At 46.3% G+C, this 60,948-nt stretch overlaps 2 protein-coding genes across 8 annotated transcripts; one reads left to right on the forward strand and one right to left on the reverse strand.

Moving 5' to 3' along the window:
- Window positions 1-35,313: 35,313 nt before the first annotated feature.
- Ly6cl1 (Ly6-C antigen like 1) lies at window positions 35,314-51,629 on the reverse strand. 2 transcript variants are annotated; one of them, XM_087558779.1, is made up of 5 exons: window positions 51,328-51,629; window positions 41,035-41,138; window positions 38,739-38,836; window positions 37,664-37,780; window positions 35,314-35,921 (listed from the first exon to the last, which is right to left on the reverse strand). In XM_087558779.1, the coding sequence occupies exons 2-5, from the start codon at window positions 41,091-41,093 to the stop codon at window positions 35,704-35,706; spliced, it is 492 nt and encodes a 163-aa protein (XP_087414905.1). In that variant the 5' UTR covers window positions 41,094-41,138; window positions 51,328-51,629; the 3' UTR covers window positions 35,314-35,703.
- Window positions 37,869-60,536, forward strand: LOC148004851 (lymphocyte antigen 6L-like). 6 transcript variants are annotated; one of them, XM_087559539.1, is made up of 5 exons: window positions 37,869-38,016; window positions 54,241-54,327; window positions 54,619-55,060; window positions 55,155-55,271; window positions 56,627-60,536. In XM_087559539.1, exons 3-5 carry the CDS (start codon window positions 54,829-54,831, stop codon window positions 56,848-56,850), a joined length of 573 nt encoding a protein of 190 aa, XP_087415665.1. In that variant the 5' UTR covers window positions 37,869-38,016; window positions 54,241-54,327; window positions 54,619-54,828; the 3' UTR covers window positions 56,851-60,536. The 6 variants fall into 6 exon arrangements, with proteins under 6 accessions (XP_087415665.1, XP_087415670.1, XP_087415669.1 ...); XM_087559544.1 differs by having other exon boundaries at window positions 37,972-38,091; XM_087559543.1 differs by lacking the exon at window positions 37,869-38,016 and adding an exon at window positions 41,736-41,849.
- The last annotated feature ends 412 nt before the right edge of the window (window positions 60,537-60,948 follow it).

The following is a 60,948-nucleotide window of genomic DNA, read 5'->3' on the forward strand; positions in this document are numbered from 1 at the left end:
ATGGGAAGCCCAGCCTCTGGGCTGGAAAATTCAGGGCAGAAAGTGGGGTATGCCAGCCACACCTTGCAGCAGGTAGGGACTGAGAGATGCTGGAAAAAGAGGGAGGCCAGGTCTGCTTTGATACGTTAAATAGGAACCTTAGCGGCTTGTCCTGGGTCTGAAACCCGATAGTGGACAGTGACCTTCATCGCACCTGTTGAGAATGCGTCAAGCAAGGCTCAAAGTGGAAACATTGAGATTAAAAAGCACTGAGGTCTAGGAGGAAAGGTCGTATTAGGTTTACGCTTCCACAGTGCTGTCGGTCACGAAAAGGAAGTCAGGACAGGAAGCCAAACAGGGCAGGAATCTGGAGGCAGGAGCTGATGCAGATGACATGGAGGAGTGCTGCTTACTGGCTTGCTCACCTCCCACCGCAAGGGCTTGTTCAGCCTGTTTTCTTATACAGCCCAGGGCCATCAACGCAGGGATGGCCCCACCCACAAATGGCTGAGCTCTCCCCCATCGATCACGAACTAAGAAAATGCCTTAGAGTTGGAGTGTATGGGGGCATTTTTCTCAATTGGCCCTCTAATATTATTTGTACCAGTTATCATAACTGGGCCCTGCATCCTCCAAACGTTCCCAAATGCTAGAATCGCTCGTCTCAGTTCCAAAATGGCCGCCCCGAGACCACCATTCACATATACAACAGGCAAGAGTGTTTTTAATTTCAAGAAAGCCAGAAGTCTGTGTGCAGGCTGTTGGCCACTTATTAAAATGGCAAGTCCAGACAGAGGGCACAAGTCTTGTATGGAAAACTAGAGAAATTTTAGCGAGGGCTGGGTAAGCTAAAACTCCATTAGCGGGCGCCAGGGAAGTTGCATGGGTCGGTTTCTAATCGGCTGCTATATTAGTTTTTCTCTATTTGGTGAGGCCTTCAAAAATTCCAGGACCCAACTCAGCCAGAAAATGCTCACAGAGGCAAGAATGGTTTACAGCCCATTTTTGCTGATTTCCCTGGGAAACCGAACCTTTTTTTCCAAGGGAACTTTATTTTTTCAGGGAACCTCTCAACCCACACTCAACAACATTATTAGAGACAGTCAAGGATTTGACAGGGATGAATATGTCCAGGAGGAAATGAGGGGCCCTCCTGATGAAATTTTGCAGGCAGGAGAACTTTATGCTGCATTGTTGAAAAGAAGTCTGGCTCTGTTTCCCAGAGCCTGATCTGCCCCATCCCATGGCCCTGACCTGCTTTGATCATCTTTCCTAACCTCCATGAATCACATGAAGACCTCACTGTTTTCTTGTTTGTTTATTTTGTTTTTTGTTTTTCTATTGCAGATTTGTCCTTACTGCTACACTGTCTCCTGTAAACTTACTTTGCCAAGACTCTGGAGTTTACTCCTAAAGATCCCAGCACACAGGAGGCACAGAAAGGCAGATGTCTTTCAGTTCAAGGACAACCTGGTCTATAGAGTGACTTCCAGAACAGTCAGAGCTACACAAAGAAGCCAGGTCTCAGAAAAAAAGGTGGATGTGGGTGGGAAGAAGACTAAGAAACATTAATCACATTTTAGAGGCAGTCACTACGGAGCTCTCATATGTACCCAATAAAAAGCAAGCTTGTTTCTAATTTGGCTCCAAATTGCCATAGTGGTCTTCTCACCACATTACCTAACAGTGTAGCCAGTCTGAGGTTCAGCAGTCAATGGGGAAGCATCTTTGCCGGTGCCTTTTATATGAATAATGGGTTGGTGCTTCATGCTGGTTTGTGTCCAAACATAAGCACTGGATTCTTCCCTTCACAGCCTCCTGGCCATTTTCTTTTTTCTTTTTTTTTTTTTCAGAGCTGGGGACTGTACCCAGGGCCTTGAGCTTGCTAGGCAAGCGCTCTATCACTGAGCTAAGTCCCCAACCCCTCCTGGCCATTTTCATAAACGTTTCTTTCTTGTTATTTATGTGAGTTAGAGCTTGACAAAAGTCAGTCCATTTTGATTCTGAAAACAGTTGCTCTGTATCCCTATCCATCAGTGTGATGGGGCAAGACAGTGCTGAGGGCCCTCCATCTTGGACTCTTGCTAAGGACATTCCCAGCTTTGACTAGAATATGATCTCTGTGAGGGAGAATCCATTGAAAACCATCCCTCTCTATTCTAGGATGTCCTAGCTAACTTAGCTTTCATTAAAACTGCCTGTATGTGTGAAACAAGCCCCCCACTGCCTACCTCCTGCCCCACGCTGGCTAACCAATCATCTTAGCTTCTGTTAAAATGGCCTGCTTTAAACTGCCGACTTCCTCAGAGCTTCTTGTGCCCAAGATGACAGGATGTGGTTTCAGCCTTTACACTCTCTATTCTAGACACTGGGGGCCACAACTAGGTAACCACCACTTCGATGTAGTCCCAGATGTCTGGAATAAAGACTTGCAATTGGCTTTTCACTCGGTGTGATTGTGTGAGTGGCCATCTCTGGCGATCTCCCAGTAATATCTGTTACAGTGGCCTCGAAGATTATGGAAGCTTTGGACCTGCTGACATAAAAATTTAGGTCTCACCTCAAAGCGGATCGAAAGTAGTTCATTCTGAAGCCAAATATGAATGAGGGTGGTCTGGGGGAAAGCCTGAGTTTAAATTTGCTAAGTTATTTCTCTGTCAGTAAAATGAGCAATTTAAGCCAGATTTTAATATATATATATATATACTTTATGCATACAAAAATATATATTTTATATTTAAATATACATAAATATATTTATGTTATAAATATATTATATATTGACCACAAGGACCAAGGCCAGAGAAGCCACTGTGGAGAGAGAGAGAGAGAGAGAGAGAGAGAGAGAGAGAGAGAGAGAGAGAGAGGAGAGAAGGAGGGGGAGGAGAGACCAAAATGTCTGGATTCTATAGGGAACAGCCTTTGGGAAATTGCATCCAGCCTCTGGGCTGGAAAGTTCAGGGTTGAGGGCAAGGTAGGCCAGGTAAGGACTGAGGGATGCTGGGAGAACTTAGAGGCCAAGTCTGCTTTGGTATGTAAAAATACGCACCTCAGTTCCTTTTACCCTGGGTCTGAAAACAAACAACCCCAAGTTCCATGGATCAATACGATGAAATTTTTATATTAAGGACAAAAGAAAAGCCCTAAATCGAGGTACTTCTCAACACAAGTTAAAACATCAGGTCAAGAGGTTACAGTGAATTCAGGACACCTCTGCTATAGAGTCTGGGTGGTGTCTGATGACTCTTGGTTGGATGAAGCTGGGGTTTTTATTAATGCATTCTGACTTCCACACACGCACCTGTCACACACACGAGTGCACATAAACATACAATTAATAAATAATATATTATCAATTAATTAATAAACTAAATGAAAAAAACCCTCCTATTTTTAAGCCTAGAGTACCCTTCCATTTATTCAGGCCCACTTCATTTTTTTTTCACGGCTTTTAATGTCCCTCTTGTGCCACTTTGTTTAAACTTATTCTGAGGTGTCCACTTCTTCTTTAGGTTACTTGTAAAAAGAAGTGTTCCCTTCACTTGGTCTTGCTTTTCATCGGTAATCTATAAAACATCACACTGGCTTTGTGTGTTGACCTCATGTCCAGACTTTTGGCTGATTTTCCCCCCTTAGCTCTTCCTACTTTTTCCAGAACCTTACTGATGGTTCTGCTTTTTCCAGGTAAACCCTTTAATAGAGGCTGTGGAGAGCAGGGCATGGAGAACACACACATGATCCCAGCATGGAAGGATCTCAAGTTCAAGGCCAGACTGGGTACAAGAGGCTTGCTGGCAAGAGCCTGGGAGCCTTGGGGGCAGAGCTAGTTCCTCTCCTTGACCAGCAGGTGGCGTTTCTCCCCATGCCTTCAGTTGGTTGTCTCTGTACACCTCCATGGCCTGATCTCTTCTAACAGGACATCATTCCAGTTGGGTAAGATCTGCTCTAATGGGTCCACTTTGTCTTAGGTGAGCTTCATTAATAGCCCTGTGGCAATGCAGCCGAGACACTAAGGATTCTAGGGACTCAGGGCTTCAGCACATGAGGCTGCAAAATTTGAAGATTGAAGAGCTGCTTTGAATTTTCTTCCATTGCTTGTTCTTGTTTGTGATGGTTTGTATGTGCTTGGCCCAGGGAGTGGCACTATTAGGAGTTTTGTCCTTGACTGAGGAGGTGTGTCACTGTGGGTGTGGGCTTTAAGACCCTCATCCTAGCTGCCTGGAAGTCAGTCTTCTCCTGTCTGCCTTTGGAATAACAGGTGGAACTTTAAGCTCCTTGAGCCCCACGTCTGCCTGAATGCTACAACCCTCCTGCCTTGATGATAATGGACTGAACCTCTGAACCTGTAAGCCAGCCCAAATAAATCTTGTCCTTCTCAGACTTGCCTTGGTCATGGTGTCTGTTCACAGCAGTAAAACCCTAAGACATTGTTTCTGCTGTGTGGCCCAGAATGACCTTAAACTTATGTTTAGCTGTCTCAGCCTCCCGAGTGCTGGAATCACAGGCATACCCCACCTGGTTCAGCTATGTCATTTGAAGTAAGGCTTCACGTTGGATAATATAACATATTGGTTTTTACTTTACAATGTAAGTAAACAGGGCTGGCTGGATTCTGACAGTGTTTCCTTTCCAGAGATGGAGCCTTTATTGATCCACTTTGGTGGGGAAAGGAAAGACGCTTGTTTTCTTTGTGAATAAAGAATTGGAGAGTGAAGGGAAGGCAGTGTGGATGTTGGAAGTTGGGACAGATGGGTACCTGGCAGACTAAGTAAGAAGACTCAGCTGAACACTGCAGCCTGGACCACCAGGGGGAGCCACGGTCATGTGTCATCCTGAATGAGTTACGGGGCTGGAAAGGATGGAAGTATAGGAGAATAAGTGGCTATGAAAGGATTCTGTACACTGTCACATTGAGTCCCTGATTCTGCGTTTGTCAAAACCACAGCTCGCTTGCACAGCACAGAGAGCTGAGCCATTTCTCCAGCCTGCCTCTCTCTCTCTCTCTCTCTCTCTCTCTCTCTCTCTCTCTCTCTCTCTCTCTCTCTCTCTCTCTCTTTTTCTGGTATTTTAAGACAGTCTCACTACGTTAAGACTAGCTCCCCCCAGGTTCACAGTAACCCTGCCTCAGCCTCTTGACTGCTGGTATTAAAGACATGTGCCACCACACCTGACCCTAAGACCTTTTTGTTTGTTTGTTTCTGAGGTGGGATATCACTTGAGTTTCAGGTACTAGAGTTACAGGCAGATGCTATTGCACTGGGTGTAATGGGGTTCAATGCTGGGAGTGTTGAGGACACGGACTAATGAAGAAGATCTTGAAGCCACTCTCGAGTCTGGGTGCCTGAGGAGGCTGTTTCTCAGATTTTCCCGTCTCTCTGGGCTATCGGGTGCTACTGTAATGGGATAAGATCCACACAGTTGCTGGCTATGATGATATCAATGTCTGAGGAGTACTGCCCAGTGGGGGTCAGTCACTCAGGGACTTGGGGTGGACTGAAATCTATGAAGGTAGTGGCTTTGTGCCATGATTCCCAAGACCAGGGCTCCCATGACCTATACCCTGAAGGAACTAGCCTCATACCAGATATCTCTGTCCAGGCTCATACTGAAAAGAACAAGCTCTGGGGAAATCTCCTCAGAAGAGCAACTATGGTGGCTCTGAGATTCAGGACAGAAGGATGCTTTGTTACTGGACTATTGAAAGGCAATAGAGAAAGGAGGGAGTCAAGTCTTCTGCAAAAAGCTTGGACTGCCTCAGTGTAGACAATATCCACTGTGGTGTTCATGACGGATCTAGGTAACGTTCCTAGAGACTGGCTTGTGGTCCTAGCAGGTCTAACTACCAAAAATAGTGTGAAGACCCTGGGTTAGACTCCTGGGACGTGGGAACCAGAAGGGCACCAGGAAGTAACAGGGACACCTAACAAGCTCTGGTTTTCTCCCTACCTTGATTTAGCTCCCTCTCTGTGATAGGATAGGGTGATAGGGCTGGTGTCACAAGGCTCAAGAGTTGAAGCCTACTCATGGACTGGGAACCTTGGCTATCATTTGCTCTAGTCTGGAGGACATGATCTTTTCAAGGCTAAATACTGGAACATCGAGTGATCTGCTCAGACTCTTCCCAGGAGAAAGATGGGCAGAAGGAGTTAACGTTCCAGGGATGACTTGAAAAATGAGGGCAAGGACCAGAAAGAGGAGGGAGAATAGGAAGGGAGGGGCCAGGCGCCAAGTTTCACCTCCTGAAAGAAGAATCAAAAGTATCCCAGAGTTTAGTTTCGATTTCCTGGAGCTTGGAGGCAGAAGCATGTGAGTGTTTGTTTGTGTGTGTGTGTGTGTGTATGTGTGTGTGTGTGTCTGTGTGTCTGTGTGTGTGTGTGTGTCTGTGTGTCTGTGTGTGTGTGTGTGTCTGTGTGTGTGTGTGTGTCTGTGTGTGAGTGTCAGTGTCCGTGTATTTGTGTGTGTGTGTGTCTGTATGTGTGTGTGAGTGTCCGTGTATTTGTGTGTGTGTGTGTGTGAGTGTCCATGTATTTGTGTGCGTATGTGCGTATGTGTGTGTAGGTGGGGGGAGGGTAAATGGGGGACAGGGTGGAGAGAAGGAAAGGTGCATACTGCACCTCTCAGAAAGCTGTCCAGTCTTTCAAGTGAGGTGCAAGGGTGGAGCCATGAGCCTCACCCATGATAGATCCGATTAGACATAATCCAACTTATCTCTCTGATTTATTCTGGACCCATTCTGCCTCCAGACCCAGAGCAGCTCTCCTGTCACTGCTGCTAGTTAGTGATCAGTGACCAGGGCTTCCCCAGTCTGATCCTCCTAGCCCTGCTCCAACCAGCACGTGCTTAGCTACCTCCCTCTGTCCCAAGGACTCCAGTGACAGACTAGAGATTGAGGACTGCAACCTCAGGTGGACCCCTCTCCACCTGAGTGTCCTCCAACAAACTGAGCGAGATCAAAGCAGAATACTAGAAAAACTTCCCTAATGGATGTCCTCTAATAAACAGAGCATGTGCAGGAAGAGCCCACATGTACCCGAGTACAAAGGGTAGGGGCAATGTAAAAGTCTTGTAAAGGCATCTATACTTCATGGTGGATGCTTTGGGGTTTTTTTCTTCAGCTCAGTAGCCCACTCTTACTCCTGGGAGTCTGTTCCTCCTCTAAACTCTATCTTGAATTCTAACCCTGTGTCCCTGGTTGCAGTCCTTTGTTCTGAGACACAAGAGCCTAGAGTCCACTAATGCAAGAGTCCGTTTTCTGTTGTTGTTTTTCCCTTTTCTTTACCACTTTTTTTTAAATAATATTTATTTATTATATATAAGTACACTGTCGCTGTCTTCAGACACACCAGAAGAGGGCATCAGATCTCATTACAGATGGTTGTGAGCCACCATGTGGTTGCTGAGATTTGAACTCAGGACCTCTGGAAGAGCAGTCAGTGCTCTTAACCACTGAGCCATCTCTCCAGCCCACCACTTTTTTTTTTAAATTAAAACTTATTTTTTATTTTTACTGAACTGTATTATTTAATGAAGCTTGCAAATCAGGAGCTGGTAAGATGGCTCAGCAGTTGAGAGCACTAACTGCTTGCCCAGAGGACCCAGGTTCCATGTCCAGCACCCACACGGTGGCTTATAACTGTGTAACTCCAGTTAGTAGGGATTGCCCCCCTCTCGTGACAGTCCAGCCAAGTGTTCCCTGCACCCACCACGGTCTCAGTTCTCAAGTCTACAATCTCTCACAAGTTATAAGTCTTTCTCCAGGGGACAACTTCTTCCTCCTGTTCCCCGCAGCCTTTGGTCCTTCCAACAGGAAATATCAGAGGAAATTCCAATTTCATGAAATCTACTATCCCAAGAGAGGAGTATAATTAATAATTTCTCCCAGGTAGGCAGGACTGATTTGCAAGTCCAGTCCAGTCTTCCTCTCAGACCTTAACTAAGTTAAACTATCCTTGAGATCTTGTCTTCCTTCTCAGTCTGGGTCACCATGCACAGCTGCCCCAACAATGAACTCTAAGGCACCTTGGCCTGCTTCATCAGGCCTCATGGTCACAGCACCTCAGCTTCCAGAGGGCCTGGGACCCTCTCCCTCGCCTCCCATTCTGACAGCCCTTTGCTGCAGGGGTTTTCGTGTCAACTGGAAACCCCTCCAACCCAGAGCAGCCCAGGCAGCTGTCAGGTCTCAGGTGGGGCTGACTGGCACACGGTCTCATTAGGAAGGGTTGCCTGATTGCAGGTGGGCCTCTCTGCACACTTAGAACTCTGAGGGACCATGACTATAGCTCAGAGACCACTGGAGAAATTTGGAAGATGGAATGCTGGTTTGTGTACGGAGCACAGCTGGTGGGGAACCTTAGTCCAGCTGTCGGGAGTGAATGGTCTCAAGCACGACCAGAATACCCAAAGTGTTACTGCTCTCCAAGGGGAAGCCAGAGTAAGGCAGACTACCCTAGAGTTGGTTAGAGATGGCCAGAAGCCAAGGACAGCTAGACATGAAGTCAGAGCCACTGACCAGGAAGTGTCTGTGGTCAAGCACAAGCACCTTACATGTTGGGGATCTGCGGATCCAGATCCAGTGGTGAAAGCTTCAGGAAACTCTTCCATGGAGTGTTACAGCTCAATGCCACAGGTTCCTTCAGACACTCTTTGGTGAAATAACTTGTGCACCTATTCCTTGTGGACTGGAACTTTATAAACATTTGGGGATGAGGTGGGAAGGTGCTTCCTATTGGTTCAGTGAAGCACCCACCTCGACCAGCAAGGAAGACGCCACACCGTTGGATCCTTCTTTAACAGCCTTTATTGCAGGAACACCTCATTGTTGATTCCGGGGACCCTGGAGAACAAAGGCACTCGCCTTAAGTACAAAACAGACAGTGGCTGTAAACTTATCCTCTGGGGATTGGTGGAGTGAAGATATCTTATTAACATGCTTATCAACTGTGGCCTAGTAAAATGCCAGAAGAAAGCTAAAGATACGGCTTAAATGGTTGCATACCACAAACAACCAATAGATGTCAGTGTCATCTATAGTTGCTCCCAACATCTCCCTCTTTTTTGTTTTATTTAAAAATGAATCCATTAGGTGGAGTTAGTGGTCTGAGAGAGATCAGACATGCCTCACAGAGTGCCCAGCTCGGCCATGGCGAACCACTCTTGCACTTAGGACTGCACCCCAATGGCTAGAGATGACTTATGTACAACACGCCGTCCTGGGCTATACGTGTGTGTTTAATATTAGGGGAGAAACTGGCCAGAGGGGCATTAGACCAGCCTGAATGTTCAAACGGCATAGCCACCTCTGTCTATGACTGGTCTAGATCTGGGTGTCACATCAATACATGTCATTGTTCCTGTCTTAGGTCGTTCCTCTCCAAAGCTCAGCCTTACCCGTCGTTGGAAAAACCCTATTGCCACCGGGCTCCTGCCTTAGGTTGGTCCAAGCCTGAGGAAAGTTGCCCGTCTCTGGATACAATGACTTCACATGACAGTGACAAAATACCATCTAGGGTGAACTCTTAATATTTCAAAGAGGCCAGCCATACACTGGGAGAAGCACCGCTTTCAATGGCCTCCATAGCCTGGTAAACAATCGCTTTGTGGTGAAATCTCCAAACGTGATGGGTTCCACTCTAGTGTTGTTAAGGACAGCAATCTGCATCAGCAATTGTCTCGATAATTGTTCCGCTTTCATGGACCAGTTTCCTTTCAGATAATTTGGGATTTCTTTGCTCTGTTGAGAATACTGAGAAAGGTTAGCTTGCAATGGAGTAACACATAAGCCTCTAAGTGAGGAAACAAGGGACAGCTGTGTCATATGATATAATGCCTCAATTTGTTCCTGAAGCAAATCCATTCATTGGTTAGCTAATAGAAAGCCAGATGCCAAGTGGGCATTAAATTCTTCTTGTATCTCTAATGCCACTGCGGTTCTTTCCACAATCTGATTGATAGTCTCAGCCATCTGTACCTGATTAGTCATAGCAATCTCGGCTGTTGTTGCTGCAGCGGCTGATAGTACAATGGCTGAAATTATAGCTGCCGTAATACCAAAATCCCTTTTGGTTCTTAGTAAATGAAGTATGGGAAAATTATCTGGATTTGCTACTACAGGGATAGGCACAAAAGAAGGAATCTTGACCATCACTGCGGTATCATTGGTGCCATCCCAGCATTCAGCTAAATAACAAACTACATCAGAGTTATTGCAATTTAAAGCATTATCACTTGCATTAGTGCTTATCAGAAAGAAGAAAGGTGGTCTAACACATACTGAAGCGCCAACGGCAGTGTCCTTTGCTAATAGGCTATTAATCTTTACATCTACTAAACTTGTTTTGTTATTGGTTCTAGTGGCTGAAATATTATACAATGCAAAATATTCACCTAATAATCGAGCAAAAGGAGTTAGAGATGTGTATGCTCCCTGCTCATTTGATAATACCCATTGATACCAGGGCCAAAAATTACATTTGCCAGTCTTATTTTTCTCCCCATCATATTGGACATTGCCAAGAGGAGGGGAAAATTCAGATCCTGGTAGGAATTTTTTGATCTATGGAATGGGCTTTGACAAGGAGTAAATTTAGGTGGAAAGGCTTGATATGGGGGGCAAGTAGGTAGGACTCTACAACAAGTAGAGTCATCCAGTGTGTGAATACCTTGCCCCGGGGGTGATGGAAAACTACAATTATGCATCATAATCAAGGTTGTAATGTTTAACCTAGCAGACTTCTTGATTGACGTGTCTCCACTGCCTGAAGAGGCTCCTTGGGTAATTTGACTCAAAGCAGCCAGGATGGTTCCAGTGGCCATAGCACTATTGCTCACAGGATCTAACCAATTAGCCAATGTTGTCCTTCGCAGCCATATACAAGGCTGGGAGGAATTTTTTAGAGTGAAACATAATGTATGTAATAAAGAAAGATTAGTGGCAGTATATTGTTGGGGCAATTCTCCATTAGGCACTATACAAGGAACATCACGCAAACAGAATGTGGAGAAAAAGGTTGGCAAGACAGTAGAATTGCTATGAACCAGCATAAGTACTGGCCAGGATCTGGCAATAGCCCACAGCGTGAGTGAATCAACCTGGATTACCATTCCCAGTAGTAATAGTATGGTTCGTAGTCTCATCTTCATGAATAGCAGGAGGCAGTTTTTGAGTCAAACGTTCAGGCACCCAGATTGGATTGTCTTGATTCTGTGAAAAAACACAAATAGCTCCCCTAGATCTCGAAATTACGGGATCTGGGCCACACCATTCACCAGTTAAGACATCCTTCCACTTTACCTCTGCATAAGTCATAGGTTTAGTAGCAGCATGGCGATCTGCAGCAGAGCGGCCATGCGCATCCAAAATTAAAAAATTTAGAGTGAAAAGAGCTAAAGACAACTGTTCTCTTGGTGTTCTGCCATAGGCAATTTCCCCTTTTTGTTTTTGTAAGAGCTCTTTTAAAGTACGATGTGCTCTTTCCACAATTCCTTGACCTTGGGGGTTGTATGGCAATCCTGTAGTATGTTTGACCTGCATTGTTTGGCAAAATGCCTGAAAGGACTTTGCAGTGTAGGCAGGCCCATTGTCTGTCTTGAGACTATCAGGTTTTCCCCAGGCTGCCCATGCCTCTAAGCAATGACTAATGGCATTACGAGCCTTTTCACCAGTCATCAGAGTGGCATGTATAATACCAGAACAGGTGTCAACAGAAACATGCTCATATTTTAAATTTCCAAATTGAGATATGTGCGTGACATCCATCTGCCAAAGTTTTAGTGGAATCAGACCACGAGGGTTAATTCCCACCTGAAGAGGGTGGTGAAACTGAACACAGTTCTGGCAACTTAATACCACATCACGAGCTGCAGCTCTAGAGATTTTAAATTTTTGTTTAAGAGTGAAAGCAGGAACATGAAACTTTTGATGAAATTCTCTAGCGAGATCAACTGGAGCTGCATGAACAATAAATTCTCTACGAGTACTAGCATCCACCAGAGCGTTATTACTGGCCATGGGACCAGGCAAATTAGTATGAGCTTGAATATGTTCTATGAAGAATTTATTTTTTCTGGCCCAAATCAATTTTTGTAATTCTAAAAGAATTTGACATACAGTACTAGTCGACCTAATTGGCCCTGTAATTTCAAGTGAGCGCACAGTGTTAACTACATAAGCAGAATCAGAAATCAAATTAAAAGAATCATGAAATCTTTTAAAAACTTCCAATACAATTTTACATTCTGTGATTTGGGGGGTGCCTGGCTTCTAGGATAAGAGTTCTATAAAAATATTATCTCAATTTAGACCTGTTTTTCTAGGTTGGCTCATGTCATATATTGTCTAGAATGACTCTATCCAAATTACCAGTTTATGCCAACCTTTTGTTATAGATGTTATAATTTTTTAACCATATCCAATAACTTAAAGGCCAATAATCTATGACCAAAGCATGTAGAGCATATTTATACATTTAAAACCAGTCAGAAACAAAATTGAAGTGGTTACACATGTCTTTAATATTTAGACCAAGCACCATTTTTGCTTTTCTAGCTGTGATTTTAAAAGAAGCACCTTGTCACCTGCTAAATCTAATAACAACAGGGATTTTTCTAAGAGAAACAGCCATCAGCTCCCGTACCAAAAGCTGAGGAGCTAGCTGTTGGCGCCTTTAAGATCAGCTCCTGCAGATGCTCCGCCCCCGGGCAGCTTCTCCAGCTGACCTAGGCTCCTTGCTGCAGGTACAGGGCTCCAAAGGCCGATTGAAACTGCTTTTTATTCATTTGTTCCCTTTATAGAAATGAGTTAAGACCAAATCAAGGTGTGAATGACCGGCAGATAAAGTTTTTACCATTTTTTCTTTTGAACATGAAACATAAAACATTTAAACAACGAGAAACAAAAACCAGAGACATAAACTGACAGACATGGACTGCTTGGTGCACCAAGGACAGACAATAGACATAGAGGGGAAAAACTAGATGGTGTCCCACTGAAGGGACCCAGATATCTTATCTATTGAATTCAGAACCAGAAATAAGCATTTTCTCCAATAGGAGCCAGCAGAGAGGCAGGACGTCTCCTGCCTTTCTTCTGTTCCCAGGAGAGCTCTGAAAGTTTTTCTCTTTCTCCAAAGCATCTGTGGAGAGTCCAGAAGGACTGTTTTTCCCAAACCCATTCTCTCTCATGTCTAAGGTGTAAACTATCTCTAATCAGGGTCCAAAGACTAAAACATAACTCTAAAAGAATGCATACACAAAAACACTTTACCATTACTTTGTCTCTTTTTTATTATAAGTTTTACTCACACTAGCCCAAATCATCGAGGCCTTTTCTAGCCCATCTTACCCAATACGTCCCTGTTTTATGGCTCCAGGAGATAAGGGGACGCCAAAAGGTTTTATGGCCCCTGGTTCTTGGAACAGAGCTACTAAATCAGGAGAAGGGTCGGATCTTCAGGTCCTCATTATTTTTATCTCGTCCTGTCCGAGTAAAAGTTGGTCAGAGTTGATGAAGCATCTACATTTGAAAAACATCTGGTTAGGCTTGGGCCTGGAATGCCCTCTGTTTTAACTTTCACCTTTGGCTGTTGGCAGTTTTGCAGTCCGCAGGGCTTCTCTGTCCCCCAATCTGGGGCATTTTGACCATAGGGGCAGGAACTGGCTGCTGTGGGGATAGGATCAAAGGCACTCTCCATGTTAATGATGACTAACGAGAAAAGACTGACTCCTCTCTTGGAATAAGGCCAGCAGATAAGGTAGGTTCCCTTAAAGAGCTTCTCTTAATGAGCACTCTCTTTCTGTGAGCAAAAGTTGAAGGTCAGGCCTTCAACTGGCAGAAATTCCTTTCTTGTTCTTGTTTTCCTTAGAGTCCTCCCCCACCTCACTCTCAGCCTTTTCAGATCATTCCTCCTGTAGCATTTCTAACGCAGCCTGTCCCTTTAAGGTTCCTTGTTCCCAAGCAAAATGTAAATCTCTCCCAGCTTATCTCAGCTGTCTACCTGAGATTCCCAGAGACTGCTAACCAAGGTGCAATAGCATCGCATTCACTAAGAAATCTCTCTATAGTGCTTCTTTTTATCCTAAGCCTTTTTCTTTCAAACAGCTCCTGAAGAGCCAGAAAAATTGGGTGAGACTGAGCAGTCTCCATGTTCGCTGCAGCAGCTCCGCAGCTAGTTTCGCTCCCCCCTACTGAGCACAAGCACAGATAAAACACTATGCTTCAAAAATTAACGTTGGCTATCAACCAACACACCGCCACTTTCAAGGTAAAAGGAGAAGGGTAATATTCAAAGGTTCTATTAGGAGAAATATGGGGATATACCCAAAGAAGTGGACCTTGTTGCCATAATACTCCTGTAGGCTGACCAAAAGTTCTCAGTATACAGATCTTACTCTTCCTTGTACCTTTTTAGTATTGCCTTTTCTAGTCTTTCTTCTACTTTCCACAAAGATAATCGTGCTTCCTTGGTTAAAACACGGGGTGAAGTAAGCTGAGAATCCCCTTTCAGGATCTCATAAAGTGGTTGTAAATCTACATTGGGCATTTTAATATAGGGTCGAATCCAATTTATGCTTCCTAGTAATTTTTGAAAGTCATTTAATGTTTTTAAATGGTCTTTTCGTAATTCAATTTTTTGAGGAGAAATATTATGAGGAGTGATTTTTGTTCCTAAATATTCTCCCATTTGGCCCATTTGAACCTTTTCAGGTGCTATGAACAATTGATTGTTTTTAAGCACCTTAACCACTTTTGTATAGGCCACTTCTAGGGTGGCTAGTATAAACATTTAGCCAGCCCCCTGGGGAGCTTGTCCAGCCGACTTAGGCTTCTAGCTACAGATGCAGGCTCCAAAAGCCAATTGAAACTTTTTATTTATTTGTTCCTTTCTTGAAAGGAGTTAAAGCTACATCAATGGGTGAATCAACCAGCATTTAAAGTTTTAACCATTTTTTTTAAACATGAAACACAAAACATTCAAGCAACGAGAAGCAAAACCCAGACATAAATTGACATACATCCACAGCTTGGTGCACCAAGGACAAACAATAGACACAGAGGAAAAGAACTAGATGGTGTTCCACCAAAGGGACCCAGACATCCTATCTAAAGAACCCAGAACCAGAAATAAGCACTTCTCCAATAGGAGCCAGCAAGGAGGCAAGACGTCTCCCACCTCCTTCTGTTCCCAGGAGAGCTCCAAAAAATTTAAGCTCATTTCCTTCTTCTGCCAAAGCATCTGTGGAGAGTTTGGGAGGACTGTTTTTCTCAACCCCATTCTCTCTCTTGTCCAGGGTGTAAACTGTCTCTAGTCAGGGTCCAAAGACTAAAAGTATCTATGAGAATCGACTTTGCTTCTCTAGATTTTAACTTAACTCTAAAAGAACACATACACAAAAACATTTTACCATTATTACCTTGTCCCCTTTTGACCACTACCACTACCCCAAATCTTTATCTTTGCACATGCTTTCAATTTCTGTGATCCTTCTGAATTCTGCTTACTGGGGCCTTTAAAATCTGTATCCACCACCTGAGTTCCCATTCGAGGGGTCAATAAGAGTCTGGTGGTGGAACTGAGGTCGAGTCCTGCGCTTCCCTTTGTTGCTCTGCGGGAGGCCCGGGACCCGATGGTTCTACCTTTACTTTCACTTTCTCTAAGCTGTCAGTGATGCTTTCTAGATTGTCTGACATTTCTAAGGTCAAGGCTTTTAAAGAAGAATATATCTTATTTGTTTCCTGGTCCTGATTATCCTCTTTTTTTTTTATCTCTGTCTTTTCTCTGTTCTTTTTATCTCCTTTTCTTTTCTTTTTTTCTTTCAAGACCTTTTCTCCCTCTGACATACTTTCTTGTTGCTCTGGAAGGACCCTCTGACCTGTCCAAACAGCTTCCTCACATCGTTTATCCTCTAAGCAGGCAGGGACCATCCGCCAGAGAGGTTTTGGTCTGGGCTTAAGCTTGCTGTCTGTGGCTTCTCTATCCCACACAAAGAAAAAAAGAAACAAAATTATAAATCCTGCCCACAAAGGATCAACTCGAAACAACATTGCTGCAGACTGCAGACCTTTTAGCCTCTAACCCAAGGCTCCCATGTCTCTGCTCACCTCCAGAGAACTTTATCGTCCCTTACCGGAAACTTTTCCGACATCGCTCATCCTGAAGCTGAAGAGTTCTGAGATCCACGAGGATGTCCTCATCCCCGTACGGGCCACCACTTTGTCGCGCCCACCTCGTCCAGCAAGGAAGACGCAACACGGTTGGATTCTTCCCAACAGCCTTTACTGCAGGACACCTTCTTTGTTGATACAGGGAGGCGGCGGTAGCCAGCCCTAATTGTTACAGCTTCAAGTGTTACAGCTCCAAGTGTTACAGCTTTAAGTGTTACCACGCCGAGCAGGCAAAGCCGCTCGGCTTATATACACAACAGTATGCTAATCTTCTTTCAGGGATTGGTGGGGCACGAGTCTCCCCACTGCCATCCCAGCTACTTGTCCTCCAGAGATTGGCGCGGCATGAACTTCCATTTAGCATAGTACCGCCCCAGCCAGACTGACGCCAGGTGCAAAACCCCACGCATGCTCAGTACTGTTGTTAGGAGGGCGCCAGATTCACCTCATTATCATACAGCTGCCGCGCCGCTCCCTACACCAGATCTTTTCCTAACTTGTCCCACGCTCTTAAAGTGAGTGACCCCGACACTATAAACCATGGAGCACAACAGTTACATTCATCAAGAAAACTCAACAGGATTTTCTTTTCAATTTTAAGCTTATGCTGACCTAGAAGCTCCTGAAGAGCTGACAGGAGCGGGGTGGAGTGTGAGTTTCCCATGCTTTTACGACCTTATTTACGATCGATTCACGAGCAGGGTGAGCTGGCGACCTGGCGTGTTTATTTACACACGATCTTGTGGCTCATCAGTGGGCTCTTCCCAACAAATGCATTCGTGCCCTGGACGGTGGCAATTCAAACAGTAGCAAAACCACAACACAAAAAGAGTATAAGGCAAAAGTGCTAGTCCAACCCACAAAGGATCAAATGGGAAAGACAACATTGCCGTGCTCCACAAACCCCTTTGCCTCTAAACCAGGGCTATCATCATCTCTGCTTCTTCAGAGAACCTTATTGTCCTACTAGGGAAATTTTATAATCCCTTATCTAGGAGCTTTATTGTCCCAATTTCGGGAGCCTTATGTCCCAACTCCGGCAACTAATTGCCCCTTCTGGGAAACTTACCGACGTCGACCGTCCTGAGGCTGAAAAAGTTCTGAATCCAGACGAGAAAAGATAATTTTCTTGGGTTCCCCGTACGGGCCACCAGTTGAAGCACCCACCTCAACCAGCAAGGAAGACGCGACACTGTTGGATCCTTCTTTACCAGCCTTTATTGCAGGAACACCTCATTGTTGATTCCAGGGACCCTGGAGAACAAAGGCACTCGCCTTAAGTACAAAACAGACAGTGGCTGTAAACTTACCTCTGGGGATTGGTGGAGTGAAGATATCTTATTAACATGCTTATCAACTGTGGCCTAGTAAAATGCCAGAAGAAAGCTAAAGACACGGCTTAAATGGTTGCATACCACAAACAACCAATAGATGTCAGTGCCATCTATAGTTGCTCCCAACAGTTCAGTCAGGGGTGTTTTATTTGCATGGGGAAGGAATTTTCAGGTGTTATCTGTACATAACTGATTGCCCTGGTCCTCCCAGTAGGGTGTCTTGGTCACATACTACGGGACAGTCATCTCCTGCCATTTTCAATTATCTGTTTTATGAAGGTTCTGAACTTTGCTACAACTTTGTCAGTTCTGTCTGGTGGCACAGGACACTGCCCCACAACTCCTCCATTTCCTTTTTTATAAAGCAGAGGTGTCACTGGCATAACTGTCTCCTGGGTTGGGACAGCCTGGTACTGAACCAAAACCTGATTGGTAGTGATCTTTGCAACGATTCTCAGCTGCTGCTTTAGAAACTGGATTAGACAAGGTGCCAAAAAACCAAGGTTCCAATGGCTAGTACGGGGCCAAGGAGGGGAAGAATCCAAGGTGCCAAGGGGTTAGAATACCAAGCGGGGAAGGGGTGTTGGGAGCACCTGAAGATGCCCCAGGAGCTCTTTGGGCATTTGCACATCTTGTTCTACTATCCCAGAATCATTGGCATACAAGCATCATTCCTCCCCCAGCAGAACACAAGTCCCTTCCTGTTCAGCAGGCAATGAGTGCAGGTCCCTCCGGTTTTGGAGAGCAACTCCTGCTAAGGAGGTTACCTGGCACTGAAGGGACTCAAGCTTGTCTGGAATGGAAGTCATTGCTTGGTTGAGCTTGTCCTGGACATCGACGCCCAAATGCTGTTTGGATGAGGGCTGCTTCAGCAGTTCCTGTCCCACCTAGTGAGACATCGAGACCCAGTCCAACAAGCAAAGGAATGAAGATCTCTCTCTCTCTCTCTCTCTCTCTCTCTCTCTCTCTCTCTCTCTCTCTCTCTGTCTCTCTCTTCCTCCATCTGCAAAGCAAGTTCTTCAGGTTCATAGAGACAAACCTGGGAACAATTATTACAGGAGTGCAGAAGCCTGGAGAAGGGGGTTTAATTCGGAAACCTGTAGGGCCTTTGCACCAGAGGAGAGCAGGGGTTTAACCCATACTGATTTGGTGATGGGAAGGTATCAGGAGCCTGTAAGATGAGGTTTTGAGGAGGGTTCTACAAGGCAAAGAGGAAGAAATGCCCTCCCCCCTTTAGGTCGAAGAGAGGAATATCCTGTGCTTTTCACACAGGCGAGGGTCCATGGGGTTCATGAATGGAAATGTGGATAGGAATGGCTGCTAATAGCCTCAGGAGAGCGAAGCACAGGCAGAGTGTTGGGAGGAGTTGGGGTGGGTGGTTAAGGGAAGGAGGTCAGCTGCATATTGAATGTACTGTAGCCAGGAAAAGGTAGGCTGTAGTTCCTCCTGAGACAGATTTTCCTGCTGAAGAATATTAGCATGGGCAAAGACTGATTTGGAGGAAGGGAAAAGTTTGTGAGAGACATGGAAGTCAGCTATGGATATTTGGGACAGACATTAGGGTAGAGTGTACCATACTCCTGTTCATCAACATTCATCCCATGGAAAATGAGTAATAATCTTGGTGAGCCTGGTGTCACTGTGGCTGGTGGATTCCATTCTGCAGCTCCAGTATTGCAGCCTCCATCGATGGAGACCTCTCGGAGACATTGGCCTGCATTCCGGTAAGGAAGGCAGAGGAAAGGACTGGGTGGAGTGGAGGTGCAATCTGGGTGTAGATCTCAATTCTGGTCTCACATCCTTCGAGTGAGCAATGCTGGGTTCCTATGCTTTTCTTATGACTCTTGTGTCTGCTCTAGGTCTCTCCAGTAAAGAATCTCCAGTGGTAGGTGTTGAGAAAGCTAGGGAGAGCCTGGGCAGGAGCAGCGTTTGTATGAAGGATGACAAAAACAGTCATAAGAAGAGAGGAGAGGGAGGCTTGTGGAGGGCTTGTGGCCAGGCAGCAGTCACCAAGTCATGAATGTCCTTCCAGGAGATCTTGCTATTCCTTTGGGTGTGGCATTTCCTCTGCTTCCTCCTCCTCTGTCCTTGATCTGCCAGCAAGGGGCAGGCAATCTTCTTGGTTGGTGGGGTGGTGTTGGACATTTCTGACAGGAACCCAGACAGGTTTAGGCTGGTCCTGTGGGAAAGCACAAATGAAACCCCTCCCAGTTGTAAGTAGAGGGACTGGTCTTTCCAAATCCCATCCAAAGGATCTCGCCTTCATACTAGGAGGTGATGTGGTTAATTTTGGTGTGTGTCAATGGAGGGAGATAGGAGAGTGTTTAGAGTTCTTATAGATGTTAACTATGTTGAGTGCAGTCACGGATAGCATTAATTGTACATTAGGGTGGTTCTCTTATGTTTTAAAAGTTGGGCTTTTAGGGTTTGATGTGTTTTTCTATTATTCCTTGGCCTTGAGGTTTGTTGGGTATGGCGGGCAATTTCCCAACATATGCAGAAGGTTTAGAATTGAGAGCTAGGGAAGGCAGGGCCATTTTCAGTTTTTCTCTCTTAAGGAATGCACATGAGGGCAGAGGTGAAGAGCATGACTTTGTTGAGTTTCCACCTTTTGGGCTGTAGCCTATATGAAATGTATGTGCCTATGGTAACAAGAACCTATTCCTGCCTACCAAATTGGTGATATGGGTGACATCGATTTGCCATAAGACATTGAAATTAAGGCCTCAGGGATTGGTACCCACCATTTGTAAAGCTGGGGTGATAGTGAGGCTGCACAAGAGGAGCATGTTTTTATTATCCTCTGGGGTTCTGCAAGGGCGATGTGGGAGAAGTGAGCATGAAGCCCCCTTTTATTTGTGTGTGTGCGTGAATGGAATTGGACTGCCTGCTCAGTGGAGACCATGAATGTCCCTGTTGAGGTGGTTTGGTGAGTGAGGGTATTTCCCTCAGTGGCAGGGGACTGTGAAATCTCACATTGGGGGCAGGGGGCAGTTCTTTCCTGTCGGAGGATGGAAACCTGCATGAGTAGAGGGGAGAGTGGGTTGGTGTCTAGTTTGACAAAGGCTCTTCACAGCCAGGGGAGCAAAATGACAGCAGCATATACACTGTCTGAAAAAAGGTTGAGGGGCTCCTTGATTTCCTTTAGGGCTAGAGAGATATCATATAGCTCCTTATATTGGAGGAGTTGTGGGGCAGCTCTCTGAATCCGAGCATAGGAGGCTCATCCTCAGGGGAGTAGTGTATTACTCATGAAGCTACCCTCTTTCCCCCATCAGTAAATATTGAGGGGGCTTCAACTGTGGGCGTTGGGGGGCAGCCATGGCAACAGAGGGAGGACAGAGACCCATTTTTCATGGGGATAATGGTTATCAATTTGTCCTGAGAATCCTATTAAACTGGTCGCAGGGAAGGAGTGATTTTTGATTAGCCATTGAATTTCGGAGAGGGAAAAGGGGGCAACAAGAATGTCAGGTTCTTTTCCTTAAGTTGTAGGGCTCTGTTCCTATTATTTTAAATCATATTAGAGAGTGCATCCACCTCATGTAGAATTCTGGGCGCACCACCCATGGGTGTGGTGCCATTTCAGTATGCCCTGGGGTTGGTATTGGGCTCCCGGATAGAACTGGTAAGGTAGTCACAAAGTTCAGAACCCCGAGAAAACTCATAATTAAGAGCGGTAGAAGTTCAGTCTAGCTCCCGGCCAGATTCCTGCCCTAGAGGACACCATGACACCCCATTAAGAGGACCATGACAACTGGTCACATAACATGGAGCCTAGAGGTCTCTATGCTAATGAGGTATCTAGGCTCTCCAAGTGGTTTAGCCAATAAGCAATACAAAAGGTATTTAGTCTCTGGTTCACCCTGAGTAAATTATATGCAGCTCTGTGTGCCATGAATAAAGCAGTTTAGACAAGCAATGACTGTCTCCTTCATCAAGAACTACCATGAGGGGGCGCCTTTGTCATAGAAAACTGCATCTAAATCTCTAGCAGAAGGGCCTTCCACACTCTTGGCACTCACCCTGAGCTAAGTCGGATCCCCCAGCACACCCACACACACCCTCAGGCCCTCGGCCCTTGTTCCCGATTCCTTACAGTCCTCAATGGCCTCTGGGTACACAGGAGGATATGAACCCCATGCTCAACTCTGAGGTTCTCTGTGGCGTCTGGGTATCCAGGAGTTTGAGGAGCACAGCCTCTGTCCCAGCCCCTGCCATTGCTCACCTGGAGAAACATGGGGTGGGACCCGTATCTTAGACTGTCTTTCACCGCCCCTGAGTAACCTGTTGGTGACCAGTCAGTCCCATGAGCCAGGCACCCCAGCAAGCAGCTGTAAGTAATGCCTGGCGCCCCTGCATTTTCCCTCCACGAGCAGTGTTCCAACACCCCAGCGGGAAGGTGGAAACGCAGACTCACAATGGAAGATGGAATTATTAGACCAAGAGCCTCAGTCATCTGTCCAGCAGGTGGAAAGGCTCTATGGTGGAAAGGTGGAGTCTGTTCTAGTCAAGGGGCTGGGACACTCAGTTGTGGCTGTGCATCGAATGACTTTAGGCTGATGGTTACTACGGGAGGTAGACATGCCACCCGTACTCTCTTCTTTTAACAGTTGAGGCCACCCTTGTCCCTTTAATTTATTGACAGGCACAGCTTTGGTCAGAAAGCAAACCAATCCTTTCCCAGGAAGGTGGCTCTGGTAGAGTGCTTTAAACCAGGGCTCCGTGCTGCGCCACACGCTCCCCTAGTGGCAGAAGCTATCATAGCAGTCAGAGCACATTTCAGCTTTCAAGTCAATGGAACCCCCTGGTAGCAAGCACACATTGAGAGAGCTATTACACTCACTAACAACACTGACCCTGTGAGCGAGAGGAGGATGCCAGGAGCACTTGGGGGTATTCTGCGAACTGAGGGCTCTGGGGAAGATTAAGTCTGACTTGTGTGTTTGGTGAGCCCAAGCTGTTCAGAATGGAGATTTCACTTGGCAGAATCCCTACCCCACCTTCCTGCTTAGAGTCCCAGTCCTACTCAAGACTGACCATGGGTGGGGCACCACTGGCTTCAGACAGACAGACAGATGCCTGAGAGAGAGGAGAAAGTAAGTTGGTGGAAGTGGAGGAGGACAGGAGCTAGCTTTCGGTTTGACTTTTGGGAAGAGGAAGAGAGGCTGAGAATTTGAGTTTTGATTTCCTGAAGTTTAGAGGAGGGAGGGAACTATGGGAACCTTCGGAGGGAGAGCAAATGCAGGGAGCAGGGACTGTAGTAGTGCCACGTAGGACTGTCTGGCCTTTGCCCAGGCCTGGGATGGAGTGTGGTATATGGTGTCTCCATAACATTCTCAGACCACTCTCCTCTGAGTGGAGGTAGCCTTGGTACCCTTGTCCTTTAGGGCCTGGTCAACAATCTTCAGAAACTTGCCATTAGCAGACAGGGTTCATGAGAGGGGCAGTCCTACAGAGGTCCCAAGGAAGGTCAAGGATATCCCTTTAACACCCTATCCCAGGAAGCCAGCTGGCAAAGAAGGGGGCACGTATTGGAGTAAGATGGGCTAGAAAAGGCCTCGGTGATTTGGGCTAGCATGAGTAAAACTTGTAATAAAAAAAGGACAAAGTAATGGTAAAGTGTTTTTGCATATGTGTTCTTTTAGAGTTATGTTTTAGTCTTTGGACCCTGACTAGAGAAAGTTTACACCCTAGACATGAGAAAGAATAGGTTTGGGAAAAACAGTCCTCTTGGAGTCTCCTTGGATGCTTTGGAGAAAGAGAAAGAAACTTTTTCAGAGTTCTCCTAGGGACAGAAGGAAGTCAAGAGATGTCCTACCTCTCTGCTGGCTCCTATTGAAGAAATGATATCTGCGTCCCTTTCGTGGGACACCATCTAGTTTTTTCCCTCTATGTCTATTGTCTGTCCTTGGTGCATCAAGCTATCCATGTCTGTCAGTTTATGTCTGTGGTTTTTGTTTCTTGTTGCCTAAATGTTTTATGTTTCATGTTCATAGAAAAAATGGTAAAAACTTCATCTGCTGGTGGTTCACACCTTGATTTGCTTTTAACTCGTTTCAAAAAAAGGAACAAATGAATAAAAAGCAGTTTCAATAGACATTTGGAGCCCTGCACCTGTAGCTAGGAGCCAAGGTCAGCTGGAGAAGCTGCCCGGGGGCCCTGAGCATATGCAGGAGCTGATAAAAATCCCTAGCTTATTATGAGACTTAGCAGGTGACAATGTGCTTCTCTTAAAATTACAGCTAGAAAAAGTAAAAATGGTGTTTGGTCTAAATATTAAAGATATGAGTAGCCACTTCAATTTTGTTTCTGATTGGTTTTAAATGTATAAATATGCTCTGCATGCCTTCGTTAGGGACTATTGGCTTTTAAGTTATTGGATATGGTTAAAAATTCTAACATTGTTAACAGAAAGTGGGCTTAAAACTGGTAATTTGGATGGAGCCATTCTGGACAACATGTGGCTTGAGCCAACCTAGGGAAACAGGTCTAAATTGAGATATGGAATTCTTATCCTAGAAACCAGGCTTCTAAAAGAATTTAGGATAATATCTCTTTGTTGAGATATTGGAGACCACACCATCGTGAGTTCATATGTAGGAATTGGCAGTCAAACTTTGTAGCATGAAGGATAGAGTCAGTGTCTTGGAGACTGGATTTTGGAGGCTAGATTGTTTGTTGGAAGTTTAGTTTTGCTTTCCAAAGTTGTGGCTGTGCTCTGGTGTTACAAGGAGAACTTAAAGATTGTGGTTAAGGATTGCCAGTGTTACACTGGCTAACTCAAACTTAATTGTAATTAAGAAAAAAATCAAACAGGTAGAGATTGTTACAGGATTTACAAAGGAATGATGAGGTTTTGGGACTTGTAAGAGCTTTACACCCTGTTTGCTTACTCCAACTGCCATTTCAAGACAGATTTAGAGGATTGTTTTTATGCAATTTGTTTATGTCCTGGCAATTGTGAGTTTTCATTTAGTGAGCTTGCTTATAATTTTAGAGAGCCCATGAAGTCATATCATTAAAAATTTTTACAAAAGAATGGCTAATAGCCCTATATTATGTAATTTTGTCACTGCTTCAATGAAAGAAGTTAGAACTTTGAATCTTTCAGTGTATATGGAAATTTTCACTACAAACCTTTACTCTCACAATGAGCTTTAATATTTGGGGAATAGCTGTTGCTCCAGAAAAGATTCAATATTCCTTTTTAATATTTGAAACTAATTTTAAGCTCCTAAGGATATGTTAATTGGCTAAGTACCTCACCTTACCAGAGGACTTAAGCCTTTGTTTGATATCCTCATTGGAGATAAAGCTTTTGTTGTGTTAATACAGAATTGTAGACTAGAGTCATGGAAGTATTTTAAAAAGGAACCTGGTGAAACATACCTTATGCCAAACAACAAGCAAATCGGTTATGACAAAATACTGATATTTGGCCTATTACATCTACAAATTTTTGAGGCAAAATTAATACTTTTACTCAATGCCTGCTTTTGTATTTCCTGTAAATTTGTGCATGCAGCCCATAGAAAATACACTTACTGTATTTATAGATGGTTCATCTAATGAGAAGGCAACATATATAATTGGATCACACGTTTATTCTCTAGAGTTTCCCCTGCTTCAGCACAGATTATTGAATTACATGCTGTAGCCACTGTTTTTTAAAAGTTAAAAAATCAAACTTTCAATTCATGTACTGATAGCCAATTTGTGGCTTGTGGTTTACAATTGATAAATTTTTTTTCCTTTTTTTAGGTACTGTTAACCCTCAAATTTTAAAATTACTTATGCTTTATCAGAGGCAAGTTTTCTACATGAAATCAGTGAGTGATGATTTCAGTGTGAATGTCTGACAATTCACTTTCCTTTCAGTGCTCTGGGTCAGACAATTAAACAAAACCATAGACTCATACTGACCTCTTTGGAAATGATAATGGAGTTGACAACACACCCTCATGAAAAGAGGAAAACTCCATTTGCTTATTCTCAACTCCAGCCTCGCTCTGCCAGCTCAGGGATTTCTAGGAAGACTGAATCTGGATCATATTTACAGGATTTGACATTTCTAATTAATGTTTATGTTTAGGTAAATAAAGCTTGTGAGGGGCTAGAGAGATGGTTTAGTGGTTAAGAGCCCTAAGTACTGTTCCTTTATAGGGCATTTAAGAACTCAAACTGGATTGCCTGGACCCCTTAGCAAGGGAGGGCAATGATACCAGGCAGATTATAGGCCTTACATAGGAACAATTAGTCAAACAATCTCATTCTTTATATCACCAAAACAATAATGCTGGAGACAATAATTTGGTATACAAGTCAAATTATAAATACAAGTGCTCAGTGTCCTCAATTTCTTCCTGTATCACATAGTAGTGGTAATCCTCAAGGACTTATCTTAATAAATTAATATCTTAGCAATATTTTAATAAATAAAAAGGGAGAGTTATATCCCGGTATGCTATACAATTATGTAAATAATGCTCTCTTTTATTTCAATTTTAAAATTTGAATGCCAAGGTGTTTATGGCACCCTAGCACTAGGCATTCTTCTGCCTAGGTGAAATGGAAGGCCCCACATATTGGCATACGGCATGATCCTGTTCAGGTATTTTATATGGGTAAGAGGGCATGTTTGTGTTTTTCCTACAGGATGCTACAGGAGTGTGCCAACTGCCAGAGTGGCTGGTAAGACATGCTGATCCTGGGAGCATGAAGATTAAGCTGTCATGATTTGGGTCCCTGGTGTCATTCCTGTGCCCTTGGAGGAAGATGGAGGATTCCCCCTCATCTTTTGTCAGCATGGAGATTTTGGCGTTGCTGCATCATTGTTATCGTCACTTCATGACCTGTCCTACCATGGCCTGCACTTCAACCCTCCGTGCACTGCTGCATGCAGGAGAAGACTGGACTCCAACTGCTACCACTGCCCCTCCTCATTTCCCTGGTGGCTGTTGCTACCATGACTGGTGTTGCCATTTTGCAGTCTGTGATTTCACAGGAATGCCATCTGCATGAAGCTACTGGAGATTGGGGAACTCTGCCCTGGTTATGCGGATCTCAGACCTGGTTCCATTGCCTGCCGGTTGTTCTAGAGAAGGATGGCCGATCCTGAACTGTTTTGGGAAAGACTTTGGCATCTTCACTGCTATTGTACCAGCCATTGCTGCCACTGTGTCTGCAGTGTCTGGAATTGCCCTCCTACCAGTTTGTTGTTAGGCAAGCACAGTGGGTAAACTTTGTGGAGTAGTTGCTGACGATTGGGAATTCTATTAAATTTTAATACAGGAACAGCTTGACAATGGCCCTCAGTGTTATGGCCCTTAGGGCACCGCTGTAGTCAGCTTTATGCTTCTTATCACATGCACAAACAGCATTCCCACTCCTGGGCAGCAACTAAGCAGGTCTAGTTCTGCTTGGTAGGAGACAAACCCTCTGCCCACATTGGGCTCAGCCTTCACAAGAAGCAGTTAGCTAAGGACAGGCAACTCTTTGGAACCAGGCGTCACCTAAGACAGGAAATTCTGAGACTGGCAGAATTTTCCAGAGACAGGAAAGAGGTCTGATAACCCAAAGTGTCCTAAGACAGGTGCTGCTTAAAAAATAATATAGGGGGACTTGTTTAGTAAAAAAATAAAATAAAATAGGGGGACCCCTCATGGGTTCCCTGCAGTGTTTCACCTCCTTGTCAGACCCTTCTGGGTCCCTTGCAAGGTTTGACCCCTGCTGAGCCCTGCTGATGCATGTGGAAGCCTTTTGTTCCTAATAAAGGAACAGCCTGACCCAGTAGCAACACACCTGGGCAATGATTGGTTCCTGCCTTTTGTCTTCCCAGTCTTTTGTTTTTGGGATTTAGGCTGGTCTTCCTGGATTGCTCCCCAGTAAATTTGGGGCATGGATTCATATTCAGTCTTTGTTAGCAAAGCCTGAAGCCAGAGTTTCCCACTGTGCTTCCCAGATTTTTCCACCTGGTTAATTTGGGGTATATATTCGGAATATAAAGCCACAGTGTGGGCATTCCTTCTTAACATGAATAACCCGCATGTGTGTGCCTTTTAATCCTGCAGGTTTACGCCTGGTTCTTGGTGCCATGTCAGTGTGGGCATGGACACCCACCAGGTTTCCCGCTTTGCTCTGGTGGGGGTCAGGACCAGCTCTCCTGTGCTCATGCATTTGGAGCCAGTTCTCCTAAATGGCCTGAGCATCTCAGCCAGCAAGGCGGTGGGCATTCTGCCCTTTTAAAACACACAGGGAATGGCCAGGGTAGTAGTGGGTGAATAAAAAATACAGCCAAGAAGTCAGAAATTTAGAAATGCTATCTCACCCCTAAGAGCCTTAAATACCTCAAATTCCAGACCCTGCTCCCAGCCAGTGAGTAAATAAAAGGTCACATGTCTTGAGCCAGGTCTCCCAGAAACTAGATAATAGTGCTTAAGATAAGACCCTTAAGTACATGATCCTGACCTAATAAAGATAACAGAAAGCTTCTCCCAGGAACTAGCTGACCAGTGAAGTTAGATTACAATCTAAAAAGGAATCTTGAGAGATAGAAAGCTTCTCCTTGTGATTTTTCACTGGTATTCTCGACACTTTCCAATGACACCATCCCTGTGCCCTTGGGTTGTGCCTTCTTCCTTCACATACTCCTTCTCTCAGCTACTCAGGGTCAAACTCTGCCAATGTGTGGGATAAGAGTCTCAACCCCAGTGCACTCCTCCCTATCTAAACCTCATGTGATTACAGCAAGGACGGTCTTACATGCATTCTTGGAAGGTTGTGTCATCCTGAGACTTGAGAGAGGGCTTCCTGCTCTGGGGGTCTTTCAGTAGTGCATACCTGTAAACACACGGCTCAGAAGCAGAGGCCAGAAAAGGCTGCAACAGAATCAACGCAGAATATAGAAGAAATTTCCAGAATCCCTACTCATTGAAAGACCCCAGCTTAGCAGCAGTAACGCCATTTTGCAAGGCTGTACTTAAGATGACTGGTTCAGGGAAAGGTTAGAACACTGAGTACACAGCGGCTGCCAAGCAGGATGTGTTTGGTTGAAGGCCTGGCAACAGGACGACTTCGGTTGAGCACCTGACAATGAAAAAAAGCCCCGGGAGAGGTCCCACACCCTGGTGGGGGGTGGCTGAGTCAGCCGTTATGTTCCAAGAAGGTAGCTAAGAAACTTGCCCCCGGGCTAAACCCTTGCCATATTAGAATCCACCAATTATATCCCTGTAACCATGCATCTGCTTCTGTATGCTTGCTTCTGTTCCCCAAAATCCTATAAAAAGCCCATCCTTGGTTCCGTGGGGCGCGCCAGTCCCCCGAGTGACTGAAGCGCCCGCAGGTGCCTGTGCCTGTGTATCCCGACAATAAACCAAATCCTCTTGCTGATTGCATCCTGTGGTGTCTCGGTCTGGTCTTTAGAGTTGGAGGGTCTCCATCCCGAGGGAAAGTTCTCCCTGAGAGCTTTTCATTTGGTGCATTGGCCGGGAAAGGAGATCCTCCACCCAGGGACCACCGACCACCCACTGGGAGGTAAGCCGGCCGGCGTCTGTCTGATTCTGTCTCGTTCTGCCTTATTCTGTCTGTTCTGTGAGTGCTCAGCCAGGTCTGTTCTGTGAGTGCTCAGCCAGGTCTGTTCTGTGAGCGCTCAGCCAGGTTGTTTGGAATTTGGGCAGGACGAAGAAGGAGCTGACGAGCTCGGACTTCTCGTCCCGCAGCCCTGGAAGACGTTCCAAGGGTGTTAGGGGCCCGACTTTTCGGGGCCCAATCTGGGACTCTGGTTAGAGGAGAAGGATCCAGACTAACGGCACCTCTGTCTGTATTTTTGGCTTTCAGAGGGCCCCGGACCTTTGCCACCTCCATCTGACTTTTTGCTTTCAGTTTGGTACCAAAGCCGTGCAGCACGCCTGTCTGTTGTTTGTTTGACTGTTGGTGTTGTTTGTTTTCTCTGTGTTCTAATCTTCCTTAGAACTAACATGGGACAGTCCCTAACAACGCCCCTAAGTCTCACTCTTGATCATTAGAAAGACGTCCACGACCGGGCACACAACCAGTCCGTCGAGGTTAAAAAAAAAAGAAAAATGGCAGACTCTCTGCACATCCGAGTGGCCCACTTTCGGAGCGGGATGGCCAGTGAATGGCACATTTAATAAGATCATTATTTTACAGGTTAAAGATCGGGTCATCCACGGACATCCTGACCAGGTTCCTTATATTATCACTTGAGAGAGTCTCGCCTTAAACCCCCCCCCCCCGGGCGGAACCCTTCGTGGACCCGAATTGGCCTCCCCTCAACCCCCAGCCTGTCCCCTCGGCCCTGCCCGGTCCGCTGGCCACGTCTTCCTCTCTCTACCTTTGTGAAATCAGAGCCTTCTAAGAAACCTGTCCTCCCGGCAGACCCAAACTCCCCTCTCATAGATCTTCTCTATGACAGGCCCGGCTAAAACGGAGGAGGCAGAGCCGCCAGACAGATCAGTTGCCGGGCCACAGTCTGATAAGGGTTTCTCCCCTGTCGCAGGGAGATTACACAATAAGCCCGAGGTGATGCCAGATTCAACCTCCCAGGCTTTCCCACTTAGACAGGGAACCGGTGGCCAGACCCAATACTGGCCGTTTTCAGCAGCTGACATTTACAATTGGAAACAACACAACCCTTCTTTCTCCAAAGATCCGGTGGCACTCACCGACCTAATAGAATCTGTTTTACTCACCCACCAGCCTACTTGGGATGACTGCCAACAGCTCTTACAGGCCCTCTTAACCTCAGAAGAAAAACAAAGAGTGTTCCTAGAGGCCAGAAAGCATGTTCTGGGAGATGATGGGCGTCCCACCCAGCTGCCTGAGGAAATTGATGCTGCATTCCCACTTAAGAGACCAAACTGGGATTTTAATACAGCTGAAGGTAAGGGACACCTACGCCTTTATCGCCAGTTGCTTCTAGCGGGTCTCCGAGGGGCTATACGACGCCCTACTAATTTGGCTCAGGTAAAACAGGTATCACAGGAAACAGGGGAAACTCCCTCCGCCTTTCTAGAGAGACTTAAGGAGGCCTACCGTATGTACACTCCCTATGACCCAGATGACCCAGGACAAATGACGAGTGTCTCTATGTCCTTCATCTGGCAGGCTGCTCCAGATATCAGGACTAAGTTACAGAGGTTAAAAAATTTACAGGGCTATACATTACAGGATTTACTTAAAGAAGCTGAAAAGATTTTTAATAAGAGAGAGAATTAAGTCGAATCTTGGCCGCCGTAGTTCAGGGCCAAGAAAGAAAGGGAGATAGGGGGGAGCTCAAAAGGGGCTGAAGCTGGATAAAGATCAATGTGCCTATTACAAAGAGAAAGGGCACTGGGCCAGAGAGTGCCCCAAGAAGCCTGGTGGACCCCGAAAGCCTCGACCACGAACCTCCCTCTTGGCTCTAGATAAAGATTAGGGAGGTCAGGGCCAGGAGCCCTCCCCCCCGAGCCCAGGGTAACGCTTAAAGTTGGGGGGCAGCCGGTTACTTTCCTAGTAGACACAGGAGCCCAGCATTCAGTCCTCACCCGAGCTTCAGGACAACTCAGCGACCAGACGGCCTGGGTACAAAGAGCTACTGGTGAGACACAATACCGATGGACTACGGACCGCCAGGTTCAGCTGGCTACCGGTAAGGTGACCCATTCCTTCTTACATGTTCCGGACTGCCCGTACCCTCTGCTGGGCCGTGACCTGCTCACCAAACTAAAAGCACAAATTCATTTTGAGGAAGGAGGGGCCCAAATAACTGGCCCCCATGGAACTCCCCTTCAAGTTCTAACCCTACAACTAGAGGATGAATATAGACTATATGAACCGGGACAGGACAAGCCACAATCCCTAGAAATAGACACTTGGGTCACAAATTTTCCACTGGCTTGGGCAGAGACTGGTGGGATGGGGTTGGCGCTCCAACAGCCCCCCTTAATTAAACAGTTAAAAGCCACTACAACTCCAGTCTCCATAAAACAATACCCCCTGTCACATGAAGCTTATCAAGGTATAAGGCCTCACATTACGAGGCTTCTGGATCAAGGCATCCTAGTCCCCTGCTGGTCGCCTTGGAATACGCCTCTTCTGCCTGTTAAGAAACCCGGCACTGGCAGCATCCCACCCTCATACTCCTGCAAACCTTTTGAACTGTTCATCGATGAAAAACAGGGGTATGCTAAAGGAGTCCTAACACAAAGGTTGGGACCCTGGAAACGCCCTGTGGCCTACCTGTCTAAGAAATTGGACCCTGTGGCCTCCGGCTGGCCACCGTGCCTAAGGATGGTGGCTGCTATTGCTGTCCTGATCAAGGACGCTAGAAAATTGACTTTGGGACAGCCACTCACCATCCTAGCACCCCACGCAGTGGAGATCTTGATAAAGCAGCCCCCAGACCGCTGGCTCTCTAATTCCCACATGACCCACTACCAAGCCTTGTTACTGGATGCAAAACGGGTTCAGTTTGGGCCCGTAGTCGCCCTCAATCCTGCCACCTTGCTTCCTCTACCAGAGGAGGCAGAACAGCATGACTGCCTACAAGTCCTCGCAGAAGTACATGGAACCAGGCCGGACCTATCGGACCAGCCTCTTCAGAATGCTGACCACACATGGTACACCGATGGCAGCAGCTTCTTGGCAGAGAGAGAGCAAAAGGCTGGAGCTACGGTCACTACGGAGGACAAAGTGATTTGGGCAAAAGCCCTGCCTGCTGGTACCTCCGCACAACAGGCTGAACTCATCGCCTTGACTCAGGCACTCAAGGTGGCAAAAGGTAAGAGGCTAAATATATATACAGACAGCCGTTATGCCTTTGCCACGGCACACATCCACGAGGAGATCTACTGGAGGCGGGGGCTGCTCACATCTGAGGATAAAGATATTAAAAATAAGGCTAAAATTCTGGCCCTCTTAGAAGCCCTATTCTTGCCCAAAAGACTGAGTATTATACATTGTCCAGGACACCAGAAAGGGCACAACCCAGAGGCACGAAGAAACCGGCTGGCCGATGCCACGGCGCGAGAAGTGGCCATGAGCAAACAAATCTTGCCCTTAAATAGCCCAGACCAACCCACGCCCCCACCAGTGGGACAAACCAGTTGGGTTTATGCCCATGAGGACATAGAGCTCCTAAAAAAATGGGGGCCATCTACCACCCTCAACTAAAACAGTGGGTCTACAAAGGACTTTTGAATTGATCTCCTTTTTACATAAATTAACCCATTTGGGGTTTAAGAAGATGAAAACCTTACTAGATCGGGAAGAGATAAATCTGTGTTTTTTTGAATCGAGACAAAGCGATACAAAAGGTGACTGAGAGTTGCAAAGCGTGCGCTCAGGTTAACCTGGGAAGGACCATGATTGGACAAGGAGTTCGTCCTAGGGGACACCATCCCGACATCCATTGGGAAATTGATTTTACTGAACTTAAACCAGGTATATATGGATACAAGTATCTCCTAGTGTTTATAGACACCTTCTCAGGATGGGTCGAAGCCTTCCCCACAAAGCACGAGACTACAAAAATGGTCACCAAGAAGCTCCTCGAGGAAATCTTTCCCAGGTATGACATGCCTCAAGCGTTGGGGTCGGACAACGGGCCCGCTTTCGTCTCCCAAGTAAGTCAGTTGGTGGCCAAATTGCTGGGGATTGATTGGAAATTACATTGTGCCTATAGACCCCAGAGTTCAGGTCAGGTAGAACGCATGAATAGAACAATTAAGGAGACTTTATCCAAACTTACGCTTGCAACTGGCTCAAAGGATTGGGTGGCCCTCCTTCCCCTAGTTCTATATCGGGCCCGGAATACCCCGGGCCCCCATGGTCTAACTCCTTTTAAAATAATGTATGAAACACCACCCCCATTTGTCCATTTCTTTGATTCAAACATTGCTGATTTTGCTGACAGCCCTTCTCTGAGGGCCCATTTACAGGCCCTACAGATTGTGCAGAGAGATGTCTGGAGACCTTTGGCCGCTGCTTACCAGGACAAGCTTGAGCATCCGGTGGTGCCACACCCGTTCCAGATTGGAGACACCGTGTGGGTGCGCAGACACCAGACCAAGAATCTCGAGCCACGGTGGAAAGGACCCTACACCGTCCTCCTGACTACCCCGACCGCCCTAAAGGTAGACGGAGTCTCGGCTTAGATCCATGCACCACACGTCAAGGCAGTCCGGTCTGAGGAATTGACTAATCACAACACTACACCCCAGACATGGAGAGTTCAGCGCACTCCAAACCCCTTAAAGTTAAAACTCCTACGTGGCTCCTCCTAGTCCTTTTGTGGCCTAGAGTCAGTGGGGGAATAAGCCCCCACCAGACAGAAATTTCTTGACCAAGTCGAGTGAAAGATTTCACTCAAAGTTAGCAAAAAAAATGGGGGAATGAAAGACCCCAGCTTAGCATCAGTAACGCCATTTTGCAAGGCTGTACTTAAGATGACTGGTTCAGGGAAAGGTTAGAACACTGAGTACACAGCGGCTGCCAAGCAGGATGTGTTTGGTTGAAGGCCTGGCAACAGGACGACTTCGGTTGAGCACCTGACAATGAAAAAAAGCCCCGGGAGAGGTCCCACACCCTGGTGGGGGGGGGGGGCCGAGTCAGCCGTTATGTTCCAAGAAGGTAGCTAAGAAACTTGCCCCCGGGCTAAACCCTTGCCATATTAGAATCCACCAATTATATCCCTGTAACCATGCATCTGCTTCTGTATGCTTGCTTCTGCTCCCCCAAAATCCTATAAAAAGCCCATCCTTGGTTCCGTGGGGCGAGCCAGTCCCCCGAGTGACTGAAGCGCCCGCAGGTGCCTGTGCCTGTGTATCCCGACAATAAACCAAATCCTCTTGCTGATTGCATCCTGTGGTGTCTCGGTCTGGTCTTTAGAGTTGGAGGGTCTCCATCCCAAGGGAAAGTTCTCCCTGAGAGCTTTTCACTCATGATTCAAGTTTTATGGCCCAACAAGCACCATGGCCACATTCCTGGGTCTGTGCTTGTCCCAGGGGAGAAGGCTGCAGGGACAAGGGCTTCCTTAGTTGAGTGATAACTCTACCTTAAATGATCTTCACCTTGACAAAATCTCAGATGTTCAGGACCTCCAAGAGCAGGGTTTAATAATGTCCATAGCACCCATGTTTCCAGGGTGCTGTCCATATTTGTGAGGACTCCTGTGATGTTAACTACACAGGCTCTGGGACAGCAAGATTTCAAGGGAGGAATGATGGATCCCTAGTTGCAAATGTGTCAAATCAGGCCTACACTGGGGGCATCCAATATAGACTAGGACTCCAGGAGAGGGAGTGTGAAGATTTGGTCACTCTGAGCTAAGTCATGAGTCCATGCAGGGAACGATTTCTACCTCTGGACTAATAGAATTGAATAGGAAAGCAACAACCCTCCATTGAGGACTTGTCTCCTGGGCCTCCCCATTGCAAGCAAATGACTTGTGCTCATGTGTGGCTTGAAGGTGCTTCGTCACATGCATTAGGCCCTGGGTTCTATCCCCACCAATGAGTGTGGGAGGAAAGAGGCCCTTGAGATGGTTACATAAAGAAGACTCAGGGTCACCAGCATTCACAAGGCAGAGAATAGGTGTCTACTCCAGCCAAATCACAAGCAAGAGAACTTGCCTGTGCAGATAAAGCAGAGTGCTTTTCATCCCCCCTCTTTCTTCATCCAGCATCAGCCCTGAGGGAAGCCCACCCATACCAAGTGGTCCCCCACTCTCAGCTGGCTAACATGAGTGAGCTAGTGCGGGTAGCACAAAGGGCAGAGGTGTGAACTGGCAGGCAGGACTCAGCAGACACAGTGTAGCAAAAGAAAAACTGAGATCTTGGCTGGGAGGACAGAGAGTTTATTGGACTCAAATAGGGGGACCTTGAGAGGCATGTGTGGGAACCCTGTAGGACCCCAGATTTTTATGTATGGATAGAGGTGGTGGCACAGTGCCTTGGGTTTATGCCTCTTCCCCATGCTGTCCACCTGCCTCAAGGGCCAAGAGCAGCAAACCACAACACAATGGCATTCCAGGAAGTACAGATCTGAAAGCCCTAGAGAGGGGAGTGGGGCACCTACCCAGCAGGAGCTATAGAGTTGAAAAAAGGTATTCCACACCCTACCCCCACCTCTGAGTTTCTATTACTCAGAATTTATCACTAGAGGGCTCCAGGAAGGAGTGATTACACATGAGGATAAAAGGACAAGGGTGGCGGGGCTTTGGAAGGGTCATCACAGCAAGGTCTGCAGGAGGACTGAGCCCAGGCTGAACAGAAGCACCCCTGCCATGGTCCAGGTGCTGCCTCCAGTAGGACCTGCTGCATTGCAAAAATCTGTATTGCAACAGGAAATCTTCGTGTAGACAACAGTACCCAGGATCTCAGTTCTTTGAGGAAACGTGGGGCAGCCGGGAAGGCATAGATTGCTCTTTGCTTTCCCTTTCACAGAGTCTGCAAGACATCAGGGAGTGAGTCGCTTTTTATGCAGGAACAATAGAGCACCCCAAAATCTGGGCCACAGGTCACCAGGCCTGGATGGCCCAGACTTGTCTCTAAGGCATGTTGAAGCCAGAAATGGTAGCTCAGACTTGTAATACCCGAACTTGGAAGATTGAGGCAGGAGAATTTTTATGAACTCAATTCAAAACTGGGTTACCTGGGGGCTTCTGGATTATCCTGGGCTAGAGTGAGACCCTGTCTCAAGTAACAAACAACCGAAACAAAGATAAAAACCATGGACTGGTATGGAGACTTGGTACATAAAGTGGTTGCTTGTTTGCACAATCATGAGACACCCTCCTCCCAGTTCTGGTCACTAGAGCCCATCAAAAGATGGGCAGGCAAGGTGGCCTACTTGTATCTCTGTGCTTAAAATACAAAGATGGGGATCACCCGAGATGAGCTCACTGGCTAGACAAGCTGAACATGAAAGATTTGAATTCAGTGTGAGACCCTGGCTCAGCAAATAAAATAGTTGTCACAGGAGATTCCCATCAACTTCTGGGTCTCTTACACTTGTACCTCCCCGGTGCCTGCACATCCACATGTGTGTGCACATGTGTCTTTACATGCAACGTGCTGTGGAAGCAGCTCAGTCAGTGAAGTGCTTGCCACATGGAAGCATTAAGGACCCAAGTTCAATTCCCAGCAACCATATAAATAGCTAGCCGAGCACGGGGTGCTGGTTATAATCTCCGTGCTGGGGAGAGGGAATCGGAGGGTCCTGGGAGCTCACCGCCACCTCCCTCCTCTCCTTTCCTAGGTCCCAGTGAAAGATCTTGTCTCCAAAAAAAGATGGCTGGGACTGGAGACATGGCTCAGCAGTTCAAAAGCACTGTTTACTCTTACAGAAGCCCAGGGGTTGGGCCCCAGACCACATATGGTAGTTAACAACCTTCTGCACCTCCAGTGACACAAAATTCAAAACTCGTATGTATTAAAGAAAAGTAGACCATGCTTAAGGAATGGTACTTAAGGATGTCCTCTGACCTTCACATACATTTCGTTACATTACATATATCCATACATGTGCACCCACATTTATAGACAAACACGTGCAAACACACACATGCACACACACCCCACAGAGACACAGCGCAGTGTACAATCACTCAGTGGCAGAGCAAAAAGGGCAACCAGCCTCTCAGACTCTTGCAGTTCCCTGGGAAGTTACATCTAGGAGACCTACTTCAGGAGACAGGCAGTGTGTGGTCAGGAACAGGAAACTGCATAACAGGATGGGGCTGTTCCTGCCTTGTCGATCTGGAGGATATGTCGGAAATTGGTGCGTTGAAGGATCTAAAATGCCCTAAGGTCTCCCTTCTATCATCAATCCTGTCATTCCTTTAGCCCTAGCTCCAGATTCCTTCACTATATACAAAGACTCACTAAATGCTTCCAGCTCTCCAGGTCTGACAGTGAGATCCTAGATATAACGGAAGGGCAGGAGCAGCACATGACTACCCTGGCAACAGAGGGGGGAGGGGATGATGAACACCATGCATGCCAACAGGTTTTAGGATCCACACCCCAGAGCTTCCTCGGACCCCAGCAGTCCTCACTTTGCAGGAGTCCCACTCCCACCCCAGGAGGTATCTACCTGGAAGGAGGGGAACCATGGTCCAGAACATGTACCCAGACTTTTTCTTCTAAGCCACCCCCACCCATATTTGTACAGGATACAGGAAACTTACCCTTTACAGCTTCTACCACCTGAGAAACACACACTCCATCAGAGTAGGGACAGGTAGCTGTTGAGCAGGTAGTATTAAGTGGGACAGCTATGCAATTGTAGCACGTTAGGCCCTGAGCTGAGAAAGAAGCCAATACATGAGGAAGGTTAGGGCATGCCCTTCCTAGCCCAGACCCGTCCTCTACAATGTGTTTACTTTTACACAGCTGCTGGCCACTAGGACAGAGCAAGGACACTACTGCCCAGTCACCTCCACCAAAAGCAAAAGTGAACCAAGCACAACAGTCATTCAAATATGCTCTGTGCGGCAGTCTCAGCGAAGCAACCCCACAGGAGAGACCTGGACCTCAAGAGGTATTAGAGAGACAGCCACCATAGTGGGAAGGCATAGAAACCAAACGTCTGCTGAAGCAGTGAATGGGTGTATAAGTAGGTACTGGGGGCTGCCAGATGGGGAGGGTTGTTCTGACCTGTCCCTCCCTAAAACTGCAGAGCTGGTCTCTGGGTCTTGGAACATGACTGAGCTCTGAACATCTCAGAGTCCAGCTCAAAGCTAAGGCTTCCTGCAATACAGACATAACTGGATGTATTGGTGTATTTGAGCTCAGAACCTCTTAAGTTAAGGAAATTCTAGTATTTGGGCCTCCTGTGGCATGGGCTGGGGCATAAGAAAAAGCCAAATGCCAAGAGTTAAGGATTCCAAACCCCTTGACTTGGCAACTTGGCCACAAAAGAAGCCTTTGCCAGTTTGTGTGTACACAAGTCAGTGTCCTGACTGGGAGGCAAAGGCAGCAGGGTAGAGTCACTCTGGTGGCCAGGGTTTGTGGCAGAGATTAGTGCTATCCAAGAGTCCCCCTGGCATGTGGTGATGGTTGCAAGGCAGACACTGGCAGTTTACAGACCCAGGAAGCACCCCAGCACAGGAGGCTTCACCCACCACACGCCAGTCCCCAATCCCCTGACCCCAGCACACCTCAGGCACTGGGCATACAGTGGAAATGCAGGTGTATCCACAACCCCAAGGCCCGTTTCCATCTCCAATATACCCTCCTGTCCTCTCTCATTTTCCACCTCACCTCTTTCTGCACACAGTAGGGCCAGGAAAAAGATGAGCACACAGGACTTCATAGCACAAGAACTGTTCATCCTCTGAGAAGGGGTGCAGAGAGAAAACCTTGGAAATTGGAGCCAGTTAATAGACTTCCAATCAAGTCCCAGGGCTCCCAGGCAGCTCAGGCATTCATCCCCAACCCCAAAACACACACACACACACACACACACACACACACACACACACACAAAGAGCTTTCCCCAAGGAATAGATGTCTGCCTACATCTCTTATCTCCCACCCACCCAGCTTTTCCTTCCTAACCCCAAACTGCCTCCCACACCCTATCCAGAGGGCTCTTCCCTGTGCTTGCCAACTATCAGCTCCCTCCTGACAACAGTCCTTACTTCCTCTCTGTGACCAGGTTGCAGGCACCGTGGAAAATTCTAGCAGATGAAGACTTATATAAGTACTTTACTTTCCCTCAGCTCCTCCCATCTGACATCTGGAATAAGGAGAGTTTAGGGACTTACATCCTCCAAGGTCTAATGTTTATTGCATAAGAGTTAACGGGGTTTGTTGGTTAGCTCAGGGAGTCAGATTCACAGTAGTTGGGGAGGGAAGACCACGCAGTTGCTGAGGGATCTTGGTGCTGGAAAACTCAGAGGGCAGAAGGGGAGGGGCCTTGGGTGACTTGTGCTTACCATTCAGAGAGCAAGGGAAGGAAGCAACATGCTCAGCTTTTTCCAGGTTTTTGTTTTTTATTTTGTTTGTTTGTTTTTGTGTTTTGGATTTTCTGAGACAGAGTTTCTCTGTGTGGCTTTGGCTATCCTACAACTTCCTCGGTGAGACCAGGCTGGCTCGAACCCATAGCTATCAAAGGTGTGCTGTAGCTGCTGCTGTTTCTGCCACCACCACCTGCCTTTTTCCTGTCTCTAAATAGGGGGTATGGGTTGCAGTGGCTCAGAGCCCACAGCCTTCCTTCCTCTACGCAGGTAAACTACTGACTAATAGTTGGAGTCTAGGTCTGGTGAGCAGGCCCCTAACAGCGTGTTGCATCCACAATGTGAGAGTCCTGGGCCAAGAACTAACTGGCAACTGGGGTGGAAGTTACTAAGCAGGGTCTGATGTGTTTGGGTGATATCTGGGGCTGTGGGTGCTATGAGCATCTGGAAGCTAGAGCCAGAGATGCTTTTCATGACACAAGTCAGTCTTATGCAGAGGATGAATGACCCCAGTGTCCCCTCTGCCCAAAAGCCTGTTGAAGCAGCCACATGCTCATTCTCCCGGCTCCAGTTTATATGTTCCCTGTCCCTACACCTATGAGGTCCTAGTCCAATGTGTTCCACAATGGACATGAGTTTCCCTGGCCTTTATGTCACTTCCAGGTGGCATAGTATTCTAACAATTAGAACCTTACTAATGAGCCACATATTGATGACATCTGTGACCCAGCCCTGGGATTTTGCCCACATCAAGCCAGAGTCTGAGTTTCCCAACTCCATGGAGCTTAGAGCTCAGTGAGTAGCCCCACTTACTCCTCTACAAGGCACTGACTGATACAGGTTACAGAAGGAAAGCTGGACACAAAAAGAGACCTGAGCTGGAAATCATCCTGAGAGGATGCCATAGCAAAGGACAGGCATGCTCAGAGGACAACTGTGTCCCAAAATGGTCCACAGAATCAGTGAAACTGAGTGCATCCACTTAAGTAGGCAAGGCTACCAAGGAAAGGTAGCCAGAGGCTCAGGGAACATTGGCAGATTCTCCCCATGGGAGACACACGGCTGAAACAAGAGTCTCATTCTGGCTGGTCCACATGTACATTCAACTCCAGTGTCAAAGACCAAAGGCAGGATTCTGAAGGAGCAGTGGGGAATTGGCCTTTTCGGTAATGATTACCAAACCTGAGGACTGCTTGAAAGCCTCGGTGCCATCACTCCAGACTTCATACAAGATGCGTGGCTCTGTTAAAATCCTGTTAGCTTCCATGGCCTGTACCCTAGCACCATTACAAAAATCCCTTCCTTGTTACCTAAAATCTATGATGCTATCAGACCGTGTTTGCCAACAATATTGCATAACCCAGCACACACCACCGTGGTAGGAGGAAGAGAACAGGGAGGAAAATTTCCTCTGTAATTCCCCTCACATGCTGTCCCAGGCATAGAAAAGAGTCTATGTAAAGGAAAAAGCAGCAGAGAAAAAGCCCCTGCAAACAAACCCGGAGCATCAGTGGCAGATACAAGTGACAAGACCTCCCAATTCTTAGCACTCAATGATATTATGGGTTTTTTAACAGATGATGGGTGAGGTCACTTACAGGAACACGCATAATATCCAAGCCATGAAGTGACGACCAGGTCTCATCTGCCAGTTCATCTTCTGTTTCCTCTACATTCTAGCATCTTCTGAGATCACTTGTGGCTGGAGGAGAGCAAGAGGGAGTAATGGCTGGAACCCCAATTGACAGTCCTCCCCTGTGAATATAGAGACTTCTCTCCGTTTTCACATACATGTCCTCGTTTTCCTCCTCCGACCCCATTTCAGGGGCTCCTGGGCAAAGTTATCCCTATTCCAGGATGGCTATGTGACCACATCACCACAGTGCTTCAGACTGCTTCTCTAAAAGTCTTAAACTAGGGTTTCTCATGAGTCCTCCACTTTCCACCCAGCACTACTCTTTGGGAAGTAAGCTTCCCTTAAGTGTGTACTCCTGCCCAAATTACTGACTCCCTAAATGAACTCTTAAGGAGAGGGCAACAGTGGGCTTGCGAATTGTTAGAGTTCGATGTACCAGATGTTACCAGGCTTGTGTGAGTGAAGCCAGGCCCTCTGCAGAGAGGGCTACATGCAAGACAAAACACACCCAGCCCTCTCTCCTGCCTTACAACTCAGTCAGCAGCCTGACTGCAGTCACACTGAACAGGTCAAATATTAGCCAAGCCTGTTCCTCTCCACAGAGAATGAAGGATCTCTGTTAAGTAGCCAAGGTCACATATGCCTCCCTCACCGCCTTCAGTCACACAGCAAAAGTTTCTCCTTAACTAAGTGTACTTCTTCCAAGTGCTGCTTGCCCTTCCCCCACCAGTGTGGTCTCAGAATGCAGAGGTGCTGGGAAGCAGCTGTTGCAGGGTAGTAAGTTTGGTGGGGATAAATGATTCAGAAGACTGTGTGAAAAGGACAGCTCCTTTTCTGAAACAGAGGGGCTGGATTATACAGTTTGAGTCAGGGGAAGGGGATAGAAGAGGAAGTGGGTGGTGAGGGCAGAGGCTTCTAAGTGTTTCTAAGCAGACAGTACTCTGGTTGAAAGACAGTACTCTGTTGGGAAAACAGATACCGGCCTGGTTTTATCATAACTTGGCTTTGGTCTCAATGGAGTTGAGTAGGTCCAAGCCTGCTGTAGGGAGAGAGGAGCCCCAATCCTGCAGTGCTTTGTGACGGCTGTCCAGTGGTATGGTCAGGGTTAACATTCCTTCTAGGCTCTGCCCACAGTTACCTGGCAACAGCCAGGTGAGCCTGACTCACTACAAAGGGGCTGCTATCATATCATCTGCAAATAGTGATATTTTGAATTCTTCTTTTGTAATCTGTATCCCTTTGATCTCCTTTTGTTGTCTAATTGCTCTGCTAGAAGTTCAAGAACTATATTGAATAAGTAGGGGGAGAATGGACAGCCTTGTCTAGTCCCTGATTTTAGTGGGATTGCTTCAAGTTTCTCTCCATTTAGTTTAATGTTTAGTTAATTTAATTCAGTTAATGGTTTGCTGTATGCTTTTACTATGTTTAGGTATGAGCTTTGAATTCCTATTCTTTCCAGGACTTTTATCATGAAGGGGTGTTAAATTTTGTCAAATGCTTTCTCAGCATCTATTGAAATGATCATGTGGTTTTGTTCTTTCAGTTTGTTTATATACTGGATTACATTGATGGTTTTCCGTATATTAAACCATCCCTGCATGCCTGGGATGAAGCCTACTTGATCATGGTGGATGATTGTTTTGATGTGCTCTTGGATTTGGTTTGCCAGAATTTTATTGAGTATTTTTGCGTCGATATTCATAAGGGAAATTGGTCTGAAGTTCTCTTTCTCTGTTTGGTCTTTGTGTGCTTTAGGTATAAGAGCAATTGTGGCTTCATAGAAGGAAGTTGGCAGTGCTCCATCTGTTTCAATTTTGTGGAATAGTTTGGATAGTATTGGTATGAGGCCTTCTATGAGGGTCTGAGACCTTTAATGACTGCTTCTATTTCTTTAGGAGTTATGGGGTTGTTTAAATGGTTTATCTGTTCCTGATTTAACTTGGGTACCTGGTATCTGTCTAGGAAATTGTCCATTTCCTGCAGATTTTCAAGTTTTGTTGAATATAGGCTTTTGCAGTAGGATCTGATGATTTTTTGAATTACTTCTGATTCTGTAGTTATGTCTCCCTTTCATTTCTGGTTTTGTTAATTTGGACACACTCTCTGTGTCCTCTCATTAGTCTGGCTAAGGGTTAATCTATCTTGTTGATTTCCTCAAAGAACCAACTTTAGTTCTATTGATTCTTTGTATGGTCTTTTTTGTTTCTACTTGGTTGATTTCAGCTCTGAGTTTGATTATTTCCTGCCTTCTACTCCTCCTGGGTGTATTTGCTTCTTTTTGTTCTAGAGCTTTTAGGTGTGCTGTCAAGCTGCTGATATATGCTCTCTCCTGTTTCTTTCTACAGGCACTCAGAGCTATGAGTTTTCCTCTTAGCACAGCCTTCATTGTGTCCCATAAGTTTGGGTATGTTGTACCTTCATTTTCATTAAATTCTAAGAAGTCGTTAATTTCTTTCTTTATTTCTTCCTTGACCAAGTTATCATTGAGGAGAGCATAGTTCAACTTCCATGTATATGTGGGCGTTCTTCCCTTATTTTTATTGAAGACCAGCTTTACCCTGTGGTGGTCTGATAGGACGCATGGGATTATTTCTATCTTTCTGTATCTGTTGAGGCCTGTTTTATGACCAATTATATGGTCAATTTTGGAGAAATTACCATGAGGTGGTGAGAAGATGGTATATCCATTTGTTTTAGGATAGAATGTTCTACAAATACCTGTTAAGTCCATTTGGTTCATGACTTCTCTTAGTCTGTCTAAGTTTCTGTTTAATTTCTATTTCCATGTTCTGTCCATTGATGACAGTGGGGTGCTGAAATCTTCTACTATTATTGTGTGAGGTGCAATGTGTGCTTTGAGCTTTAGTAAGGTTTCTTTTATGTATGTAGATACCCTTGTATTTGGAGCATAGATATTTAGGATTGAGAGTTCATCTTGATGGATCTTTCCTTTGATGAATGTGAAGTGTCCTTCCTTATCTTTTTTGATGACTTTTAGTTGAAAATCAATTTTATTCAATATTAGAATGGCTACTCCAGCTTGCTTCTTCAGACCATTTGCTTGGAAAGTTGTTTTGCAGCCTTTCACTCTGAGGTAGTGTCTGTCTTTGTCTCTGAGGTGTGTTTCCTGTAGGCAGCAGAATGCAGGGTCCTCATGGTGTATCCAGTTTGTTAATCTATATCTTTTTATTGGGGAGTTGAGACCATTGGTGTTGAGAGATATTAAGGAATAGTGATTATTGCTTCCTGTTATATTCATATTTGGATGTGAGATTATGTTTGTGTGCTTTTCTTCTCTTTGTTTTCTTGCCAAGATGATTAGTTTCTTGCTTTTTCTAGGGTATAGCTTGCCTCCTTATGTTGGGCTTTACCATTTATTATCTTTTGTAGGGCTGGATTTGTAGAAAGATATTGTGTAAATTTGGTTTTGTCATGGAATATCTTGGTTTCTCCATCTATGTTAATTGACAGTTTTGCTGGATAAAACCTGGGCTGGCTTTCTGTTCTCTTAGGGACTGTATGACTTCTGTCTAGGGTCTTCTGGCTTTCATAGTCTCTGGTGAGAAGTCTGGTGTGATTCTGATAGGTCTGCCTTTATATGTTACTTGACCTTTTTCCCTTACTGCTTTTAATATTCTTTCTTTGTTTTGTGCATTTGGTGTTTTGACTATTATGTGATGGGAGGAGTCTCTTTTCTGGTCCAATCTATTTGGAGTTCTGTAGGCTTCTTGTATGTTTATGGGCATCTCTTTCTTTGGTTAGGGAAGTTTTCTTCTATGATTTTGTTGAAGATATTTACTGGTCCTTTGAGCTGGGAGTCTTCACTCTCTTCTATGCCTATTATCCTTAGGTTTGATCTTCTCATTGAATCCTGGATTTCTTGCATGTTCTGGACCAGTAGTTTTTTCAGTTTTACATTATCTTTGTCCGTTGTGTAGATGATTTCTATGGAATCTTCTGCTCCTGAGATTCTCTCTGCTATCTCTTGGTATTCTGTTGGTGATGCTTGTATCTATTGCTTTTTGTCTCTTCCTTTGGTTTTCTATATCCAGGGTTGTTTCCCTTTGTGCTTTCTTTATTGCTTCTATTTCCATTTTTAATTCCTTCACCTGTTTGATTGTGTTTTCCTGGAATTCTTTCAGGGATTTTTGTGATTCCTCTCTATAGACTTCTGCTTGTTTATTTATGTTTTCCTCCATTTCTCTAAGGGAGTTCTTTATGTCTTTCTTGAAGTCCTCCAGCATCATGATAAATGTGATTTTAAATCTAGATCTTGCTTATCTGGTGTCTTTGAATAGTCAGTGTTTGCTTTGGTGTGAGAATTGGGCTCCGATGATGCCATGTAGTCTTGGTTTCTGTTGCTTGGGTTCCTGTGCTTGCCTCTCACCATCAAGTTGTCTCTGGTGTTACCTTGTTCTGCTATTTCTGACAGTGGCTAGACCATCCTATAGGCCTGTGTGTCTGGAGTTCTGTAGACCTGTTTTCCTTCAGCCAGTTATGGGAACAGAGTGTTCTGCTTTCGGGCATGTAGTCTTTCCTGTCTACTGGTCTTCAGCTGCTCCTGTGGGCCTGTGTCCTGAGTCCACCAGGCAGGTCGCTTGGAGCAGAAAAGTTGGTCTTTCGTGTGGTCCCACAGCTCAAGTTGATCGTGGGGGGCTGCTTTTGAGCTCTCCGTGAGAGGGGCAACCAGGAGGGTCTGTGCTGCCTTTTCCCGGGGCCCCTCATGCACTGGGGTGCCAGATGGTGTTAGGTGTTTTCCTCTGGAGTCAGAAATGTGGGCAGAGTGTAGTCTCTTCTGGCTTCCCAGGCATGTCTGCCCCTCTGAAGGTTTAGCTCTCCCCCCATGGGATTTTGGTGCAGAGAACTGTTAACCGGGTCCCTTCAGGTCCAGGCAGTGTCTGGACCACAGGGGACCTGCCGCTTGAGTGCTGGGGCGAGGGTTTATAGTAAGCAGCAGGCAGGGAGTACGTGTGCAAGCATCTAATTGGGATGCTACTGTGGCCTTTAACATAAAATGGTTGGTGCTGGGAGTCATTTTAGAAACTTAATTTCTGTTCTCTTCTGCATTGGTGGTTGTTAGGCAAGGGGGTGGGCTTGTAACCTGCAGGTGCAGGTCTCTTGTGGTAATGACCTGGAAATGCTGGTCATGTTGGGGATTAGCCAAGAGACTGGAGCTAGGCTTGAGGTTTGCTGGGTGACAACTTGGAAACTAATGCTAGGTGACATCATGTTAGTTTACCTGTATTTAAACTTAGGTCAGGTTTTCTAAAATGCAGATTGAACTTTAAATATTTGGCCTCACAACAGCATGTGAGGGGTCAACCACTCTTCAAAAGGGGTACAGGTTACACCAGTAAGGTTACAGTTTAAATTTGTTAGCTAAGCATATTGACCTTTGAATCTATTGGTTACCAAGCATACGATATGCATTGGAACTCTATCTGGGACCAGAGAGGGTCAGGTGACTATCAGTACATTCTGCAGTTTTTCAGGATGTCTTGCTCCTCCTGAGAACTGAGGGTGGAGAATGGAACTTGGCCTAGCCTTGACTCAAGGTGGGAAGCTGGTACTTGGCCTAATCTTGTCCTGAGGCTGTACTTGTAAGGCTGGTGAAAGCCCCTATGGTCCTTCACAGGAACCCCATAACCTACCTACTTTCTACCAGGCCAAGCCTCCTAATAGTTCTTACACTCTAGAAAGAACTAGGGTCCTTCACAGTTAGACTTTTCTCTTAAGTCAAATGTTAGGCACATCTGGTTGGGTTCTGTCCTGTCTTTTACAAGGCCTAGGCAGAGGGGAGCAGAAGCCAGAGCAATGGACAGTTTAAGTTGTTGGAATTAAAGTGCATAGATTCTTTCTCATTATTTTTCCCTGTATTCTTGAAGGCTGGACTTGAGAGATGAACCCAGGATTTCTGGCAGACATTTTGGTACCGATTGGATTGGCCAGATCACGGTGTGATGGGGAAAAGAGATTTAACTATCGCTTGACGTTTAGGTTAACACAATAATGGGCAGATGATGTGCAGATAACTTCCTTACCAAGAAGAAAAAAGCTCATGAGAAACAGTGGTCTAAATAACATCATAGGTAGATTTAAGTCTAATGTACGGGGAGTGTGATCTCTTGAATTGTTTAAAAAAAAAGATATCTTACTTTTTAAAAAATAATTATGTTCTCACCATTTGTAAGAGCACTCAGAGCCTCGTGTGTTTTTAAATTTTTTTAAATTAAGTTATGGCATCATTTTCTTCTTCCTTTCCTCCTGTGTAACCCACTTGGTCTCTCTCAAAATTTTAAAGACCCTTTTTATCTAATTGATGTTAATGCACACACAAACAGGCATGTACACACATGTTCCTAACTACATGATTACCACTTGCTCATACTGTATAATGTTAGCTGGTTTCAGAGCTGAGTACTTGAAATTGGGTTAGGAGCTCTTCCCTGTGTAAGACTTTACTCTCAGAATTCCTTTTCATTGCCCGCAGTTCTTTGCCTAAGTCTGGGTGGGACCTGTAAGGTTTCACCATTCCAGGAGGGCATATCTGTCTATTAGTGTCATCTGTGTTCAAGTCTCATTTAGCCAGCCATGTTGTTGATGTTTCATAGGTCTAAGAACGCTTCCTGCTTGTCCATGCTCCCAAATTCTGACTCTGGTTTCCTGCTTTCACAAAGAAGACATTCCTCACTGCTATGAGAAAGGCTAAGTGGCTGTCTGTGGTGTCCATTGGCATACCAATAGATCAAGGCAGGAGCTGGCCTCTGGGCTCACTCAGTACCTGTGGCTCTTCTCAGCTCTTCTGGGTTCACCAGTCCCAAGGAATGAGACCAGGAAAATCACTGGAGAGATGGGGGTGGGCCACAAACACAGTCTGTATAATCAGAGAGAGAGACAGAGACACAGAGAGAGGGAGAGAGATGGGGTTGGGGGGGGAAAGAGAGAGAGAGAGAACACACCGGAAGTACATAGGAAAGAGCTTCTGGAAGACGGGAAGCCCAGCCTCTGGGCTGGAAAATTCAGAGCAGAAAGTGGGGTATGCCAGCCACACCTTGCCACAGGTAGGGACTGAGGGATGCTGGAAAAGAGGGAGGCCAGGTCTGCTTTGATAGGTTAAATAGGAACCTTAGCGGCTTGTCCTGGGTCTGAAACCCGACAGTGGACAGTGACCTTTCCCCCCGCCTGTTGAGAATGCATCAAGCAAGGCTCAAAGTGGAAACATTGAGATAAAAAGCACTGAGGTCTAGGAGGAAAGGTTATATTAGGTTTACACTTCCACATGGCTGTTAGTCAACAAAAGGAAGTCAGGACAGGAACCCACTCAGGGCAGGAATCTGGAGGCAGGAGCTGATGCAGATGACAGGGAGGAGTGCTGCTTACTGGCTTTCTCCCCTCCTACACCCAGGGCTTGTTCAGCCTGTTTTCTTATACAGCCCAGGGCCATCAACACAGGGATGGCCCCACCCACAAATGGCTGAGTTCTCCCCCATCAATCACCAACTAAGAAAATGCCTTACAGTTGGAATGTATGGGGGTATTTTTCTCAATTGGCCCTCTAATATTATTTGTACCGGTTATCATAACTGGGCCCTGCATCCTCCAAAGTGTTACCACCTGTCAGGTGAACAATGCTAGAATCGCTCCTCTTAGCTCCAAAATGGCTGCCCCGAGACGACCATTCACATATGCAACAGGCAAGTGTGTTTTTAATTTCAAGAAAGCCAGAAGTCTGCCTGCAGGCTGTTGGCCACTTATTAAAATGGCAAGTCCAGACAAAGGGCGCCAAGTCTTGTACAGAAAACTAGAGAAATTTTAGCGTGGGCTGGATAAGCTAAAACTTCATTAGCGGGCGCCAGGGAAGTTACAGGGGTCGGTTTCTGATCGGCTGCTATGTTAGTTTTTCTCTATTTGGTGAGGCCTTCAGGAAATTCCAGGAACCAACTCAGTCAGCAAATGCTCACAATGGTTTTCAGCCATTTTTGCTGGTTTCACTGGGAAACCGAAACTTTATTTCCAAGGGAACTTTATTTTTTCAGGGAACCTCTCAACCCACACTCAACAACATTATTAGAGATAGTCAAGGATTTGACAGGGATGAATATGTCCAGGAGGAAATGAAGAGCCCTCCTGATGAAATTTTGCAGGCAGGAGAACTTTATGCTGCATTGTTAAAAAGAAGTCTGGCTCTGTTTCCCAGAGCCTGATCTGCCCCATCCCATGGCCCTGACCTGCTTTGGTCATCTTTCCTAACCTCCATGAATCACATGAAGACCTCACTCTTTCCTTGTTTGTTTCGGGTTTTTTCGTTTTGTTTTGTTTTTCTATTGTAGATTTGTCCTTACTGCTACACTGTCTCCTGTAAACTTACTTTGCCAAGACTCTGTAGTTTACTCCTAACCATCCCAGCACTCAGGAGGCACAGACAGGCAGATCTCTGAGAGTTCGAGGACAACCAGGTTTATAGAGTGACTTCCAAGACAGCCAGAGCTACACAAAGAAGCCAGGTCTCAGAAAAAAAGGTGGAGGCAGTCACTACTGAGCTGGCATATGTACCCAATAAAAAGGAAACTTGTTTCAAATTTCGCTCCAAATTGCCATAGTGGTCTTCTCACCACAGTACCTAACAGTGTAGCCAGTCTGAGGTTCAGCAGTCATGGGTAAGCATCTTTGCCGGGGCCTTTTATATGAATAATGGGTTGGTGCTTCATGCTGGTTTGTGTCCAAACATAAGCACTACATTCTTACCTTCACAACCCCTTGGCTATTATCATATACCTTTTTTTTCTTATTATTTATGTGAGTTAGAGCTTGACAAAAGTCAGTCCATTTTGATTCTGAAAGCACTTGCTCTGTATCCCTATCCATCAGTGTGATGGGGCAAGACAGTCCTGAGGGCCCTCCATCTTGTACTCTTGCTAAGGACATTTCCAGCTTTGACTAGAATCTGATCTCTGTGAGGGAGAATCCATTGAAAACCACCTGTCTGTATTCTAGGATGTCCTAGCTAACTTAGCTTTTATTAAAACTGCCTGTCTGTGTGAAACAAGCCCCCACTGCCTACCTCCCGCCCCACACTGGCCAACCAATCATCTTAGCTTCTGTTAAAATGGCCTGCTTTAGGGGTTGGGGATTTAGCTCAGTGGTAGAGTGCTTGCCTAGGAAGCGCAAGGCCCTGGGTTCGGTGCCCAGCTCCGAAAAAAAGAACAAAAAAAAAAAAAAAAAAAAAAAAAAAAAAAAAAGGCCTGCTTTAAACTGTGGACTTCCTCAGAGCTTCTTGTGCCCAAGATGCCAGGATGTGGTTTCAGCCTTTGAAGTCTCTATTCTAGACACTGGGGGCCACAACTAGGGAACCACCACTTGGGTGTAGTCCCAGATGTCTGGAATAAAGACTTGCAATTGGCTTTTCACTCGGTGTGAATGTGTGAGTGGCCATCTCTGGCGATCTCCCAGTAATATCTGTTACGGTGGCCTAGAAGACTTCGGAAGCTTTGGACCTGTGACATAAAAATTTAGCTCTCACCTCAAAGGGGATCGAAAGTAGTTCATTCTGAAGCCAAATATGAATGAGGGTGGTCTGGGGGAAAGCCTGGGTTATTTCTCTGATAGTAAAATGAGCCAATTCAAGTCAGATTTTTTTAAAAAGTATATATATGTATATAATATTATTATATATTGACCCCAACGACCAAGGCCAGAGATATCACTGGGAGGAAAGAAAGTCAGAGAGAGAGAGAGAGAGAGAGGAGAGAGGAGAGAAGGAAGGGGAGGAGAGACCAAAATGTCTGGGTTCTATAGGGAACAGCCTTTGGGGAAGGGCAACCAGCCTCTGGGTTGGAAAGTTCAGGGTTGAGGGCAGGGTAGGCCAGGTAAGGACTGAGGGATGCTGGGAGAACTTAGAGGCCAGGTCTGCTTTGGTATGTAAAAATATGCACCTCAGTTCCTTGTACCCTGGGTCTGAAAACAAACAACCCCAAGTTCCATGGATCAATACGATGAAGTTTTTATATTAAGGACAAAAGAAACGCCCTAAATCGAGGTACTTCTCAACACGAGTTAAAACATCAGGTGAAGAGGTTACAGTGAATTCAGGACGCCTCTGCTATAGACTCCAGGTGGTGTCTGATGACTCCTGGTTGGAGGAAGCTGGGGTTTTATTAATGCATTCCTAAAGCTTCTGTTAGTCACAGGATGTTAGATTAGAGGAGCAGTGGCCATGGAATGACTGTTTAGGGTGGTAAAGATAAACAGCACTAACCTTGAGCCTGAAGCACTCTCACCTCTGCAGTCTCAGAAGTTCTGTTCTGTTACCAGCTTTGTAGATGATTCAGTGCAAGGTGCAGATCCTTTATTGAAACTTCCCTTCCAAGTTCTCACCCCCACTTCCTGGTACACATCTGGTTTGCCACCACTTAAGGCCTAGTAGAAAGAATATAATACCTGTGGCCTTGGTAAGAGATAGGACATTCTGGGTTGCTCCAAAGATTAGAACATTTTGTATCAGTGTCCTCCCTTCCGCCCTTGAAGAGAGTTACTCAGTTAATCACCTGGCCAAGAGACAGCCTTCATTCACTTAGACCTGTTAATCACCTGTCCAAGAGTCCACTGTTTCCCCCCAACCCAACCCCCCCCCCCACCGAGGGAAGGCTGACTCACCTAGAGTCATGCTACAATGGGATATGGTTCTGTTATAAAAAGGAACAGAGTACTGAATGGTGGGAACTGGGGGTGCGCCCTAGAATACGTGAAAGAACCCAGGCACAGAAGGTGTGCACTGCTTGGCTCTGTTTACACAAAATATTCAGAGCAGATGAATGTATAAAGGTGGAGAGAAGATTGTCAGGGGTTGGGGGAGGGGGTGAAGAGTGGAGTGGCATTTCCTGTGGAGCAATGGAAAGGTGGGGTTACAGTCAGCACAGACACAGGAGGCTTTTTACCTGGGCACCGGAATTATGAACATATGTCCTGTTTGTACAGTAAGTGCCATTTCTTAAGAGCCATTTCTGCAGGCCAGGCTGGGCTCAGACTCATGCTCTTCCTGCTTGCATGACCCCAGTGCTGGGATTTCACGTTGTTGCACAACTACTACCTTAAGCTTAAGGTTTTTTCTCATGTCCGGGGACTCTGTTACTTCTTGTAGTCTGGTTTAAGACACCATCACCAAATCTAGGTTGAAGGAGTCTTCCTGTTTGGTAACGACGACGGTAGTTTTGTTACTGAACGCAGTGGGTTTGTCCCAAAGAAACGGCTCAGGAAAGACAGGAAGAGAGGAAATGAGAGTCCCAACGCTCATCTTTCTAAACAAAGCAGGAGAGTAAGGGAGACTTTGCAGGCTGAGCTCCTATGTCAGGGCAGAAAAGGGCCCAGACTCAACCCCATGCATCTACAGAGAGGAGCTCCCTTAGAGGCAGAATTTAGCATGGCAGTCAGCAAGCTTAGGGTCTGGTGAGGAAGATAGGAGATTTGGGCTGGGTCTATGTGGCTTTCTTTGAAGGGCAATATCTGAAACAAACAAGCAACCTGAGGGAGGTGCAGCTTTCCTCCTTAAAAGCCAAAGAACTTGTTATTGAGTTACAGCTAAGCTCTTTGGGTGAAACTGTGGATGTACTTGGGTTTATTTTATTTTATTTCATTGGTATGATGTGTGAGGGAAGCATCACTCGATTCTGAATTTACCCAGCTACCCCAGCCCCAGCTGTGCAAACACTGTTCTCACCACAGACAGACAAGCCACGACCCTTACAAATCACCTGAGCATGTACATGAGTATGAGCTTCGGGACTCTGCTCGCTCCCGTGCGGCTGTTTGTATTGTACTAGTTTTTGTTTTGTATTTTTGTTTCCCTTGAGACAGGACCTCAAGTAAATCAGGAACTTGCTAAGAACTTGAGGGTGCTCTTGAACTTCTGACCCTCCTGCCCCTGCCTTCGGAGTCCTGGGATTACAGTCTGGTCCCACAAAATCCTGTGAATTTTGTGAATTTTAGTAGGAGCTGACCCTTGCCTTATTCCTTCCCTCCCTCTCTTCCCTGTCCTCCCTTCCTCCCTTCCTTCTCCTCTGTCTCTCTACCCTCCACCTCCACCCTCCACCCTCCACCCTCCACCCTCCACCCTCCACCCTCCACCCTCCACCCTCCACCTGACAATCTAAGTTGGAGCCCTAGGATTCACACAAGAGAAGGAGAATTCCTGTAAGTTGCCTTCTGACTTCCACACATGCACCTCTTACACACACGTGTGCACATAAACATACAATTAATAAATAATAAATTATCAATTAATTAATAAATGAAATAAAAAACCCTCCTATTTTTAAGTCTAGAGTACCTTCCATTTATTCAGGCCCACTTCATTTTTTTTCATGGCTTTTAATGATCCTCTTGTGCCACTCTGTTTAAACTTATTCTGAGGTGTCCACTTCTTCTTTAGGTTACTTGTAAAAAGAAGTGTTCCCTTCACTTGGACTTGCTCTTCATCAGTAATCTATAAATACCACACTGCCTTTGTGTGTTGACCTCATGTCCAGACTTTTGGCTGATTTTCCCCCCTTAGCTCTTCCTACTTTTTCCAGAACCTTACTGATGGTTCTGATTTTTCCAGGTAAACCCTTTAATAGAGGCTGTGGAGAGCAGGGCATGGAGAACACACACATGATCCCAGCATGGAAGGATCTCAAGTTCAAGGCCAGACTGGGTATAAGAGGGTTGGAGGCAAGAGCCAGGGAGCCTTGGGGGCAGAGTTAGTTCCTCTCGTTGACCAGCAGGTGGCGTTTCACCCCATGCGTTCAGTTGGTTGTCTCTGTACACCTCCATGCCCTGATCTCTTCTTATAGGACATCATTCCAGTTGGGTAAGATCTGCTCTAATGGTCCCACTTTGTCTTAGGTGAACTTCATTAATAGCCCTGTGGCAATACGGCCGAGACATTAGGGACCCTAGGGACTCAGGGCTTCAGCACATGAGGCTGCAAAATTTGAAGATTGAAAAGCTGCTTTGAATTTTCTTCCATTGCTTGTTCATGTTTGTGATGGTTTGTATGTGTGCAGTCCAGGGAGTGGCACTATTAGGAGTTTTGTCCTTGACTGAGGAGGTGTGTCACTGTGGGTGTGGGCTTTAAGACCCTCATCCTAGCTGCCTGGAAGTCAGTCTTCTCCTGTCTGCCTTTGGAAAACAGGTGGAACTTTAAACTCCTGGAGCCCCACGTCTGCCTGAATGCTACAACCCTCCTGCCTTGATGATAATGGACTGAACCTCTGAACCTGTAAGCCAGCCCAAAAAAATCTTGTCCTTCTAAGAGTTGCCTTGGTCATGGTGTTTGTTCACAGCAGTAAAACCCTAAGACATTGTTTCTGCTGTGTGGCCCAGAATGACCTTAAACTTATGTTTAGCTGTCTCAGCCTCCCGAGTGCTGGAATCACAGGCATACCCCACCTGGTTCAGCTATGTCATTTGAAGTAAGGCTTCACGTTGGATAATATAACATATTGGTTTTTACTTTACAATGTAAGTAAACAGAACTGGCTGGATTCTGACAGTGTTTCCTTTCACCCAGAGATGGAGCCTTTATTGATCCACTTTGGTGGGGAAAGGCAAGACGCTTGTTTTCTTTGTGAATAAAGAATCGGATAGTGAAGGAAAGGCAGTGTGGATGTTGGAAGGTGAGTAAGATGGGTACCAGGCAGACTAAGTAAGAAGATTCAGCTGAACACTGCAGCCTGGACCACCAGGGGGAGCCTCGGCCATGTGTAGTCCTGAATGAGTTATGGGGCAGGAAGCCTTTGAGGAGGGAATGCAGATTCCAGCAAGTGCTGCAGCTCCTCCCTCAGAAACCACAGTCTGGGCGCACTGGGCTGTTGCTGGGCACGGCCCCTGGCTGTGTGGGATCCAGGCACAATTGCCACTCCCAGGAGTCATGACCGGCCCGCTCCTGGTGCTCTGGGCATCTCTGGTGTCTGTGGAGCTCACCCGAGGCTTGATGGCCACTGTAGTGCCAGGTAAGGGCTGGACAGGGGTGGAGGAGGATGGGGAAGGGTGGGAGGGGCTTCTGGCCTGTGCTCCCCACCCACTGTCCCACGTTGTTGTCCACAGCACGAAATCTGAGCTGCTTCCAGTGCTTCAAGGTTCGCAGGGCCAGCCAGTGTCATCCCATGGAGTGCCAGCCTAGCGAAAAAGTCTGCGTGAGCAATGAGGTTCTTCTTTACACGAGTGAGTCTTTTCTCCGGCCTGGACATCTTCAGGCCGGTTGGCAAGGGAGGGTCCTGGTTCCACAACCGCATCCTCTAGGTGCTGGACAATTCGGGAAGGTGTTGTTTGAATGTGGCTGCTCTTTTTCTCGTCCAATTTCCGTGTCAATTCATATGTCACTGCCTCTAGAGCTCTCTCCTCAGGACAAAAGGTCTGATGATGTGACATAGAATTCCCAAATGATACAGGCAGGGAGGGATGGGTGTGGCAAGGCCACCCCCACATGTAGGGCATAACTCGGACTTGTAGAGGCAGTGGGACCTGAGGTAATATCAGCCTGAGGATACTGGGAAAAAAGCCAACACTTTACTTGTCCCTTCTCCGTGGAAAGGAAAAAATATGAAAATGAGCACACCCATGGTGGAGGTAGTCACTTGGACCTGGATCTAGTTCCCTGGGGCCCTGCAGATGCCTCAGAGTTACCTCCTCTCTGAGGTAAAAGTCCTGAGCCTTGTTACAGAGTAATTTTTAAACTTGAGGCATCTCCTGTTTCCTCAAGCTTATTGCTGAGAATAAAGGCTCGAGCTGGCCTAGGACAAACCCCTGGAAGGTGCAGTAGAGTTTGAGCCCCAGCAGGGCTGCCTGACAGGCTGTCCTTCGCAGTAATATCCACAGGTACTTCAGGCTGCCTCTTAAGTGTTTCCTCCTTTTGTAGTTATGTTATGTCAGGTTAAAGCCACCATTTCCCAAGTGGAATTCTCCCAAGGAGAGCAGCTGGTTCTCACCAGTGGCAGTCCTGCCCTAGGGTCTCTTTTTCTTATTACCGAGAAGGGATTTGTTGTAGTTGAAGATTTGGAAACTTTCTGTAAGTTTTCTTAGCCTTTCACCTTTGTCCCTCCCCCCACCAACCCCAGATCAAAGATTTTAGTCAGTCGATCTTGAGCTGGGGAGTAACAACTGGTAGCCCTGTGCAGGGGTTGGGCTCTCAGGACTCCTTTGGGGCTAAGTGTTCTGGAAGATTCTGACACACTCACTAGGGGAGGACTGTTCTGGGCTTCTAAGGAGGCCACAAGCTCTGCTAGAACATCTTTAGCCATCCCAAGTTCTAGACCACCAAGTAATGTACTCTTTGGTAACCAGGTCTTTTCTGTTTTTGCCTACTCCACCTCCTGGGTCAGCAGGGGCTGTGCAGAGACCCCTCAGCTCTTTGCCAGGTTAGTGGTGACTCTGAGGAGCAGAGCTTCAGATACTCTGTGGGTCTGGGCTGTGAAAGGGCAGCAGCAGGGCCAGATCCAGCCATCCACACTGCATGCCCCCCTCCCATCCGCTCTAGCTTCAGGGTTCGAGGATCACACGCTGTCTCTGTTCTTCTGCAGGTACAAAGAGCAGGACTCAGATCAGCAAGCGCTGTGCCATCACTTGTCCCAACTCCAACGATCTCTTTGAGTGGTCAGTGAAAAATATTCAGGCCAGGATCACCAGACGATGCTGTTCGTGGGATCACTGCAACAGAGCACCTGACAGCTGGGAGGGGTTCAGAGCCTTACCAGGGAGGCTCCTGCTGCCAATGGGTCTGGGCCTCTTCTGCATCCTGTTGTGAGAAACATTGTCCTGGGATACCCTTCCCTGACACACACAGCCTCAAACCCCACCTTCATCCATTCCAGGACTTACAAGGCAAAGCACAGTCCCTGAGCTAGAAGGGAGGACACCATACCCTTTGCTTAGGACCCAGGAGCCTGCTCCTACCTAACATCCTGGCCCACAAAGAATAAAACCCTTCTGCTCCTCATGGAGATGGACAAGGAATTTTTCCAAAGCAGGCCACAGGCTTCTTCAAGAAAGCCCTGGACCTTTAGCACACGGTCAAGCACTATGAGAGGCAGATGGACCTGAAGAAGCCAGAGGTGCAGGACACTCTGACACTGCTCTTCCTGTGTCCCCTGTTCATGCACGGGAACTGGGACATCTCACTCCTCAGAGACAGTAAACTGCTGCTTCCCCACAGCCTGGCTCCTGATCCTTCAATGCCTCACTGCCCCAGGGACCCAGCTTTCAGTACAGCCTTCTATGGCTAGAGCAGCCAGGATCTGCAAGGAACCATCCAGACAGTTACACTCAACACAGAGCTGTCCCTGAAGCCTGAGGTCCAGCATAGGGAAAGAGGGTGAGCTTGCAATCCAAACTCAGATGTGGAGTCCTGGGAGGGCTGACTCACCACTGTATAAGGAAGGGGTGGGGACAGAATCTGGAGTGCCACAACACAGGAGAGAATGCCAAGGTGGTCTAAAAACACATCTGGTTGTGGCTTCACTGCAGAAAGTGAAGCCTGGTGGACATGACTAGTACCTGGCCTTGGAAGGGTTCCTGGGTAAGGGCAAAGGTAAGAAGCACAGAGAGCGGTGAGGAGACTGATTAAGGCTGGTCAGGCCGAGTGGGCTCTACTGGCCATGAAGTGCCTGCCCAAGAAAACAGGGAGGTTGCTGGGAGGCCCGTGGTATGGGACAGATGTATTATTCTATCCCTGCTGTGACCACATGGCTAGTCAGCAACAACTTAAGGAAAAAGTATTTGGCCCATGGTTTGCCCCATCATGATAGGGAAGGCACTATGGAGCCCAGCCCCCTGCAGTGAGAGTGCAGGCTGTTGACTTTAGAATGGACTAGAAAGCTGAGAGGGGGAGTTGGGACCAGGGTCCAGGTGAAAACTTCAAGCCCGCACCCCCAACCTCCTGAAAGTTCCACAGCCTCCCAAAACACTCCTACCAGCTGGTGGAAAAGGTTTAAAACCTGACCCTGTAGGGGACATTTCTGATTCAGTCCCAGCCTTTGGGTGTGTGTGGGTTCTTAGTCCCAGATCCTTACATCTGCCCACTCTGGTCCACACATACCTGCCTGCTTCCCTGACCCTGCTCTCCAGGTTCATGTACTACACTCTCAGCTGAGGTGGCTGGGGGTGGGGAGTACATTATAACCTCCACCCAGGACCCTGCAGTTTCTTCCTAACCAGTGATTGATATATCCCATAGCCCTTCAGTGGTCCGGCGTCTGTGTTCCCAGGGTCCCCGACTAAAGCAAGACCTTCTCTGCAGTTCTGGGTTTTCACACAGAGTTTAGTCCCACTCACTCCCCACACTGACCACAGTAGTGCCAAATCCACTGCTTAGTGACCCAGGGGAGGGGTCATGGATGCTGGGAGTCTCTGGGTACCAGGCCTCGGATATCCTCCTTGGTTTATGCTAAGGAAGCAGGTACTAAGAGGACCATCTTGCCATGATAGCATGGGCTGGGTACCTCCTTGGAGCCAAATTGTCTTGAAAAATATTACATACAAGTGTCACCAGGGTCCGTTGCAGGCGAAGCGGGTATTTGAGATCAACAAGGCCTTTCTCAGCCTAGATGTGCTTGATCGAGGTTCTAAGGTGCCCAGCCAATCAATAGTCATCAATATTCAAACTGAGACAGATGCCTTGGAGTTCTTGGTCTCATACATCTATGTCTCACATAAGTGGGCGAAGAGAGAATGCAAAATTTACCAAGAAAAGAGCAAGTAAGACTCCCAGCATGGAGAGGAGCCAGGGAAGACACTGTGAGTAGCCTTGTGGAGAGGCTCTTTTCAAAATAAGAATTGTAGATAGAAGTAGGCAAAGATTAGGGTAGTTTTAGTGAAATGGATTAATTCTCCAGACACAGCCTAGGCCAAGACAATGCCTCCCCAGTGCAGCCAGGAGAGAATCTCGCACCATTTGCCCAACTTAGAATAATCGCACGGCAAACCCTCCTCCGGTCCATAGCTGACTCGCTTCTTTATCTACTCACTTCGATGCACGAGCTTGTCACAATAATCTTGACAGGTGCTGCCAGTCACAGCACTGCAGGTAATGCTGGTCCCCGTCTTTGGCTTTTGTTTTCTCCTCCCTGGTAAATTATTCTCTCTATGTGCCATGATCAGATTGTAGTTTTACCATAGAACTTTTCCCTGTAGTGCCTATGGACAGCTGACTGCAATATCACTGGTGAGTTGACCCCTAGGGGAGCTCATCCACCCAACCTCCGTATCACTTACTCTACACCCTTTGGAGTTGTGCCTAAGATCCTCTTCTGGACAGAGCGAGCAGCTACTTGGTGGTAGTAAAATTGGATTTGTAGTCATGTGCCACATGTTAGACAAGAGGTTAAACTAAAGGTCAAACAACCATGACCATACAAATGGCAGAGGAAGCCATACGCAAAGCATATATACACTACGTATAGACACATATAGACACATAGGCACACACATCCACACATACACACACACACACACACACACACACACATGCCTACACACACACACACACACACACACACACACACACACACACACACGCTTTAGGTATACATGGGAAATCGTAAAGCTTACCAAGGTAGTAGGACATAAAATAATGTCTAGATGTAAGCAAATTATGTAAAGATACCACTGCCATTAAAGGAAAAAAGGGAAAAAAGGGTCCAACATCAGTTCGGAAGTGACAGCTGACTTGAACACAGACAGAAGAAACAGGGAAGACATGAGCAGCTTAACACCTGAAATCCTGATGAGTGTGTAGCAGGTCTGGGGGAGGTAGTGGAGAAATAGCATGGGCAGAAAGAAACATTAGAGGAAATGACAGCTGGGGGTGCGGGTGGATGTGGGGGTAGCTCAGTGGTGGAATGGCTCACCCAGCCTGTGAGACTCTGAGGTGGATCCCTGACCCAAGGAAGAAAGACAGGCAAGAACGTAGGAAATTTTTCTCATCTCAGAGAAAGGCATAAGTAAATGCTTGAGAGGTCCAGAATCCATGAACTCTAAACAGATTAAATCCACATGTGTTAACAAAACACATACATGATGTACCACATATCATAGTCACAAGCTACAGGTTTTAATGGAGAGAAGTTGAGACATAAGGGAAGGTCACGGCCATGCTAGCCCTGGACAGAGCGGTGGTGGGAGTATGGGATGGCATTCAGAGGGCAGGCACAGAGACGAGACCTCACGTTCCTAAAGGGTGGAGGTCATCGAAAAAGTCAAGTCTGAGGTCCTGCTCTGAATTTAAGAGGCATGGGTAGGACAAGCTAGTGAGGTGAAGCCTAGAGGAGGTGTGGGGAGCAGGTGTCAAAGAATGGGGAGAAGCCGAGAAGGTTCTGGAAACAAGGATTGGGGTTGTGTTAGGTTTTAATTTTGTGAGTTTGATAATTTCTCTGTAGTTATGTGAAATGTCAGTGTTTGGGAAATGAACATAAAGAGTACAGAATAATTCTTACACTTCTCTTGTTTTCTTTTGTTTTTTCAACTTTTTGCTTTGTTTTTAGAGTCAGGGTCTCATATAGCCAAGGCTGGACTTGAACTTCTGATCCTCTGCCTCTGCCCAAATACAGGGGTTATGGGTGTGGGGACTAGGCATCGAGGTTTTTTTGCAACTATTTTTAAAAAAATAATAAATCTAAGGTTATTTCAAAATAAAAAATGAACCCCTTAACTGAATATTAACCTTTATATTTCCCAATAAGCATGGCTCTCAGGCTTCCAGATAGAAGCCAGATTTTTCTCCTTCATCCCTTCAAACTACTTTACAAATGTTCTCAAGGGAAATGTGTTGAATCTGAGAAACTGGAGCTGCGTTTTTTTACTATTAATTTCCAATTTAAAGCTCTAGGGCGATAAGATCTGGACACTT

This window comes from Rattus norvegicus, chromosome 7, assembly GCF_021556685.1.
Source record: "Rattus norvegicus strain SHRSP/BbbUtx chromosome 7, alternate assembly SHRSP_T2T, whole genome shotgun sequence".
Classification (NCBI taxonomy): Eukaryota; Metazoa; Chordata; class Mammalia; order Rodentia; family Muridae; genus Rattus; species Rattus norvegicus.

What these genes read in the sequence shown, in the direction of transcription:
- LOC148004851 (XM_087559539.1), top strand. Translation starts at nt 54,829, where the DNA reads ATGGGGCAGGAAGCCTTTGAGGAGGGAATGCAGATTCCAGCAAGTGCT. An exon ending in GATGGCCACTGTAGTGCCAG is followed by an intron (nt 55,061 to 55,154) that starts GTAAGGGCTGGA and finishes TGTTGTCCACAG; the next exon opens with CACGAAATCTGAGCTGCTTC. An exon ending in TGAGGTTCTTCTTTACACGA is followed by an intron (nt 55,272 to 56,626) that starts GTGAGTCTTTTC and finishes GTTCTTCTGCAG; the next exon opens with GTACAAAGAGCAGGACTCAG.
- Ly6cl1 (XM_087558779.1), bottom strand. Translation starts at nt 41,093, where the DNA reads ATGAACTGGCAGATGAGACCTGGTCGTCACTTCATGGCTTGGATATTA. An exon ending in TGGATATTATGCGTGTTCCT is followed by an intron (nt 38,837 to 41,034) that starts GTAAGTGACCTC and finishes CCAATTTCCAAG; the next exon opens with GTTTTCTCTCTGCACCCCTT. An exon ending in CCTACTGTGTGCAGAAAGAG is followed by an intron (nt 37,781 to 38,738) that starts GTGAGGTGGAAA and finishes CTTCTTTCTCAG; the next exon opens with CTCAGGGCCTAACGTGCTAC.